Raw genomic sequence first — 72,089 nt, 5'->3', positions numbered from 1 at the left:
ACATGGTGTTTTCGACTTCTATCATAGCTAATTCTGCCTCATTTATTATTAGTGGTTCTCCCAGTGGTTATTGGCTTCCTGTTACAGAAGGTTGACTACTGTCAGGAGTGTCCTTATCTAGTTGGGCTTGGAGTTCTTCCTCGTGTTGCTGTTCATTGTGCAACATTTTCTTGTACTGTGTGAAGTTTACATCAGTTATAGTGCTTTCATTTGCTTTGAAAGCATCCTCATATGAGTCATAGTTATCTAGTAATTGTTCTTCTTTTCTCCATGGTTTGAAGAGTTGTAGCAGGGACATGTAATATACTTCTTTATGTTGAGGAGTCTTTAATGACAATTCGATATGATAATTACATTTGGTCTAGTGAGTTTAACTAAGCTGCCTTCACAGTTTGTCACTCTATATTTACCTTTTTTTTCATCAGGTTTCATATTATTTTTGTATGTGTAGTTTTGGGCTATGTGGTATAGACACATGTTTTCCAAAGTATTACTTCTGTTTGGGTAGTATGTGTCCAATAAATTGTTTTTTAAAATGTCTTGGCTGTTGGGATCATGTTTGGCTATTGTTTCTATATCTTCATATGATTTTAGAACTCTTTTTCTAGATTTAGCTGGACCAAGACTTAGCCATACTATATTTTCAGATTTACCATACAATGCAGTACCAGTTAAACGATCAGCTGCTTCATATGATCCACATTCTCTATGGGTGAGCATTTTTATGCCCAAGCTGTATAATTTCTGAGATACTGTTTTATCTGATGACAGGTCATTCCAGAGGTCTTGGAGCTCTGTCTTTTCTGCTTTAGTTAAGTATGCTGTGACATATTGTGCAACTGCAGTAGAATTGTCTGCAATGTACTGCACATCTATGTTTGCATTCCATAAGTGGGCAATGATTGCATTATAATCATAGATATATTTTTCTTCTTCTTTTCTTTTTATGTAATATGTATTTTTAGGTGTCTTACCTTTAAGACTATGTCTAACTTAAGACATGAGGTTGTTCACTTGACCTGTATTTGTAACTGGTCTAGGGAAACCAAATTGGCATTTTGTGTAGTATTTCCCTTTGTTTTTGTATTTGCGAGGCAATATTTTCCACATTTGTGTCTTCGAAATTGTAAAATGTGTGCATGAAGATCACTATTTGTGGCTTCTGATGGAATTTCACAAGTGACATATTTTCCAATAAACTGTAAAACAGTGGCATCACTGTCTTGACCAAATTTAGGAGCATCTTTAATCCATAAAAGCACGTGGATATGTGGTGCTCCTCTGGTTTGGTATTCTTTTCTCCAAAAGAAGTGTTGCACTTCTCTAAGGGGAGGAACAGTTTTATTACAAATAAAATGTAGCATAGCAATGAAGCGATGGTGAAAATATCTTGAAACATTAACAGGATTCAAAGAACAAAGTTCTCCAGGTGTTAGTATATCTATGTTTGTTTTGTTTTTATTTGATATGCGTAGGAAATAATGTAAATCTTCCCATGCATATTCTGCACAACTTAATGTAACAAACCAAGTGGGTGGGTCAAGGTTTCTGATCATACAACATACATCTCCATGACGTCGAAACCAGTACTCTTCAGTACCACGCATATTTTCTAATAGATTTGTAATATTTGATTGTAAAACCTCATCCTTTTGTTGCACTTTTTCTAATAATTGTGTAGCTGTCATATTTTGAAAGTGTGATCCTGATTTTAATATGTGTGCAACTCCGTAACATAAAGTTGCTAGTTCACTTTCAAAGAGTAGGTGGAATATGTATTCCACATTTTGTCTAAATCTGGGATCTTCAGAATACATCCGTAATGAGCAGTATTCTGAAGCTGATATTTGAATAGGTCTATCATCATACCTTCCTCCTTTGCCAGTAGGAAAGAGTAGAGGAAAAGCACGTGCTTCTTTACTTTTTTCCCATATGCTGATTGGCGATCCTTTTGTTTGACGCATTTGGTAAGTTTCCAGTACATCTTCTACGGTGTCATTACAGTGCAAAGGATGAATTGTATAATGGTCTAAAGTATTTGATATTGTAGCAGGATCTAGTAGCTCAAATTGACCAGTTTCTTGTGTTTCTTGAATTATTTCAGTTGTATCTTTCAAGTTTTCTTCAATATTAATGTCTTTGTAATATTCATTATTCTCTTTAAGATATTGGAAGGCTTGTCTAACTTTATATAAATCTACCAGCTGTTGCCATATTTTTTTGTCTTTTGTAGGTACTCCATTTACTAGGATAATTAAAGATTGCTGCATTGGACGTTGCACTCCTAGAGTATGCACATTTTCTTTTAGATCTAATGGTAAATAAACTACTTTTCCACGAATGCCTTTTACCAATTCAGAGGGAGGTAATTTTGCTGTTTTTGGTTAAAGGCATATTATTGTTTGAAATGGGTGTACTGTTTGAATTATGATGCTCTCATATAAATTAAGTTGTTGTAGAGGTTTTGGAACTGGGTATAATTCCAAATTATTTGCAATAGCACGTGAAGGAGTTTGGTTGTTGTCAAGTTTTGTAGTGCAATAACTGCAAAGTATTAAGGGCTAAGTTATTTCATATTTGTTTTCTGCTACAAGGTAGAGAGCTAATTCAAACCATTTAGAATCTTCATTGTCTTCTATTTTGTATGATAGGTCTACAGTTTTTGTGTTACTTTTATAAAAAGTTCTACGGCAAAATACACATACATGGTTTGGTACTTCAGCTGATGTACTTTTAAATTTTAGTATTTCTTTTTTGTATATGATTAGCAAAAGGTTGCCATATGTAGAATTGTTGCTTAATGTTGGTATGCTCTGTACAAAAATATATATATATATATATATATGTTAAATGTATACAAAATAATAATAATAATAATTAAATGGTTTATATTATAAAGTGTTTACCATTAGTTTCACTATCTTGTGACATTTCTTCATGTGGGAAATGTTCCTCTAGCCATTCCAGAGTACTAGACATTTCTGTTAGAGAAAAAAAAAAGATAATATATTTTTTTATCTAATACAGAAAGTTTATAAATATATGAATAAAATTAAGTACACTTACTATTTCAGGTAAGATATGTCCTATGTACTCAGTGGGTCTGCTCTTGTTCTCAGTTCTGTTGTGTTTGTGAGGTAATTATGTTGGAAGCCAATTTATTTTCTTGTGGTATATTCCATTTTAGAACATAGTGCATTTAAATGAATGGTTAGTGTGTTGGATATATGGGTTACATTTCTTATGTATTAGTACATATAATGTGTTTGTGTGCTTCTTTTTGAATTTGTTAAATGTTCCTATGTTATGATATAACAATCAAACATACCCCCCCCAGAGTTTTTAGGTAGTGGTATTGTTCTTCGAACATGTCCGCGAAAATTGAATGAGTTTGCGGACATCAAGTGCAGTAGAAGGGATTCAGTCAGTTCCATATGATATGTATATAAAGTCAAAGTCATTATTGTTAAGTTGCACTACTAAAAACCTATGAAATTCAGTGAAAAAACTTTGTTAAAGGGACGTTATGGTTAAGTTGCGCTACTAAAAACCTATGAAATTCAGTGAAAAAACGTTGTTAAAGGGACGTTATGGTTAAGTTGCGCTACTAAAAACCTATGAAATTCAGTGAAAAAACTTTGTTAAAGGTACGTTATGGTTCCAAGTAAAACCGAAAAACCCTTGAAATTCGCCAGTTATGGTAAGCTAAGCAACCATAACTCGCGCCACCACCGTGCACTGCTAAGACTAACACCCAGGACATCAAAGATAACATCACAAATGTCATTGATGACATCAGTAGTAAAGTCATGTCACATGGGAATCACTAGCATATATAGGCAATAATACCAAGGCCCAAACTTACAAAATAAAGCCTGCAAATGTGCAATCAACCTCATGAGGTAAGTGAACAAGTCATGTGTTCCCATCACTCAAGTAAAATTACAATAAAAACAGGCCAGCCGAGTTTAGATGTAAAAATAGATCAAAGATAGGGCTGGACCAACAATGTTAAAAATGTCAGCATAGCAGTGCAAAAAGGCAAGGTATTATGTGCAAAAAGCAAGAGTAGCAGCTAAACCATGGAATGTCTGTTGTACAGTGCAAAAAAGCATAGCGAACAGCAAGACAACAATGTGTCTAGCCAACTTCAAAATTGAAGATATCTTAAAGTGCAAATGCATCAACATGGTTGACTGTGCATAATGCAAGAAATAGCAGCTATTCTGTCAAAGTGCAAGTGCATAAACAGTAATAACAGACCATGATGTAAAAAGCACGCAAATCCAAAAGCTATATAAATAGCATGACAAATTAAGGCCAAAAGGTAAATAATACTGAGGAGAGAAAAGAAAAACATAGATATGTAAAAAGACTGCATGTGAACCACCAAGATAAACTAAACATGGTTAATAAAGCACTCCCGCTATAATGCAAAATAATCAGCTAAAACAGGCAGGTAAAGAAAAGTGAAAATTGTACAAAATGTGAAAAAGGTTAATAAATCAATACCTGCATGAGACCAACAAAAGTGAAACAGGAAATATAAAGTTAAGGAAGAATCCTACTGGGAAAGCAAGAAACCCCCAGCAAAGGAAAATAAAGCAAAATAGCAGGAGAGACAATAAAGTAACTGAGGCAAATAATTAAGTACCCAAAAAAGTATGAAGCTCCTCGTTTACATTGTGACTCCTGGGATATTTAGTGTCAAGATCTAAAATAAATCTGGTTTCGAGTTGTCTCAGCTTCAAAATACGATCACCACCCCTTGGATGAGGGGGTACATGTGCCACAGCAAAAAACGTTAACATTTTCACATCATTGTTATGTTCAGATTTAAAATGTTTAGCCATGGGGTATGTCGGATCAGAATTCTTAATGGCTCTCAAATGTTGGAGAATTCTGAGTTTCAATTTGCATGTAGTACTGCCAACATACCAACGCAGACAGGGGCAAGAGAGTACATAAACAACAAAAGTGGTATCACAATTGATGGAATGACGTATCATTTGCTGTGTTTGGGTAATAGGATGCACAACGGATTTCTTAGCAATAGCATATGCACAAGCTTTACACTTCATGCATTTGGTAAATCCCGTGTATGAAGCTGGAAGCCAGGTATTAGAACACTGAATTTTGCCCCAGGGAGGTAAAAAGCGGGACACAAGTTTGTCCCTTAAAGAAGGTACACGTTTATACGTCAAGGTAGGTCGGTCGCCCAAGATGGGCTTCAAGTCATTATCCAGAGTAAGAACATGCCAATGCTTTTCCACAATTTTTCGAATATCATTGGAAGCAGTATCAAATGTAATGATGAGTCTAGGATCATTATTCGTAGCAGTTTTAGGACTGGTATCGTACAATAATGTATCCCTGGACATTCCACTGGCTCGAAGATATGCCATTTCAATCGTTCTTTTTTGATAGCCTTATTTCAGAAAATCCATAGATGTCTGTGCACAGTGATAATCAAAGCAGGCACTATTGGAACAATTACGGCGATAACAAATAAATTCGCCATAAGGAATGGATTTTTTGCAAGGTGTAGGATGACAACTGTTGGCATGGAGTGGTAGACCAGTATTAGTTGGTTTCCTATGTAATGCTGTGCTGATGCCTGAATCATCCATCATTGCTGTCACATCCAAGTAGACAATCTTTGAGAGACTATGGCATTCAGTAAAACTTAGATTGACCTGATTATTGTTAATGCTTTTAACAAATGACAGCCAGCCACTTTCGGTACCCTTCCAAATGATAAACACGCATCTATATACCGCCACCAAGAAATAATCTGTGTCGGAAAGCAGGATAGTAATAAGTCAGACAGGAAAGCAGCCTCCCACCACCCCATTGTGAGATTAACATAGGATGGTGCAAAAGTACTGCCCATCGCAGTCCCGCTTACTTGCCGATAGAAGCATCCTTCAAAAAGAAAAATATTATTTGGTAGACAGATCGAAAGCATGTCCAAAATCATAGAACTGCATCCAAGGTAGTTTAAAGAGCGGGTGTCAAGAAATATTTGCATGCAGAAATACCAATAGTGTGGCTAATGGATGTATACAAAGAGACTACATCTAAAGTGGCCAAAAGCAAACCCTCCTCCCAAGGTGTATTAGTAACGTGTTGTAAAAAGTCCTTAGTATCCCTCAGGTAGGAAGGCAACACTGTGACAAATTGAAGCAGTGTTTCATCAATAAATTGGGCTAGATGTTCCAATAATGAGCCACATAGAGTGACAATAAGCCTGCCTGGGGGATTAATAAGGCATTTATGCGTTTTGGGGAGGAAGTAAATGGTAGGTATAGTATCACATGTTGGAGTAAGAAATTTAACCAAATCATCCTCCAATAAATCTTCATTCATCCACCTTGTACATAGAGCAATCAGATCTATCCTGATTTCTTCAGAAGGATCCTGCAACAATTTGGTATAGCATTGGTGGTCATGTAATTGTCGATTGGCCTCTATGACATATTTTGTTCTGTCCTGGATGACAACATTGGAGCCTTTATCGGCTGGTTTGATGACAATATTAGATAACAGCTGAAGTTCATTCATAGCTTGACGTTGGGCAATTGTAAGATTCTGTTTGACAGTGCCAACCTTTTGACGAAGTTTTCTAAGGTCATCAATGCATAGATCATGGAAAGCCTCGATACAACCTCTGTCTGGAAATTGAGGGTTGAATCTAGATTTACTTTTAAGCTTAGTCAGTATATCCCAATTGGGATTGATGTCAAAGTCAGAAAAGTTAATGTTCATGGGATCATATTTGTCATCATCGACGCATGCCAGATCCATGAGTGAAGGGATGTCCGGAATTAAGAGATCGGTGCCGCCAGTACGTGATGTAGGGCGCAGTGTTGGCAAAGAATTTTTTAAGCTTACTTTTACGCATAAACTTGTCAAAGTCTATGCGTACTTGGGTGTAATCATAATTCACAGTGGGACAGAAATTAAGACCCAACGTTAATAGCGAAGTCTGGGATTTGGTAAGGACGTGGGACGACAAGTTGATAATTTGGTGAATCCTCATATTGTCTATTGTTGGTTTTTGGCCCCAGAGCGCGTTGATCTGCCCTGTTGCAGTACCTTCCCACGTCGGCCTCGGCGGATTACTTTTTTGCCTGTGATTTCTGTCCTCTTCCTCGTCCTTTTGGCTTCCCATGACCTCTACCTCTTTTTTGATTTTTCCCATCCTGACATAAAAGTCGCATTTCATCTAAAAAATTCATTTTAGGAATGGGCTTGTCAGTCTCAGATGCAGAGATATCTGACTCAGAAGTGGCCGCGGCTAAATCACCAGACTGAACAGACATTGACTGTATAGCATTCGTTTTGCTAAGAGAGTCGAAGCATTTAGCAAAAGTGAAAACACGACCCATCTCATAGTCTGTTTTATCCCAGAGAAATTTTCTGTGTTTACGCTGTTTGATCTCATCTTCATAAGAAATTAAAGCTTCATCAATTTTTATGCGTAAAGATTTGCCTTCCTCTGTTGTGGGGTCTTTAGTAAGATCAGACTCTACTTTACCCAATTCTTTGAGTGCTTGTTCGCGATCCGATTTGGCATATTTTACTAGAATTGTCAAAAATTTGCCAGAACAATCCTTACTGGCTTCCCCCCATTCCTTGAGCATTAGTGGATTTTGGTCCTCAAAAGACAGAGTAATCATGATACGTAAACCTTGTGGTATTCTCTCAATGTCTAAATAATTTTGAAGGGAATGCTCCTCCCACCATTTAGATATTTCCCTTCTTCGAAGTCTCTCATATTCCCTCAGTAAGGACACTTCCTTGCTAACATTACTGCTAGCCTTTTTATTAGCCTCAACAGTGGGCAATGTAACAATAGATTCCTGTTGTTCACAAAATAAATCCTTGGCTTGAAGTAGCCGTGCTGCTACATAGGCATCCTGCGTGCTTGTCATGCTATGGCTGAAATATTGTAGATTTTATAGAAAAGTCCGAAAGAACCAAGATTGCGGAGTACCGTCTTCTAATTGTAAGAGCGGTGACCAAAAAGACCTGAAAGCTGGTGCGGGCTGGGATCCAGAACGCAATAAGTACTTGTGTGGCAGATGGGAAGTTAGAACAGACTGAAAACACACTCTTACCTTGCAACGGTCTCTCGTGCGTCCTCCGGCACACGTGAAATCGCCGGCCGGCAAGGTGGTTTCAGTTGTTGTCTTCCCGTGCGTGCACTTGATCCGAGTCCTATCGGCAGTGTAGTCTGCCACCAGCAGCAGCAATCCTCTTCAGCAGGCGAAGCTTCAAAGTAGGACGCGCACAACGTGACGGTCCCGGTGCTGGTTCAAACACGGAACGCTCCGTGTTAGACAAGATTTCAAAAGAAGGAGGAAAAGGCGAACCGCACTCCCACAGGCACATAAACTAGTGCCAAGTTCAAATATGGTCGGACAAAACACACCGGACACAGTAGAAAAATTACTGATGTCTTTAATGTTTTACAAAATTTTAAAAAATGCATCGTGCAGAAACAAAATGCACAACACATGAGCAGCACATAGAAACAAAACAACAGCAGGACGCCTACGTATAGCAGCCTGCAAACAACGCGTTTCGCGCTATACTGAGCGCTTGATCACGTGAGGGGGAGTGGGTTTGGCAAAAGTAAATACACTTCAGAAATGCAGTCCCTTAACTATGTCAATGGCAACAACTGTTAAGACAACATGAGGAAACAAAGGCGGCCATATTGGAAGGTAGTAAAAATACAGGCAAAGTCAGAGAAATTAACGCACAGTGCATTAACAAATTATCTGCAAGTTATCTGCAAGTTGAAAGTGGCCCTGACCACGATGTGAGACACTGTATGGAACGTAATAGTCCCAATATAAAGTCAAAACCTCATAAAAATTAAGATATTGATATGAGGGACATGATAAATATAAATGCACAGTGCATTATATTACAGTGTAATAGCCACACTCTGAATACCAACATACCCGCATTAAAATTAGAATTGCATGAATAATAAAACGGCCAGATCTGTCAAATAGCATTCAAGTGAACATATGCGTCCTAAGTGACCCATTGACACCCTGTTGAGGGAAAATGATTAACATCAGTTGTAAAGTCATGTCACATGGGAATCACTAGCATATATAGGCAATAATACCAAGGCCCAAACATACAAAATAAAGCCTGCAAATGTGCAATCAACCTCATGAGGTAAGTGAACAAGTTATGTGTTCCCATCACTCAAGTAAAATTACAATAAAAACAGGCCAGCCGAGTTTAGATGTAAAAATAGATCAAAGATAGGGCTGGACCAACAATGTTAAAAATGTCAGCATGGCAGTGCAAAAAGGCATGGTATTATGTGCAAAAAGCAAGAGTAGCAGCTAAACCATGGAATGTCTGTTGTACAGTGCAAAAAAGCATAGCGAACAGCAAGACAACAATGTGTCTAGCCAACTTCAAAATTGAAGATATCTTAAAGTGTAAATGCATCAACATGGTTGACTGAGCAAAATGCAAGAAATAGCAGCTATTCCGTCAAAGTGCAAGTGCATAAGCAGTAATAACAGACCATGATGTAAAAAGCACGCAAAGCCAAAAGCTATATAAGCAGCATGACAAATTAAGGCCAAAAGGTAAATAATACTGAGGAGAGAAAAGAAAAACATAGATATGTAAAAAGACTGCATGTGAACCACCAAGATAGTCTAAACATGGTTAATAAAGCACTCCCCCCTATAATGCAAAATAATCAGCTAAAACAGGCAGGTAAAGACAAGTGAAAATTGTACAAAATGTGAAAAAGGTTAATAAATCAATACCTGCATGAGACCAACAAAAGTGAAACAGGAAATATAAAGTTAAGGCAGAATCCTACTGGGAAAGCAAGCAAACAAATATATATATAGCAAAATATTCTCTAATGTGTTTCTATGCAGTGCTCAAATGGAATGCTTGCAGTGTCAAATTCAGAACATAAGTTCTATTGTGCCTTGAAATCTAAAAAGCTACTAGTGCAACAGAACAGATTGGTTGTTAAACCAGAGGATATCCTTGCCCCACATAACCTCAGAACACTAACCCATTTTCTATTATCGATACATTCCCATTTACAATATCCTCATATCACTCTCTCTCTTCATTATGCTCTCCTTATTAAAACCTGCCAACTTTAAATTACTTCAAGTAGAATGTCCACTCTGATCGTCCCCACCAAATTACCTCCACTGTCAAAACAACCCTATTACCCATATATTTCATAAAAAGCCTTAATAGGAATAACCAATCCAATGAATCCTGTCTCTGGGTCAGTATTTAAAATAATATAATTTGCTCCCCTAACATTGTCAGTCAAAAATCAGTCTGCCTGCTACATACAAGGTTGTGGTTTCATCCTGGTATAGATAAGAGTTACATATTCTCTGCTTTTCCTTATCCACCAATCTACATGCATCATATGCACCCATATATATATAAAACACAGCCACAGTAGTAACCACCACATCATATTATAGCAATGCATACACCCATAGTATAGGTTAGCATGTTAGATGGTTTTGGGTTGGGTGTACAGTTTTGGATGCATGGCTGAAGGCCATGCACCCAGAAACGACCTTATCAGCAGTGCAGTTATAAGGCAATGTCTATGTCCAGCCCAAAAGCACTGCAGCATATTAGAAAGGCATGTTAGTGGCTGTGTTGTTATGGTGCAGTTGCTGTTTCCATAGGAAGAACACTTTTTGACAGCCTTATACCTGTGGTACCCTTGGACGGTTCGTTACCAAAGTTTGCAAAAAAAAATCTAACACTCTGAAGTTGGTGATGTTTGGGGTAGGGGGCCGAAAGTTATAAGGGGCAGGGGTTCTCAAAATATCTCTTTTCCCCTTCGATTGAATCAGGGAAAAAGTTTGTGCCCGCAAACATGTGGCTCTTTCCCTGATTGGTTGTAGAACAGCATGAAATATGTTAGCTTTCTCGTGTGGCTCCCCTATCTTTTATTCATGTTTTACTGTACGCGCATATCATCAGAAACTCACCCAAAAGAAGACAGCATTGGACTTGTCACACTCATGTAATAGTATTTCAGAAGGTGACCTTTGAGGGGGGCAGAATGGGATGTGCAAGTACAAACTGAAAAAGTGGACTTTTCTTGTCACCAAAGTGATACGTTTAAATGGAGGTTTCTGCTCACTGTACCACGATTAATTACGGCATGTGAGTTACAATGTTTTTTAAATTAAATTGCGGTCAGACTGGCGTCGTAAGTTTACAAAACTAAGGACACCATCTGCAGTGTTTGCTGGAAACAGCGCTTCTGGAGGTGCATGGTAGTAGCAGTTCTCATAATTGGATTGCAATATGTTGCTTCAAAGAAAGAATGTATTTGGTTTCTCAGTGAAGGCCACATGAGTTGCTTTTTCGGTTGACCACTCAATACGCCCGCGCATTCGAGTTAATGTATAAAGGGCAATTGTTTTTTACCTTGACCGAAAGAGAAAGTTAGTAGCAATTCACGGAATGAAAGGGTCGAAAAAAATAGCAATTGATAAGGTTATGTTTTAAGAAGTTTGCAAGGGACTTGCAATATCAGTATACGAAGATTCTTCAATGCAAATACATTGGCGTGTGACTTGCACAAACAGAATGGAGGCAGTAAATATTATGTAAGTTTATTTTTTCCCACTCTACAGCCACCCGCGCTTTATTGTACCATTACCGCACATCTAATTGTGCTAATATAATTGATGTATTATCTTTATGCACTGTTACATTTTCCTGTAACGTTGCAGAGTGACCAGGTTGTACGTTTGTAGCTTATGAGTGCACTCATCCTTTTTTAGCATTAATATTTGAAACGGTAACTTTGTCCTCATAGCTTTGGGTGTAACTTTGCAAGTTTTTTTGGTATTCTTTGAAATGAGGAGACGTAATGTTTTTTTTAATTGTCCTTTATAATTAATTTCATAAACGATTTATCCTCTTCCTGTGTAGTTGGTATTTTTTTACTCTTACGGCTAGGGTGGCCAACTGTCCAGGATTTTGGGGGATTGTCCCGCTATTAGGTGCTCCATCCTGCGGTTTGCAGAGTGGCTGTGCAGGATGCAGGTTGTCACGAGTTGCATCGGAAGAACCTGCCTCCAGCACAGCCACTCTGCAAACTGAAGGGGTCATGTTTTGTCCGCCGACTTTGTAGCCCTGGTTCCTTTTGAGCCTACAGTTCGAACTGTAACACTCTGACACCTGGCTTCATTGAAATGCTAATGCTTTGTTCCTGGGGTCGTGTGGGCATGTTTGCAGTTAAAAAATGTGACCATCCCCTCCCATGGACAAAACATTTGCATTTCAATTAAGCCAGGAATTAAGAGCCATTGAAAAAAAAAATGTATAAAGGGGCAGGCCAAGTGAATGACGTGACGTCATGACCGCCTTGTGGGCAAGTGTCCCGTGACAGACGATCAAAGAGTTGGCGACCCTACTTACGGCGCATGCAAAATGTCGCAATTTGTAACCTGCTACTATAGGTTCTCATGGAAATTAGTAACATGTCATGTTTGAACACGTACATTTGTGTTGTACTTTGCACATTTTCTGTGTCTTATTTGAAATTTTTGGTAGAGGTTGGCTATTGACACGTACTTTCTGTAACCTTTCCCGCCTAGGTATATCATGCCATACTGTATCTGCCATGGTTTTCAAATGACGAATGAGGGCTTCTTCGGATGGCAAATGCAACTGCTGGTGAGCGGTTGCCTGTCCATAATAATTATGTGGAATGAGACTGTAAGCCCGATTCGTCCGCACGCTGAACTCGCTATTTGGAGCAACGTCACTTCATTTATGGTGCTGTAGGCTCCAGTTCATGACGACTTCTGGGAAATAACTGTGGAAACAAAGCGACTGATTCAACGAAGAGTTGAAAAACTTAATATGGCAAAAAAACAACGTGCTCCTCTTCTTCACCATTTCCTATGCCGCCCTTACAAGCATTGTTATGATCGTATAGAAAATGGGCTTACTCCGATGGACTCTGCCAGTTTGTTGTTAAATAAACCTACTTTGCAAACTCTATAATGTTCATGTTTTCTTTTACCTTCCACTGTATTATTTCCAAATGTAAGTTATTAGGTTGTACATTGCTGTATGCTTTGTACAAGTGTTGCGTCACGTCACGTACTTGTGATTTGAGCAGCCTACTAGGTAAAGGGAAGAGGGTGTATGTATGCAATAACCGCCTTTCCTTTCTATGGCGGCCATCTTCAAAGAGGAATTTGTTTTGTAATCCAAACTGCCAAAGCCGCCCCGTATTACAACAAGTAAGCATACTTTTCAGTAGCACACGTTGCTGCTTTCCTAATTTAGACTATTACTGGCAAAGATTATTTAGCCTATGTACTTTACTGAGAAATATGCAGTACTTGGAGTGTATGCCAATTATTTTTTTTTCCTTACACAGTGAAAGGCTGTTATTAATGCATTATTTCCTTTGTTTACGGGTGCCTTTCTTTTTTGGCACGGCAGGCAATAAAGCAATTTGCGAACGGCAATGAGCAAAAAGGCAACAACCGGTAATATCGGTCAGTAGATGTACGCCGACAGATTTTATCCGTTTGTTATGTGCAAGGTAGCACCACTGTTTCTTATGCTTTCACATTACACCACTGCTGCTGTTTCTTAGTAACTTTTGAAAGTTAAGTTTCTGACTGTCAGTAAATAAACCCACCTGGCCTAGATATGGCAGTGAACCAAAACAAAGGGGCTACACATGTGATGTCATCAGTGATGTCATCAATGAAATTTGTGATGCCATCTTTCATGTCCTGGGTGCTAGTGTTAGCAGTGCACAGTGGTGCGGGCAATTATGGTTGCTTAGCCTACCATAACTGTCAAATTTCAGGGTTTTTTCGATTTTACCTTGAACCATAATGTCACATTTATAAAGTTTTTTTAATGAATTTCACAGGTTTTTAGTAGTGCAACTTAGCCATAATGTCCCTCTAACAAAGTTTTGTTTTTGAATATATATATATATATAAATACATCATCTATGCTCTCACTCACTCCTTTAAATTCTGGTCCAAATCTCATACCCTACTTATCTGCTTCTCCCTGCTTTCACTGTATGTGCCCCCAATCACTAATGGGCGACAGGAGGGTCTACAGTCCTAGATGCAGCCTGAACTGAGTTCAATCCTGCAAAATATGGGACTGAGGAGTGCACTCTTATACATGGGTGTTGATAGGTCTTTAAAAGGTCAGGGGCTAAGCTAATGACAGGACTGGTGGGATTTGGGGCTAGCTATAGCCTTTTGGTTGTAGTCCCTGAGCTCCTATCCGGGGCTACAACCAAAAGACCTGGGGCTACAGCCCCCTCAGCCCACCCCTAGCTATGCCTCTGCTCTTATACATAGAAACATCCTGACATTCCATTTTCTTCTTTAACAAGTGGTTGCCCTGATGAATTGTTGAAAACGAAATCAAGAACATTCAATATATGCTGATGTTGAAATGTATGTAATTCATTATCATTATCCCAATATAAATGTGCAACCTTGTGTGTTAAAGTGCCTTAAATTGCACCGCTAAAAGGGATTAATTCTTCATTACTTAGCTTACTCCATAGCCCACTTCTTGTCTGCTCTCCAAATCACATCTCATAAGCACTTAACACTAATTTCCAGCCATCGAATACACCACCTTTTCCAAACATTCCCTTCTATGCACCTCTGTCATTTTTCTAGTTACCTTGCAATCCCTGCCAGCGAACCATGCCTCCTTTACCTTGCACTTTACAATCTCTGGTTCCCATTTGTTTTCCCTCCTGCATCAAATACCTGTGTTGCCATCATTTGTCTTGTAATCAAAGTTGACATCCACAAACAACTCTTATCTTCAAATACTCAAATGCATATGTGTTTTGCTTCTCTCATACCCCTTCCGCTCAAAAATATTGCTCCTTTGGGGGTTAACCCCACATAACACACTTCAGTTACCGACCAAAAAGCTCAATACATTGTTCCTTTGCTTGCTTAATTTTACCTAAAGTCGTCCCAAAACATAGGCTGAAAGATCAACGCATGCATTGTCACTCGTTGAGCTAGATAGAGTCAGCTTTGTCTGCCTGAGCTTCCACCTCCCTCATTGTCCGTGGCTTCACACTGCTTGCTGATAGAGATATGACTTCCTTCAATACCTTTATAAAACTCTTTGTTCTACGTGGGAGGTTTTTGCCTTTCCGCAAGCACCACACTCCATTGAGACTTGAGACACATAAAAAATATACACAGATATGAGACGAACAGCCACGGCACGAACGAGAAAGAGAGAATAGAAAAAAGGTCAAAAGGACACACACATGATTACTGTATTTCACAGCACACACTGCCCGACACAAACACAATTTATGTATTTCCCAGCACACAGTGCATATTCAAATGCACTCAAAACACAAACATCACTGTTCAAATGCACTCAAAACACACACACACCACAAGCCACATTCACTTTGCCGCTGCCCTACGCCAATCCATCTTTCTTTCACATGCTTCTTAAACCCTCCCAAAAGTGCCACACTCTTCATTTTGCAAAGTTTCAAGACCTCAATATGTTTTCCATGTTTCTTCTGCCACCACCCAGTGCTTCACTATGGGTCACAATGCATTTCTCAATTGCCATAAATGTTGAACCAATTCTCTCAAAATCACAACAAGCCTCTCCGTCCCACCAGCATCAACAAGAGCGCGTTCCGTGCACCGCCCTCTCTGTGTTTTCTGCCCTCAAAGGCCATTGTACAAGTCAATTCAAGCCACAGTTCACTGACATAGAATCCAATACCTTCTAAGCACTTTAAGTCCTATTCATCAACCGGCAACCTGATTTATGGACCGCCACACTCAGAATGAGGCCCATTGTCTTGTACAATCACAGGCAGTTTGGCTGTCTTGTCATCAATCTGGATGGTGACTAAGGCTACAGGAGCAGGTTTGGGAGACCCACCAGCTAACCATGTGGTTCTCAGTGGAAAAACTACATATTCCTCTGGCCTGAGCAAGGTCCTGTACACCACTTTCATGCTGGCCCCAGTGTCTATTAAACTAGTGGAAGGCTGGCCATTAATGAGAACACTTCTCAAAAATATCTGAGTATTAATTGGGATAGTAGCCAGTACTTCTAAACACTGATCCCAGGCATCAAGGGAAACTAAGGCAATCTCTGAGGGAGCACCAAAGGCGATTCCTGGAGAGGAGGTGAGGACAGTGGCCCCCACCTAAGGGATAGGGTAAGGGTAGGTAAGGCTGACAGTCTGGACCCAAAGTGCCATACCTTTACACTTGGGGTCACCCTTCTTGGGATCCCTGGCGCCACATCACCAGCAAGCGCCTGGTGTGTTCATATGGGCAGCACTCACCCCGTCAACCCTCAGACACACTATCTTTTCGTATGTTCACTGATACTTTTAAGGTACTTGGTAGGTGTCTTGCCAAACTTGGCAATCAAAGCAACTTGTATATACTCATGCTGGCCTCTTTCGCTCACATCCAGCATCAGAATGCAGTCTTAACCAGCCTGAGGTAGTCCACTTAATAAAGACATAGGCCAATCTCTGTGGTCGACAACATGAATATCACAAGCCATTTCAAATGCCTCTATCCATTGGATCATATCAGAAGCCCCCACATGCATACCAACCAAATCTTTGATAAACTTGGTAGCAGGAGACCTGATACACTCAACTGGTCTGGCTGATGTTTCCACCTTAGCTTTCTCCAGATGTTTTCTTTGACATTCAGTGTCTCTATTTTTGAGTTCAAGGTCTCTGTCTTTGAGTTCAAGATCCGTTTCTTTGAGAATAACCTGCTGTGCCAACTCCTCTGTCTTTACCTCTGCTTCAGTATCTAACTTGTTGTATTCAGCGGCTAATTCCATCCTCAATAACTCAAGTTCCAGGGAGTTCCCTTGAGAAACAATGCTGGGTTTTGAAATTGAATTGGCAGGAGAGGTGGCAATCCCAGCATCAGATTCAGTGATTCCGCCAAGGATAGGGTCCCCATTGGAATTCCCTGCCACCCTTTGTCAAGAGCATCACAATCAGTCTCATAATCGAAAAGGGTAGCTATAAATGATGCGCTAGACTAATCCTCAAAGTCTATTCCTCTCAAGTCACAAGCACTCTGTAGAGCTTCTAAGCGCATCCTAGTCAATTTCCCATGTGTAACAGGTTCCATTGTTTGTAGTTATGTTTTTCTAGTATATATATATCACTAAACAAAAGTGTAGATATTTCGTAGTAGCACTGCTAACAGTGAAGCCTGTAGGGGGCGTTATCTGCATTTTTGCCTTCCATACAGTTGGAGTAGATGTATAGAGCACCTGGAACTTTGTCGTGAACATCCATATATGACACAGCTGGGACTATGGAATCGTGGCTAAGGACAAAAACTAATAATTTGTGTTAGATATAGAGACATATTGCTGAGAGGGTTGGGCAGGCTGTTATGGGATTGAGGTGAATAACACTGCTAACAAAGGTTCTTGAAAATCCCGGTGACTGGGTTACTGTGAAAAGATGGGTTGAGGTGCAGGAAAGAAATACATATTTCAAAACCTACATTTAAGTGTTATTAAATAGTTCAGCACTGTGGCAGCCAGCCAGATAATGTGTCAGCTTTAGTCTAATATGGGGTTTTCTATGGTCGGGGTGCTGTGGACGGTGATTGTAATGGTTTTGATTGCTTCCACCATGCTCAGAAGCAAGAGTCTGGTAGCTGTTTGCTAACAGTCCATCATGGGGGTTGGCATATGTGTTGGCAGTTTTCAGAGGTTCTTGGGTTCTTGTTAATTTTGGAGAAGAGTGAGCCCCTCTTACTGGGCAAGCAGAGGTCAGCGTAGCAAAGAATGGGAGCACTGTGTACCCATGTACAAAGCTCCAGTGCAGGTCCTACGTGAGTGTAGTGGATGCCATCATACATGCCTGATTGAGGTTTGAGAGATCATGGGTTCGTAGTTTAAAATAGTATGCTGCAATGTGAGTGGTCTGTATCCCCCTATGAAAAGAGTTCACGCGGTTGCAGTGGGTCTTGTGTCTGCAACCATTGACTGTCCAGGTGTTTTTGACTGCAAATAGCATCAGCCCCAACCAACATGTTCAATGGTGCAAGATCGTGGGGAGTTGTAGTTTAAAACATGTGGACAGCCACAGGTTGCAGTAACCTGAAGTAGGGGGACTTATTTCAGGATTGTGAATTCAATTCATTTTGCATTCCCCATCGTGCAGATATATCCCACAATGAGAACTGCAAAACATATTAATTTCCTGTCTGTCACCTACCATCTTCAATGTCCCTCACCCAGCTTCTCTGAGGGACACACCCAGAAAGCCAGTCTGCTGCTTTGCAATCCACCCACCCCCCAATGAGCATGACCTGGTGGTCAGCCATGTAACCAACAACACTTCCCATTTCCCTCCATGTCCTCCCATGCCCTCCACTTCACAATCCCCTCACCATGTGATAGGCAGAATCATATGCAGTACCCTTTGGGAACACTACACACAATTAAGACTACAAGTGTCAGTACAATTTCACCTTTGGTACAAGCCTGTACTACACAGTAATGTGGTAGCAGTGGCTGAGCAGCCAGACTTATCTCAAGAGTAAAGTGAGCAGTAGAACAAGTTACACAAAGGACCAACAAATACAGTGATTCAAACAAACACTTACTCAAGGTTTCTTGGTAATAGAATATACATTTATTTACACAGTCATTTGGAAACATTACACTAGCAAGAGCAGCTCAATATCATATACTAATATACTACGAATCCACAGCCAATAAGTTACTGAACAAGTTCTGCTCCCCTGAAGTGGGAGGATAATGGCACTTCAGTTACTTTAAAAAGGGGTAAAAAGACAAGGTTATAAGAAATTCAGCACAAATACATAGGCAGGGCAAAGGGTTTCAGTTAACTGCAACCAGCAATTCAGTTCATAGGCCTGGGCCAAAGTCAATGGTTCAGAGTCTTTGTATAGGAAAGAACAGTTCTGGTAGTAAGCGGTTAAGTCTTTGCCACGGATCTTAGAAGAATTTGGTCAGAAGAAAAGTTGGATGTTGGTTTAGGGAAGGACAAGCCTTCAAAGTCGGGAGAGTTTCACAAACTTTCACCATGGCCGAAAAGATTTCCAGATAGCATTTGCACAGTACCTTTAAAGTGAAGAAGAGCTGTAGCTGAGGCAGTTGTTCCAGGCAGTTCGAGCAAATCTCGCTGTTCCTGTGCTTCATTCGTGGGGACAAGAGGGAGGATGTCAGGAGGTCCGTGCACTGCCCAGGGGAGACACCTCAAGCTTGGCAAAACATCGATTTAAGGTGTGAGTGCCTTAAAGACCACAAGCTGGTATCCTACCCACTGGCTATCCGGTTTTCCACAGCACTCTGCAGAAATTTCGACCAGGAGGGTACGGTGTCCAGACGGCTTGCGAGTTGGTTGTTCCGACCAAACTCAAGGGAAGAAGTTAACCTTGAAGGGCTTCTCTGTCGATGGAGTTTCAGGCAATTCGGACCTGCAGCAGGGCTTCACCGGTCATCCAAGAGTTGCAGCAGTCGACTTCCTTGAGCTCATCTTAGGTTCTTTCATTCCAGTGGTCAACCCTGCTTTCCAAGTCCCAGAGACCTGCTTTTAAACAGTTTTCCCCCATTCTTTCCAGCCTGGCTGTCACTCACAATGCAGGGTGGCTATCATTGCTGGGTAGCCAGCCGGCCAATCACGCCAGAGTGCATTCAGGTCTCCTAGGAGACCAAGCACAGGAAGTTTCAGGCACCTCCCTCACATCATGTCCACCCCAGACACTCAGGCACCAGAGGAGGGCTTCATCACTGAAGCCCGCCAAAGGCCTACAAACAAAGGGACCAAACCTGGTTTGGCACGCAGAGTTAAACACAAGAAGGACCTTTCCAAAAAGAAATGGTGAAAAAAGTTGACCGTAGTCTGTTTTTACAGATAGGTCTTGGGCGCCATATTGAAAAACATGGCTGACCTGATTTTTAGCTACTGTAATTCGCGGTCGGGAAAAATCCTGGTAGTTTGATCTAAACCACTGCCACCAGCCATTTCAAGTGGGAAAGGGTAACATTTGACTGTTAAATGAGTGTTTTGACTCAGGGGATGCTAGGCAACCCCTCCAGCACTCTATAGGAAGATAGTGTGAGCTGGATCTGTAAATTCAAAGAGACTAGTAAAGTCAATTTAACTTTACAGGCTCTGTGAGACAGTAGTCAGTCCCAGAGAAGGTATTTAAACCTTGGGAAGTCTGAAAGACATCTCTCTGCCACCGCACTGAAGGTGCTGTGTGACACACAGAAAAAGATGATGCCTATGGAGTTGTTTTAAAACTCCAAAACCAAAGAACACACAAGTAAAACACACATCAAAATGCATGGAACAGTAGGAAAAAGGCTCACACTCTTCCCAGGTAGAAAAGTCAAATCCTAGAAATCCAGCAAGGTTGCTGGGGGTCTCATAGGGTAAAGGAAATTAGCACATTCTTGAGAATTCTCCCTAGCACCCTGCCTGACCCATCCTTTCCCAAGTATTGTGCAGAGGACTTTCACACTGGACTGTATTACATGTGAAACGTACTCTGCTCAAGGAGTGCCCCCCACCTCAGAAGAGTGACACATGCTCCCTCTGCTCCTCCTCTAAATTGAACCTAAAGACACCTCGCTTTACCCTCAAATTAGCAGGGGGCACCAGCTTTAGTGTCACTACTCCCACAATGTGGAGCTTCCTCCCAGATCACATCCAGAATGAGTCTTCTTTCATTGTCTTTATAAAACTGCTAAAAACATGGCTACTTAACAAATATGTATAGCTTGTTGTACTCTGTTCATGACCAGTTTCTGTCTGTAACCACTTATGTTGTACAAACAGTGTGATACCTATGGGTCTGGGCACTACATCGAATGAAATAAATAAACATGGACACTGTGCTGAAGACAGTGTAGGAGGCTTTATATAGTGCATACATTGGTCTTGACAAAGGCGAGACATATCTTGTAACATCACTGAAACCGGTCGAAACCGGTCAACCACATTGGATGGGATAGCAAATAGTCTGAAATGCTACCTGAAAGTCTGCATTTGTTTCAGACCTTAATACCTTTTAACATAATTATTAGGGTTTGTATTTGCCAGAGGATACAATAGTGTGAGACTAATAAAGATTACTACTTCATCGTTGGTTCTGGTTTTTAAAGCAATGGTTTTTGTGTTTTTTAATATTTGTTTCTCATACATTTGTTAAAGATCCCTTTTTTTCTTGCTTCTGTTCATGAATACAATTTTAGCTCTGGAACCATATATTCTGTGGTTCAGCACACCTTTAACAATAAGGTTTCTAATAAGTCAGTGCTGTTTTTCTCAGCATAGTAGCACCCATTGAGCTTTACTTCCTTTTTCTATCCACTTTTAGATAGGTGGTGTACCACCACACACTAAGGTGAGGGGTACCCCTTGAGGGACAGTAAGTTTGAGTTTCTCTGTCTCTGAGTAGGGATATAAGAGGAATGTTATACATTTTAATATATAACTATTTTTGAGTGTTTCCTGCTCATTTCACTCAATACAATAGACACAGTGTGATGCCCATGTACCTGTCATATTTTATTGTGGCGACATTGCATTGTTATTTTACATACTGTCCAGATTTATCCTAGTTGGTAATACTAACATCAAATTATTTCTTCATTGTTACAAGAATCAATCACAACAATTACCTCCCATAGTTACACCATGGCATCTGTGTTTGTGTGCGGCACGCAGACGTGACTTAATTTCAGAATAGTTAGTATAAGATCTGCTTTGAGATACACATAGCATATTTCTTTTCAAATACTTGCAGGGTACTGGAATTCCAGGCATTGAATTTCCATTGTGTACTATAATGTCACATATGCTATGTGTTAAGGTATTTGTAAAGTGGTACATCTGCCATTTACAGGGCATCTTGACACAGATTTCTCAAAGTCGCTGGGTATACATGACTGAATTCATTCATGCAATAATTCATTAATTGTGTTATTTGTTGTAGCGCCTTTCACCATAATTATGGTCGCAACACGCTTTTGGTTGAAAGCCCTCAGAGGGAACGGAGTCCAACAATTTGGGAGAGTTTGGGAGGTGCTGTTATGAGTGTGTGAATTTCAGCCATTACAATTATGCGGGGGCGTCCAAGAACCTCATAATCATCCATGTCTAAATCGAGTGTGTACAGGCGCAACAAAGGAATACTGAGGGCTAATCGGACGATTAAGTTTAAGGAGATAGAGAGTTATGTGGAAAGCTACAGTTCAAATTGTTGTCATTTAAAGTAGTTCATTCTTTTTTTCCAATAATTTTTTATTGACATTTTCAAACTTACAACTTCAACAATAGGTTTATCCCCCCTTTTCCCATACCCAGCCTTCCCCCTCCCCTCTCATTCAGAGCAGCGTTTGGAAGTCTTTCATATTGAGCGAGGTCTAGATTGTCGACTTGTTGTCACCGCCAATTTGTTTGGTGAGACCGATGTTCACTTGTTTGTAGATCCTCGTCTTCAGTATTTTGAATTATTCCTAGGAGGCTCATGGCTCTGGGGCACCATGCCCGGCATGCACCGTCCTTGCGATATCTCAGAAAGGTTCCCATTCTGTATTGAATTTAGAGTGGTCCCCTTGAAGCAAATATGTTAGCCATTCCATGGCGAGAAAGGACCATAGTTTAGTAATCCATTCATGATCTGGTGGGATTTGCATGGATTTCCAATGGCGCGCTATGACCAGTGCCGCCGCCATCATCATGATGATGTAGAGTTTCCGATTTGCTTTTGTCCAGAATTCCCCCAGGGCCCCGTTTAAGCCTATCATGGCTAAACCCCTGTTCCCTCTACAGTTAATTCCCACCACCTGCTCAATTGCTTTGTGGCCGGTTTCCCAATAATGATTCTACTTGGGGCAGTCCCACCATATATGACTCCAAGTGCCTATGTTTCTGCACTTCCTCCAGCATTGCTGTGTCACCTTCAGGTATATTTGGTGAGGTTTGACTGGGGTTAAGTGCCACTGCACCATTGCCTCATCCAGATCTCTCTAATTTGGAGCAATCTGGTCAATTTTGGAATTTGCCCCCATAGGTTTGCCCATTCCGTTGTGTCTATTGTGGATCCTATTGCCGCTTCCCATTTCCCCATGTATGGTCTGTTCGGGGGAACCGCCCCTTCTTTGACTAGCTTATAGATGTTCGCTACCACTTTCTTCTCTCCTGCGTTGATGTTTAGGTATTTCTAAAACAGCATTTGTTCGCGGGACCCTGCATGCTTCATGTCTGGGTGTGCCAGCCAGTGTCTCAATTGGGCGTATGTGAATCTCTGATTTTCCCCATTACCAAAGTCTGCTTTGCATTCTTCAAATGTTTTGATCTGGTTCCCGGTGAATATGTCCCTGACCCTGTGGCAGCCAGCCTGTTGCCATGTGTGAGACGCATGCGTGTTGTGGCCAGGGGAGAATTGTGGGTTACCAAAGAGTGGTGTATAAGGCAAGGGAAAGGAGGTAATGTGAGCTCTATTCACTGCAGTGTCCCACGATTTGCCCACTGTTCCCACAATTAGGCTAGCATACATTTGTGGTGGCCTGTCCGGCCTTGGTTTCCACAGGATTTCCTCCAGTGGGGCTCCCGCGACCACCCTGTCCATGGGCCTCCATATTTTCCTCTATCATTTGTTTGCCAGTCTCTAATGACCCTTGTTTGGGCAGCAATGTAGTATGCCCTGAATTCTGGTGCCAACAAACCCCCCAGTGCTACAGGACTTCTCATTACTTTTGCTGCCACACTTGGTGGTTTATTGTTCCAAAGGAATGTATCCGTTGCTTTGTGAAGGTTTTTAAAGAAGCGTGATGGTATGTGGGTCGGGAGAGATGTGAAGTGGTAGAGGGTTTGCAGTAACACTACCATTTTCATTACGTTGTTACGGCCCAGCCAGGATATGCCCTGCGGTCCCCAGTCTATCAGCTTTGTTTTGAGTTTCTCTCGGAGGGGGGGAGGGGTAGTTGGCTTGGTATAGGCCGCTCACTGATTTGGTGAGCTTCACCCCTAGGTAAGTTATATGGTTGTCCACCCATTTATATTGGAATGATCTCTAGAGTATTTGTTCTTGTTGGGCATCGAGAGTAAGGTTATGTATTTCTGACTTAATTATATATTCTTTCAGTCCTGCTACAGAAAAAAACCAAAGTGATCCAGCTCCCTTTGAACCGCTCCCTGGGATGTGTCTGGTTGGGTCAGTGTAAGAATCAAATCGTCCGTGAAGGCAGCGATTTTGTGTGTGGCCCCTCCAAAAGGTATTCCCGCTATCCCTTATGGCAGCAAGAAGGGGTTCCAGGTGCAGGGCATACAGGATGGTGGACAGCGGGCAGCCCTGCTTTGTGCCCCGTTCAACTTCGACTGGGTCGGAGATGTGCCCATTTATTTTGAGCCGGAGGAGGGGATGCTGATATTTCGCTCTGACTCTCCCTAAAAAGCATGGCCCGAAGCCCATCTTAGCCATGGTTGCAAAGAGGAATCCCCACTCAACCCGATCGAAGGCTTTCTCGGCATCAATGGCTAGGAGAAGAGCAGGGATTCCTCTTTTCTATTAGGTGGGCAATTATTCTTATATTGTCTCCTGTCTGTCTTCCCTTAACAAAGCCTGACTGTTTTGCATGGAAGAGTCTGGGGAGAATGTTCTCGAGTCTGGTGGCTATTAATAATGCGATGGGGCGATATGACCTGCACTCGGCCGGGTCTTTACCTTGCTTTGGGATTAGTATCACCTTGGCCTCTTCCATTGATTTCGGTAGTTTGTTAGACTGCCTTATATGATTGAACCGGTTTGCAAGGTGTGTTATTCGTGTCTCCTTGTGAGTTTTATAAAACTCTGCTACACAACCCTTGGGGCCCGGGGATTTATTGATTGGTAGCAAGTTTATGGTGGCCCTGACCTCATCCCTAATGATTTCCCCTTCCAGCGTGTCCCTCGCTACAACCGTTAAGAGCTGTAGATCTATTCCCCTCAGATACGCTTCCTGGCTTTCTACGGATGGGCCTTCTGAGCTATACAAAGTGGTGTAGAATTTCACAAATTCCCTTTCTAGATGCTCGATTTTAGTGCTACTCCAGCCCCCTTGTTGGTTGATTTTCAAGATTGTTCTAACCCCCTCCTCATTCCTCAGCATTTTAGCTAGTAGGCGGTCTGCTTAGTTAGCTTTGAGCGTAGAACCTCTGTTTAAGGTGCAGAAGGTTATGCTGTGCCGCCCTGGTTTGTATGGTGTCTAATTGTCCCTGTATTCTCTATTCATAGCAGGGATTGTCCCTGTGTCACCCTGTATTCTCTATTCGCAGCAGGGGTCTGTTTCTGACCCATTTTAGTCATTATTTCATTTAGTTTTGCATCAAGCCGGGCTTCCTCAAGCCTCAATTCCCTTGTGCGTCTTGCTTTTATGGCTATGATCCTGCCTCTTATTGTCGCTTTGAGTGCGTCCCACCAGGTTTGACAGGTAGTGTCCCTGATTTTATTGGTTTCGGCAAAGCTTTCGATTTCTTCTGCCACCTCTTGTACTAACATTGTGTCTTTGAAAAGCTGGGCCGGGCATCTCCACTTCCAAAAGCCATGAGGTCCCCTGTTCCTTTTCAGTATTAGGGTCATTGGTGTATGGTCGGAAATGGTGATTGGAGCCAGAGTTAATTCGGAGACTTTGCCCAACAGTGAACGGGAAAGCCATACATAGTCGATCCTAGAGTACGACCTTTGGGCGTGGGAGTAAAGGTGTATCCTTCCCTATCACCCTGCGTTAGCCTCCATGTGTCGACTAGGGTTAGCTCTTGTATCTTCCGTTGAAGGTACCCGGAGGGTAGCACCGGCAGCCCCTGGGTCTTTGTGGATCTATCTTTAGTTGGTTCCCAGGCCAAGTTGAAGTCCCCCGTCAAAATGATAGGAGATCTGGCATACTTTCCTAGGCGAATGAGAGCCTTGTGTATGTATATGTCTTGGCCTGTGTTTGGAGCATATAGAGTCGTGGCCGTGTAGGCCTCCCCTCTTCCTTTTAGTGTGAGTGCCAGGTATCTGCCTTGATTATCCTTCTCCATTCCCTTAACTGTTAAGCCGAGCCTGTCTTTCTATGCTATAAGGACTCCCCCTTTTTTACAGGCTTGTGTGTTCTGAAATATTCTCTTATTCTCCCAGACTTTAATCCTGAGTCTGTATATGGGTCTCTTGGATCATAATTATGTGTGGGTCTTCTATTCTCAGGTATATCTCTGTATTTTTCCTCTTGAGTGGGGAATTAAGGCTGTTATGTTTATCTATAGTACCCTTAATTGATCTGGTCTAGACATTTTCGGCCTCTTGAGGTATTATCATCTGGCCTGGTGATCCTGGGTCTTCTGGGGTCATTCACCCTATTCCCCCCAATTTCTTAGTGGGCCAGCCTCCCCCGCTGGGTGCATCCTTCCATTGGTGCTGCTCTCCCCCCCGGCAGCCCCTCCGCCCTTCCCTTTGCTGGGTGGTTTCAACGGACGCTCAGCTCCCCCCACATTGTGGTTACGAGAGCTAGACCCTAACACATGCCCAGCATGTCCCCATACGGGATTTCCGATTCCCATTCCAACACGCTGTTCCCTCCCCTCCCTCCCGCACATGTGTACTCACATCCATTCGTTGTGGCTCTAGCACATAATTAATCTCATTGTATGCCCTCACCAGGGATGTCAGAGTCCCACGCCTTCAGGTTTGGATCATTTGTTCTGTTCCTCTGTTTGCCCCGGTTTGAGGGGGACTGCCCTGGGAGGCAGGCTTCCGCAGAGGGGTTGTCGTCCCCCTTTTTTGTTTCTTCTGGGCTCTTTCGTCGTCCACTCCCAGGTTCTCCAGGAGCTAGTTTTACTGGGTGGCGAGGGACGAAGAGCTTGAATTTCATCTTCAAGCCCCAGTATTGCTGCGCCTTGCTTGCATGTTGTTACTTTATGCGGTTTCCCCTGCCAGTTGAAACTCAGCGCAAATGGGTGTTGCCACCTGTAATGCACTTGTTGTACCCACAGGTGTGTCATTTCCGGGGTCATGCACCATCTTCTGTTTAGTGTGGTCTGAGATAGGTCCTGGTATAGGTGAAGTTCTGTGCCGTTGTAAGTAATTTGGTTTGACTTCTTGGCCTTTTCCAGAATTTGTTCTTTCAGGGTGTAGCTGTGGAATGTGACCAGGACATCGCTTGGTCTTGCCCCTGGTTCCTGCCATTTCGGGCCCACCCTATGAATTCTATCAAAGTGGATATCCGCACTCTGTTCTGCGTCCAACAGGTCACCGAAGATGGATCTCATGACTTGGGTCAGCTCTGGGTCTTGGATGGTCTCTAGTAGGCATTTGTGCCGTATGTTGGATCGCCTGGACCTGTTTTCCAGATCATCGGCCCTTAGGCCGATGTTGTGAGGGCTACCGCCAGGGTTTCCAACAAGGTATCTGAATTACGTGCTTCCTCTGTCAATTCCTGGATGGCCCTCTCGTTGGTGCCCTCTCTTTCCTTGATCGTGTTGATGTCCCTTCTGATTTCTTGAATTCCTTTAACCAGGTCTTCTCTTAAAGTGTCCATTTGTTTTTGTCCTGCACTGGTAATGTTCTCTACTATTTCTCCTAGCAGGCCTTTGATGGAGGAGTGAGTCACCAGTCTCTCCTGGTCATCCTGTCTGTTTCCTTTGCCAGCGTCTGCCCCCAGCCGGTGGTGTTTTGGACTCCAAATGTGTCCATATCTCTGGCCCAAATCTGCACAAGGGTCCGTTCTTGGGTCTGCTTCGGCATTTCAGGGGGCATTCGAGTGTCCTTGTTTCTGTTCCTGGACATCTCGGAGGGTGGTCGCTACGCAGGGCGTCCCCTAGGGGCTGATCTGCCTGTTTCTGATGTGTTCCCAGGTCGGGTTGCCCTGCAGGCAGTGGTGCCTAAAGGAGCCCATGTTCCCTATGTTCTCGCCTGCAACCTGCGTGGGGCCTCCGGATTGCTTGTGCCTGTGCCCCTTCTGCTGTCCCCAAAGAGGCCGGACACTGTTTAGGTCTGAGTTCGGGCCACTCATCGGGGTTCCTGGGTTTCTCCTCGAGTGCCATGGTCAGGCTAGTGGAAGGCTGGCGAGTAAGTGAGGAGGTCCCCCTTTCTTCTGTGTCGTAGGTGGGGTCCCCCTTGGTTGTCTCCCATAGTGGGTGGAGCAGTGCACCTGATCTCTGGTGGTGGTGTGGTGTTTCCTGCTGGATGTGGGGCCCCCCAGGCGCGCTGGAGGGAGAATGGTCTTGGGTAGTTTAACCAAGGAGTGGGTGATATTGTCTGCTGGAGTGACCCCAGTGGTGAGCCGCTCCCGGTCCTCATCCTAGGCTCTGAGGGTTTGGGGGGTGGAGGTAGATCAGTGCGGGGCCACAGATCCCTCCGCACAGCTAACCGGCTAGACCCCCACGGGGGAGGGGTTGAGGGTCCCGACTGATTTGAGTCAGAGCGGCTTCACCTGCCAAGGTGGGGTCGGTTCTCCCCAATGTCTTCCTGTGTCCCCTCTCTGCACTTACTTGTTATGCCGGGAGCCATTGGGTGAGTTCTTCCGTGTCTTGGCTGGGGGAGCCAGCGTCTGCTTGGTGGTGCCGCCAGAGGGGTGCCCTGCACAGGGTTGGTTGTGGTGCAGATCTGTATTTCTGATAGTCTCCTAGAGGGGTCTTTCCCTCTTCCTTGCTGCATGCTTTCCCACCCTGCCATCTTCCCACCATCTCCCCTCCAGTCCCCCATGGCTTCACTCCAGCCCCCCTAAACCACTCACCTTATTCTTTTGGTGGTGGCAGAACCACCACCACAGCTCCAGCCTCCAGGGCAGCCATGGAAGAGGGGCTCTACATGGAGCCTATGTTCCAGCTTCCCGGTGGCCATCTTAGGTAAGCATCCTGCTCAACCGTCTCTGTGGTAACCTGGGTATCACTGATCAGGCTCTGGCCTGGCTGACCTCTTTCCTCTCTGATCGACCCTCCCAGACATTCCTATCATCTATCTTCCTCTCCACCTGTGGGGTTGCCCAGGGGTCTAACCTCTCACCCTGGCTCTTCAACCAATACCTGGCAACTCTCACTCACTGCATTGCGATTTTCTGCTCAAATTTCCAGTTCTATGCTGATGACACAACTCATTTTCTGGCTGCCCTCGGCCACCTCATCTCCCTCTCTCATCTCTGACTGCCTAACTGCTATTCAAGATTGGTGTGCCGCCAATGATCTTTGTTTGAATGCCAACAAAACAGAAATCCTCCTCATCGGCACACCATCTCCATCCTTTTCCCTCACTCTCTGGCCGGCCTCCTACCACTACCTGTGAGGCTAAGAACCTTGGGGTCATCTTTGACTCCACACTTTCCTTCTCCGCCCATATCTCTGAGGTCTCTAAAAAGTCAAACTTCCTACTGCACCTCCTCAGACATACTCTGCGTTTCCTCTCCTTACCTCAGAAGCTCAATGTCTCCCAAGCTCTGGTTCTCTCTAGGTTGGACTATTGTAACAGCTTCTTTCTAAATCTACCTGCCTCTACTCTCCGCCCTCCGCCAACTTATCCAGAACAGGACTGCGAGACTTGTCCTTGGCCTCAAGCACTGGGATCGTATCTCTCCAGCTCTGAAATCTCTCCATTGGCTCACAGTGGATGCAAGGATTAAATTCAAAACCCTCAGCATTGTCCACAAAGCTTTCTGGGGCCTGGGTCCAAAATACCTTCAGCAATCCCTCTGCAAATACCTCCTCTCTCAAGCTCTTCGCTCCTCTAACTCTAACTCCCTCCGGGTCAATCCTTTTTCAAAGAAACAAGCTGGAGGGAGATCTCCATCTTCGGCTGGGGCCTCCCTCGGGAGCAGCCTCCCTGCCACTATAAAACTTGAGGAGAACCATCTCCGGTTCCGGAAGCACCTCAAGACCTTCCTCTTTGCTTCTGCCTTTGCTCTCCTTCTCCCCTGCTTATCTGATCTCACTTGGCACTGTGCACCTGGCCACCCTCTGTCCCCTGGGCCCAGGTACCTGCTCACCCTGCCACCTTCCTGCACTGCCTCCTGGCCACCCCTTGCACTGGGGACTTTATCTGCACCCATACAGCCGCCCCCCATTTTTCTTCTTTTTTCACACTTATCAGACTTACCCAGTCTGCTTCCTTAAACACAGCACTTGTCACTTGCTGGCTGCACTACCACTGTTTATTGCCTCCATTTTCTATTTATTTGTATTTATTATTATTTATCTGTGCTCCTCTGCACTTTTTCTCTTTCCCTTTCCCATGCACTTGCGCGTTCTCAATGTCACTGGGCCTAGTAACATCGTTTTTTTGTTGTGCTGTGTTCTCCCCTGTTCCCCTCCCTTGCCCAGTCGCACTCTGAACCACTTGTGTATGAGCGCGAAACAAATAAAATATAATATAATTTTGTCTAAATGAACAGGATGCCGGGAACCTGTCCTGTTCATTCATACAAAATACATTGCTATCATCACTCTGGGTTTCTGGATTGGGTACCTGGGGTGCTAATAGCAATAACACCCGATCCTACGGCCTGGATCAGGTGGTAACAGCACTAGGGCCCATCGTTAAGGCTTCACTCTAGCCTGTAACTTGGGCACTGGGCCATTACTACCCGATCCAGCCTGTGGGTGAGCACATTTAAGGAGCTACATATGTTATGTGTTATGGTATTTATAACGTTGTACACCTGGCACTCTTGACACAGATATCTGAAATGTGCTGGGTACACATGATTGAATTCCTTAGTGGAAGCTCTCAACTAGTTGTAGTTTTCCCCAGGAGGTAGATGCCATAGAGGGCTATGTTCTTCCTCTAATTAGCTCACTTCTTTACGTGCCTCTCTTCTATGTGTCTTGGTGAAATTCATTGGAAGAACTAATTCTCAGTGGTCAAACAGGGTAGTAGTGTGTTGCCAGTTATTGGAGGAAGGTCATGACTTTTCCAGAATGAGACACACACTTAACACATAGGATTTTTAAATCTACCCTCTGTTTTGACAATTAAGCATTCAGGGTGGACCTAATATAACCAGGCTTCTTAATTTTATGCACAATCTAGCAGCTCCTCTGCAGACATGTGGTCCCCTATGGAGGAGAATCCAAGTCATGGACTTTCTAGCCTTGCCCAGTATCGTTCTGTATTTTTGGTTTGCCTCCCTGCGTTTTCCCTGGCTGCTCCTACATTTATTTTTTATTTTATTTTTTACATTTGTAAAGCGCACAAGCAGCCCTGGGACATCGTGGTGCTGTTTCATGCACAAACCTGATTTAGTTACAATAACAGAAATGAAAGTGAAGTGGGGGACTTCAGACAGATGGTTTGAGGTCACAGTGAACCATAACAAACAGTGAAGGTTCGTGGTTACATTGAACCTTTACAAAAGTGACATAGGGGGAGTGCAGCAAAGCACAGGGAAGGACAGAAATACAAGAGGAGTGACAAAGACACTAGCTGAGTGTTGAGAATGTGAGGTTATAGAATGACAGGGGGACAACGGGACTAGTTGAAGAGGCTGGTTTTCAGTGCTTTCCGGAATGCCATGTTGTGAGAGGTCTGATTCCTGAGGGTGATCGGGAGAGAATTCCAGTGTTTGGGTGCTAGCTGTTGGTGGTGGCGTGTGACCCCCTGACCCCCCGCACGCATACACACACGCATACACATGCGATCGCACAGAGACACGGGACGCATGTTGCTGGTATGGGGTCCCGCGGCAACTGGCGACCGGGACCTCCTTTATTGAATAGGCGTGAGCCGGACCGAGGCTTGTGCATGCTCACACCAGTTGCGTACTACGCAGCATCCCTCCTTTTTCCCAAACAATGAACAGGTATAAACAGTAACCATAACAAAACAGAACCTGAGTGCACAGGCACAGTTCTCGACCTCCTAAGAGACCGGGTCCATAATGAAGTCTTGGAATCTCGACGGGTGTTGGTGCCCCTCCCGGCTCGGCTACCTTCTGCCCACCTCTCATGGTAGTCTCGGTGGCCCCGGGACCTCTGGAGGGCCTAAGTCTGCCGGCGGTGCCACCGGACGGGGTCCTGGGGTGGATGCTTCTTATGGCGCCCTTGGTGGTGTTTCCGGCGGGCAGGCCTCGATCCTTTTGAAGTAGGATATATTTCTCCTGATCGTTCCCCTCTCGTTGGCTGCCGTGACCATGGACCCCTTGACATGGGCCACTCCTAGTGGCTGGGCCTCATACGTGAGAGATAGCTTCCCATCTGGACGCCTGTTTCGGACCAGTACAGTGTCCGTTACTTCAATAGTCTTTTCCTGAAGGTTCCGGTATACACTTTCCTGCTCGTTCTTGACCTTGGCCGGCGCGATCCCGGTGGACTGATGGGGGGTTGTCCGATACTCACAAAGGAATTCAAAGAGGTTCTGACGCAGTACCCCTCCTCCATCCAACGAGATTCTGAAGAACTTGTTGAGTGTTCGCATGAAGCGCTCAGCCTCTCTGTTCTCTCTAGGCCAGAGTGGGGTGACCCTCTGGTGTCTGATGCCCCTCTCCTCTAAGTACCTAGCGAACTGCTGCCCGTGGAATGGCGGGTCATTGTCAGAGCATAGCTCTGTGGGGAACCCCTGGGTGGCAAACATCTTCTCCAGTGCCCAGATGGTGTGGTCACTGGCCGTAGACTCTAGCAGCTCCACCTCTAGGTACCATGACCATTGGTCCAAAAACACCAGAAAGTACATGCCTCGACCCGTGGAGCCAAAGTCGGCATGCACAGTGCCCCACGGTTGCTCACTCCTCGCCATGGCTCTGATTGGTGGTCCTCTCTCTGCTGGACTGGCGGCCTGGCAAGGAATGCATGTGCGCACAAACTTGTCCACCCTTTGCTGCAGGTCAGGGAACCAAACCTTCAGTCTTAGGTGCGCCTTAGTCTTGGTGGCTCCTTGATGTCCCTTGTGTGCCAGGTGTAGCACCTTGGTCACCAAGGTTCACAGGATGACAATTTGACGGCCTCATAACAGAAGGTTGTCCTCTGTTACCGAGAGCTCGTTGTTCACCTTCCACAGTGCTTGGAGGTCCTTTTGAGCTCCGGCCTCCCGTCTGGCATTATTGATGAGCACTTCCCTCCACTCCCCGCTGTCCATTGCATCCCTGATCACCAGAAAAATTGAATTTTCTTTTGAAGGGTGGAGTTCCAGCTGGTGATACCCAGATCTTAGATCGAGCTTGGAAAAAACTTTCGCCCCCTGATTCTCACCCACTATATCTTCCACGGTGGGCGTGAGGTGACGTTCCCTCGTTCCCTCTTTATGGTGGCATTCGGCAGTCTCATGTCCACACAGATTCGGACAGCCCCTGGTTGCTTGGGCTTTGGTGCCACCACTATGGGGGAGACCCACGGTGTTGGACCCTCCACCCTCTCGATGATGTCCAGGTCAATGAGCGATTGGAGTTCCTTTTCCACCTGCGCCCTCAGATGGAATGGAATTCTTCAGTGCTTGACGGCCGTCGGCCTCACGGACCCATCAATGTGGAGCCTAAAGGGTCACCTTTCAACTTGCTCATGCCCTGAAAGATGCTTTCGAACCGATGCAGCAGGCGATCAATGCCTGTGTAGTACACCGCCAGGGTGAAATGTACAATGTCTAAGGCAGTGCAGCTCAGCAGGGAATGCGGGCGAACGAGTCACAAAAAACATGGCCTTGATCTTGTTCAGCCCGTGTGACACTGGGGCCATGAAGACTCCCTGAATTGGCAGGGGCGTGTCCCCCCTAAAGGAGTATATCTGAGCCTTGGACTCTTCCAACTTGGAAGGACCTGGGAGAGCCTCATAGTGTTCAGCTGCTAGGACGCAGACCGACGCTCCCATGTGGATCAAGACAGGGGTGGGCACATCGCCAATGCTCACTGTGCATGTCGGTTGACTGCTCTGCTTCGCTGCTGTGGCAATGCTTCAGTTGAAGAAGACCTCCTCTTCATCTTCCTCTTCCTTGGCAATGTCTATATCCTGCACAACCTGCTCAATCATCGACACACTCCTAAAACGCCTGGGGATACTGCTGCTTGACCTTGCCGACCCCATAGATGCAGCCACTGGGGTTGTGGCCCTGCACACCCTCGCGTAGTGTCCTGGTGTGCTACAACTTCCGCAGACCCTTGTCTTTGCAGGGCATTCCCCAGCATGTGGCAGGTCGTACCCACAGTACGGATAGGACTGCGGGCTTCCGGGCATTGAGGGACTGTCCCCTCTTTTGGGACCCCAGCGCATCCTCCCTTGGGCTGAGCGCCCAATGGCGAAGGCATCCTTGCTCTTCCCTGGATGCATTGCCGCGTCCATCTCTGTGTCTCTAGACTACGCCAGTTTATATACACGCCCAGTGTCCAGGATTTGCGCAAGCGTCAGGCCTGGCTCCCCAAGCACCTGCCTCTGCAATTTCCCAGAGCTGCACCCCAACTGGTTCTGCACCATCTCCTCCTCATTCATCCACCTCCAGGTGCTTGCGTGTTGCCTCAGCCTTGCACAGAACTGGTCCAAGGACTCCTCCCCTTGTTGCTTTTCCGCACACATCACAAATCTATCGAAGTCGACATTTGCCATAGGGAGGAGGTGGTCCTGGAGAGCCTGTTTCACCACATCGTAGGAGACCACCTGAAGGTTTAGCGAGTCAAAAATCCTGTGGACCTCCGTGCCAGCTGAGTACACCATCATGGCCACCTTTGCATCATCATCAGTCTCACCCGAGGCCCTAAAAAACATTTCCAGTTTCTTCACCCATAGTAGCCACTTCGGCCCCAGTTTGGCCGGTGGGCCTGAAGTGTTGAATTCAAGCATTGGTGCCAAGGTGCTATGCAGCCTGCATAGGACTGGTATGGGGGCCCCATCCTCTCCATCTTCCTCACCCATGGCGGTGACTGGGGTGAGGGTGTGACAGCAGGGTCAGCCCAGAAGTGTTACCCACTAATCTTCTCTCGCATGGGAGAAATGTCCAGAATCCGGCGGTACAGGTTGATGATGGGGGGCCTGCAGCTGCAGTAGGTGGTGCCTTCAGCACACTCAGTGTGCCATCAGTCTTTCCGAAGTCAATAACCAGGGCCCTTTGTCCTTAAAGGGCCATGGAGTGTCCAGAAGTTAATTTGAGGTCTGGATCACAGCTGGCGCACGAGCACCTGTGTGGGCTGCAACCGCCATGATCCGCATGCTCCAAAGATGGCCGCCGGTCAACTGCGTAGGTCCGTAACCGCGTGGGGAGACAAACACTTTCTCCGACTTCAAAAGCTGCCAGAGCAATGTCGCGTTCCCCTTTGCCATGGTACCTCGTCACCAGTGTTGGAGGTGGCATGTGACACCCAGGCACCCCCGCACGCATACACACACGCATACACATGCGATCGCACAGAGACACGGGACGCGTGTTGCTGGTACATGGTCCCGGAGGCAACTGGCGACGGGGACCTCCTTTATTGAATACGCGCAAGCGCAAACAGAACGAGGCTCGCGCATGCTCACACCAGTTGCGTACTACGCAACACTAGTTAGGGGAAACTACCGCCTCCTGCTTTGGCCCTTTTGATGGTGGGGATAATCAGCTGGTTTGTGTAATTGGTTATTTTAGGTGGACTTATTTATGACAATTTTTTTCTGAAAGGTATTAGGGGGCTGTGAGACTGAAGCACTTATTTGTTATCGATAACGTATTCAATGTGATGCACTCTTTTACGGGAAGCCAACGGGCTTTGCGCCTGGCCTGGGAGATATGCTATCTTTTGGGAATGTTTAATGCAGCCTAAGCGCAGTATTTTGAATAACTTTGAGACGGTGCAAGTAAGTGTCAGCAAAGTGTACGTTGCAATAATTGAGTTTCACCCCAATAGTGGCTCTTGCTATTGAGAGGCAGCTTTGTTTAGAAAGGTATGGCTTTACTGATTTAATGAGTTTAATAGTGAATGCCGCCAAGGAGGCAATGCCACTGACCTGGCAAGTCATAGAGAGTGTGGAGTCAAGGTAGACCCCCAAGGTTTTAACTGATGGTGAGACCTCAATTATGGTGTTGTCAACCATGAAGGTGCTGTATTGTTTATCCAATTTACTGCTAATTTCTTTGGGGCCAACAATGAGGATTTCTGTTTTGTCCCCATTGAGTCCCTTTCACATGCCCTGTTGTATCGGATGGAAGATTTGGCATCCAATGAAGAATAAAGGACCCTTGATGTGCTTTTCATAGGGGTGTGCCGCCATGTGACGCAAAGAAGATGTAGTGGCTCTGAGAGTAAGCAAAAAAAAATAGTTAATGTCATGTCTTGTGTTTAGCCAAAATGTACTGGTTTACTGGGTGAATGAGTGCCATTGAAGTGTGAATGATGACCTGTAACTCGTAAGATACTTGAGGAGTGGAAACATGTGGGAGAGCTACGTTAGCACTTCATCCATGCACTTGGGTTGATTTCAGACGTGTGAAAGTGTGGTATTAGCAGGGCCTATATTTTGTTGGCTACCATTTGTAGGATATTGTTTAGTGTGTAGACATATAGTCAGATGTATGCATTGAGTACCGGGAATGTGTTACAATGTGAGGGTGCGTCATATTTAAGTCACCTCTGATGCCTGTGTGTTGAGTGGGAAGGTTCGAAAGTGTGTGTCTTGTGGAGAGTGTTAATGTTGAGTATGAAAAAAGTCCCTGACCTCTGTTTTTGGGCTGTTCATAATGCTTTATGGTTCAGATTGTAAGGCAGTGAACTTGGTTTGGCTGCAGTGATCTGTAACCAATATATTGATGAATAGTCTTTGGAAAGTGGAAGTTGTTTTGGGCGTCTTTGTCATGAATGTATGGTGTGTACAAAATTGCCTGAATGTGCCTGGAGAACTGCATTTAGGGTAGAGTTACTACTATATTTGCATAATTTCGTTTCCAGATCAGGACCATGGTCAATAGCAAGTAAACTAAATAGTCTGAAGCTCTTTTGTACTTGTGAATAATGGTGTGTTTCTTATAATTAGGCTTTGTATCCATGCACAATCTATCAAGATAACTTTTCCATAAAGGAAGATAACTACTGTATAGGTGATCTTTAGTTGTCTGTCTGCAGGGATGGTTTATGTCAGAGTGTTCTTTGTTTTCTTACATGACTTTGGTGGCCAAGTGTCATGATTGTGTTGTACCTAGTGTCGCAGTTGCTTGTTGTATTCGGGGGCGAATTAGGGGTGGCCAAGGAGATTGTTTGGTGCCATTTAGTACACTTTCCCAGTATGTTTATTCAATAGTTATGTTTCCTACAAAAATGCCCATCCTGAGCTTCCTAAATGTTGCCATATGCAGCCCTCAAAAGGTGCACCCAATAGATGGAGTTAAATAGGCATTGTCAGAACTCCCAAAATACTGTTTGTCCTCACCTGCAAATATCAAGAGTTGATTAGCTTTTTATTTGCCACAGAATTCCACTATTGGGGATCCTGTCCCTGTTAAAAGTTCATATTCACCGATTAGTGTTTTAAATAGAATTCCCAACTACCATACGTGATGCACACAATTCCCTACTTGCTCCCAGCACTGCAACTAATGTCATTGAATCTGCCCAAACATATATCTGTATCTTATGGATAATCCAGTATATACCAATGGATCATTTCTGATACTGTTTAGGGCTCCTCCAATGTGAAATGGAATGAATTATGTATGTACGATTCTTGCACATTACTGAAAGTAGCAAGGGTCAATCTTCCCCCACATACAGAAATGCTCTGCTGGCTTTCTTTTGAGACAGCTAAGAGTATCCACCTTGTGATGTCTCTCACACAACTTCTCTCGCCTGCATTGATACAAAGGTTTATTATCTGGTAAGGGCATAGAAGGCCAGGCATTGTTTATGTTTTATTAATAACACAATTGTCCAGGTAATCCATCGCAGATAGTGTGGTCTGCTAAAAAGACCCCCTTTTAGAAATGTCCATGTCAAATGCTCGTGAACACATGCACCCCTGCTGCATCTGTCTACTGCAGACAGAGGTTGAATTTAAAGCTGCACCTCTGTTCCAACACCATAATCTTTGTGACAATGATCAATCTGGTGACTGTGTCGTTGTTAACAATAAGCCATACCTTGGCTTTGGTATGGAGACTGATAGTACACACAATTATGAAAGACATATCAGATTGGTATTATACACTTGTCAACTCTGTGAGCTCAGACCAGCTAAGGAAAGGATTTCTGGATTTGTAGCCTCCCCAAGCAAGAGAATAGGCAGGAAAGCTGTCTCTTTGTTTCTTTGGGAGTTTGTGTAAAACCTCTCATCAGCCCAGGAAACTTTGGGCAGGTGAACACCTGGGAATCATAGTTCAAATAGGCACCCCCATATCAAAAAGGTCAGCATTACACAAGGTTGTTGCACACCAAAGGGCCGTTTAAGCTTCAGGCTAGGGAAGGGATTTCAGTGCAATTCTGTTTCCTTCCCGTCTATTCCACTTCCTGCAGAGCAAGGCACTTGGTGTACGATGCAAGAAAACACAATTCACTTACAAACTTCACATGAATTGGATCCTCTAAGCAGGCTTGATTTTATCCTTTATAAAGAAGGGGTATCCCGTTCCTCCTCTGATTCATTTTGGACAAGAATGACTGAAACATTTGTTTGGGCCCTAGTGTAAAGAGCAAAAGGCCTACTCTTGTCCCTGAGCCCCTGGATTGGGATTCAACGCACCAGAGGAACCAAAGCAGGTGAATTCCTGAATTCTGACACTTTGAACTATCTTCGCGCCAGAGTCGATCGCATTCGAATGCCTTTGAACAATCCAGGACCCGCATTGCTGTCTTTGGCACTCGCTTTGAACCTAGAACCATTATGTTGCTGCAAAGAACCAGTTTGCCACTGCATTGCAACAGAATAGCTCATCACCTGTCTGGCTCAAACAAGAAGCTCACCACTGTGGGTGCTTTAGAACCACTGAGTCTCGAAAACAGTGTCAAACCATCAGTCTCTTTGCATTAACCCCAACTCAACTGTTGAACCTGTTGGGATGCACTTACAGCATCCCAGCCAGGCAAAAAAGGTTCAGCCTGACAAAAACCTACTAACATGTACCACAGTGTGAGCAGGGTGAGTTTGATGTGGCAGACGGTGCACGTATCATTTGTGGTCAGTTTGGCACATTTTCGATACTCACATATAGAAACACAGAAGGAGCATCACATGTATCAATGTTGCGGTTGCAGAGGTTATAGATAGGACAGTGTTATAGGCCATGCATTTAGTAGTGGTATATTGAGTTATGATGTTTAGTGAGGTGCGAGGAAAGGGCTGACTTAGGCTGAAGATGGAGTCAGACAGGTATTGTTGTAGGAGCAAGGTCAGCATACTGACATGGCAGGAGTGATGCCATATTTGATTTCCAGGACTACTACACCATGAACAGAATAGAACATAGGCCCTAATGTGGAGCTGTGGCTCTGTTTACCTCAGTCCCAAGATGTATCCCCTTTTCATCCACCATGAAAGAAGCGGAGGTCAGAGACAATCATGGTGCACAGATAAACGCTACTTGTTTCCAGCTGCAAGACCTGAATCTGGTGGGAATGGAATGTTAGCTGAAGGGAGGGCAAGCAGGAATGAATCCTTTAAAGGACAAATTCATGAGAATAGGATATGAGGTTTCATGATGCCAACCAGTTACGCAGGGATTTAAAGCACTACTGCCCTCATCCAATGAGCAGTCATCCCACATGAATTACACATAGATGCACAACCAAAGCAAAAATTCCCTGAAATTCAAACTCAAGACTGGTGCCCTGGTCACCTAATTATTGGGCACCTGAGGTTTGAAGAAGATAAGGGGGAGAGCTGTGCCTCAAACGTTCTGTGATTTTGGCTAGTGTTCCGTGATTTTGGATAGGAGGAGCAGAGGTGATGCCAATACATTTAGTACAAGGTCAGGGGTGCAGCTCGTGTGGGCTGTGGCATCTGGTATAATGAGAAGGGCCCTTGGCTCATCAAATCAGAGTTGGCCTCGCCAGTTGACTTTAAACGTGACTGGATTAGCGAGGTGCACATCACGTGACAGTCACAATTTATTAGTGTGTCAATATATTTTAGTAGCCAATCCTGTACCTGAATTTAGTAGTTTTTTAGTAGTATTGGGACACGTGAACAGGGAATGGGTCGAGATAAGGTGTGGCCAATCAGTCCTTGGAATAAAGGGGAATATTAGCATGTTCTAGAGGTGGTAGACAATGAATGTGGTGGGATTTTTTAATATATAACCTGTAACTTCTTAAGGTGACCTCTGCGTCAGTTTTGTTCTAAGGAACCACCTGAGATCCTTTTGCATGTAATACAACAGGGTTTCCCTTGCAAAATGGTGCAGTGATCTTTTTGGCCTCTTGGACTATTTTCAACACATGGGTTTTGGGTTTCTACACTCTTTACAAACTGACCCTGATGGCTTTGGTACGCAGTGTTGGTGCTATCATGACGTCTCCTGTGGGTGATGAGTGGGGGAGTCAGAGGAGGCAGTTGCTGCCCCCCACTAAATGATGTGAGTCCCAGGGAATTGCAGCGATGAGACCCTGGCTCACCCCACTTTACCTCGGTCGTTTGTCAGAGGCCTGTATGGAGGCAGTTTGTGGTGCTGTCTTTTTAAGAGAGCTTAGGGAAGAAATGATAACTATGTGAAACACAACCAGATATTTGGTTGCTTAACCCCAGCTTGAACATGGTTCCATGATAATAACACCTCCATATGTGTGTGGCAGAGTAGGAAGCACCTCCTATACAGTCCTGCATACAAGGCAATCATCAGAAAAGCCCAATAGTTATGAAGAGAAAGGAGTCTAGTAACACAGAAAGAAGGAAGAGAGAAAATTATCTAAATTATTTAGAAAATTTAGAGTTAGGGAGGCGCAATTGTAACTAGTTTTTCTTTAAAACTTTATATTTTCATGCCTTTTTTTTTTGCTCTGTAATTTTTCGTACTATTGAGAATTTTTGTCTGAAAGGATTTTTTGTGAGAAAGGAAAAGGATATTGCCTAGAATCATGATTTTATTCCAGTGAAGCTTGTGTTCAGTGTTTACCAATTAAGAAGATATGCTTGTTATAAAAGCAAAAACAAAACAAAAAAACCCATACAAAAAAAACCACAAAATAAACCGTGAAAGCCTATAAAAAGAAGCTCTATGAGGAAAGGGAGGTTCCCAGAATTGGGATTAGACATTTATATAAGGGTCAGGGACTTGCAGAAATGTTTGGCTATTTGGATAAATCGGACTTGCTGTGCAGGAAGCTGGATGAAGGACATCAGAGACTGGAAGATGAATCTGGAGAGGTGACTAGGAAACTGGAGGAGGGGATGAGAGAGGAGGAGGTGAAGGTGAGAAGGGGAAAGGAAGGTCAAGAAAGGAGGAGGAACTGAAGGAAGTGGAGGAGCATCGGGTGTGTTAGGGGAGCTTTACAAAAGTCTACTTGAGGTAAGACTTTATAAAACTATCCCTTGGCATACTGCTCCCCAACTCTTAGTATATGGCTGTACTAGCCAAACGATCTTGGTAGAATGGCAGAGCAGCCAGTCTTATTATAGGAGAAAGATATGAGCTGTAGGTAAGTACACTAAACCCAGTAAATTCAATAGTCCAAAGAAACTCTTACACAGTAAATGATATATTAGAAATATACATTTATTCTTATATGCACAAAGGCGGTAGATAAATACTTATTTCACTAACCAGCACACATAGGAATTCTTAATAATATTTTTCGGAGTAATTACTTAAATAGTAGTTGCTCGCGGTTACAATTGTTACAGAGTTTGACACTAATGACAGTTCTACCATTCCATCGCATTATCGCACTCGCATTGCTTTACAGATAAATACTAAAACCAGGCCAGATAAAGTCTTTTTGAAGGAAAACAATTGGTTATACACACAGTAGCAAATCTTAATGTTCTAAAGACACATTTCGGAGCTTCTAACGCTTTTAAAGTCCAATCCCTAACTATACGAATAGTCAGTGTAGGAGTGGAGGCAAAGTCTTATAAAGTAGCAGAATAAGCAAAGTTCCTCAGGATACATACAGCCACTAGGAAATTATGCTCAGTAATATAACACAATTTAGGGTTACCCTGCGAAGGACTCCTTAAAGGACACAAGCTGACAAGCCTGGACCCGAGGTATAGGTGGACACCCAAATAGATATTTACACACTCCAGTCACACTGGAGCGACTCTTTGGCACAAGGTAAGTTTCGTCCTTTAGCCCCACAGTACCTTAGGTTGGACAAAGTGAATTCAGCGGGATTCTCTCCTGTGCAGCAGCCACAGACCCCGTCTCTGGATTCCTGAGTCTGGTGAGGAGAGGACGGACTATGAAGAGTATGTCACAAAAGCAGTCATGAGCGGACCCTCAGCAAGGATGTCGTCGGTCTTCTGTTCCAGTTTGCGGTATTGGCGCCTTTTTATCAGCTCCAAACAAAGGACGGTCATGGCCCAATCGATCGTCTTCAATTCTGAAGTCCTGCACTCCAGTGAGGTGACTTAGACGAGTGGGATCATGCCTCTGTAGGTCCAACTGCAGCTCACCAAAGTCCTGGGAAGATGTCCTTGTCCTTGCTAAATGTTACAATGCAAATGGGTCAGGGGTCTCCTGGCATTCAGGGTCTGCAGCTCTGGAAAGGCACAGCACCTAGGCAGATGGCTCAATTTGAAGTCCGTCTTGAGACTAGCTGGTCCCACCAGCCAAAGGGAAGGGGTTATCCTCTTCGGATCTCCTCTTTCAATTAAAACACATGATCAGGACAGCAGTGACTACTAAACGGGTCCTGGAAGGGTCTGCAGATGTCTCTGGTCATCTTCAGATTCAGTTCTTCTGTTCCAGTGGTCGACAGGAACCTCACCTTCAATTTAGTTTCCCCACTCACTACTCTGCAATCTCTCTCAGTATTTTAAAGAAAGGGGCTGGTGGCTGTCCAATCAGGACAGCCAGCCCCCCAGTAGGAACTTGTTCCATTAATGCACTCTGACAGAAAAAGGGCAGGGGAGTGGCAAACTCCTCCCCCACTTCATGCCTTTACAGACACACTGGAGTCTACACAGGGACACCCAAGGGTTCCAGCCAAAGACAAAACACACATTCAGACCTCCCCCATCTACGAGAAGGGCAAAGAAGAACTATCATGATAGACATTGCCAAAAAGAAAGAACGCATCCGCTGCCACCAGCCATAACCACAGAGTTGTCTATTTGACTACAAGGTCACAGGAGCAGAGAGAAGATGGATACTAGCTATCCCCTTAGCACTCCACATAAGGTGGTGTGTGCCAATCTCTCATAGTATAATGTTTTAGGAAGGACACAAAGTATCCCTCTATCCTGGAGAACTGTAGTTCTCATGGTTAGTGAAAGAATGTCAAAGGAGGACCCAGGGGATCCCCAGCAACACTGCACATAGGGTGCTGTTTGCTGCAAAAGTGAAACACAGATGCATTAAAAGAGATATAGAGGAAAGCAGACTCCATTGAAAAGGTAAAACACAGAGAACAGAGTTCCAAAAATCAGATCCCATAACAATGAATGAGGGTAAAAAGTCTCCCTTCATTCAGGATAGAAAGAAAGGGTCCAGAAGTCCAGGACAAAGTGCTGGGGGTCTCACTAGTAGATAGGATGAAGCATACTAATGATAAATCTCCTTAACATTTGTCCCCCCACCCCCAGACTGAGGGACAGGAGGATATAATCCCCTCATTTTCCAGGACTTTGCAGCTGATTTATTCTTGCAGCTCTTTTCTCGCGACCACAGACAGGAGTCTGTTTTGGCTGCTGCTTGTTGACACTTGGAGGAGGAACCTATGACTGCCTAGGCAGAGGGGAGGAGGAGTGAGCTGAGTGTTCTCTGTTCGGTGGCAAGGTGCAAGTGCAAAGAAGACCCACGCATTTGCCCCGCTACCAGCTATGGACAAAAAGCAGGGGGAAAGGAACTGTGCGACATCCCTGGGGAGAGAGTCTCCAGCTTGTGCAGCTTTCATCTCCCGCTAAAAGGTGCTGCAGCTGACACAGACAGTGTCAGTAACAATGTCTTGCTGGATGCAGAGGACGATCATACCAACTCTTTCTCTCCTTCTCCTCCTTCACCTCCGACCTCCACCACACTCTCTCTTCCTGCTTCATGGCCATAAAAAATTGGATGTCATCCGGCATTCTTTCCCTCAATTCTGACAAGACTGGAGTGCTTTTCTTCCCTCCTAACACTCTCTCACCTTCCCCTCCTCCTTTCATCCACTTCCACCCTTCCAATCTCCCCATCTCGACCCATGCCCGCAACCTTGGCCTCCATATTGACTCCTCTCTCTCCTTCTCCACCCACATCTCTCTAACCTCTCGTGCCTGTCGGCACCACCTCTTCAGCATCCACAAGATCCGCCCCTCCCTCACCTTTCACGCTTCTAAACTCCTAATTTCCTCCCTTATTTTCTCCCGTCTCTTTTACTGCTCCTCTCTTCTCTTTGGCCTCCCTATCTCTCACCCGACTCCCCTAAACTCCATCTACCGCTCCTCTATCTGTACTCTGTCTTCTCGGCCCTCAAGACTCTATTTCTACCTCACTCTCTCAACTTGGCTGGCTCCCATTCCTCTCACAATTGAAATTTCAATTCCTCTGCCTTGTCTACAAATCTCTCCATGACCTCGCCCCCCCTATCTTTCCTCCTTCCTCTCATTCTACTCTCCCTCCCGCTCTCTCCACTCAGCTGACCTATACCTTCTCACTGTGCCCCCAGGCCTTTGTGCCTCCTCACGCTTCCGCTCCTTCCAACTCTTGGCCCTCCTTCACTGGAACTCCCTACCTCTCCCTATCAGTTCCACCCCCACCTACCCATCTTTCGCTCCTCCCTGAAAGACCTTATTCTCCACACCCCCCCTCACTCTCCTTCCCTACCTCTCCCCCAAGCCCCTGCCCTCTCCCCTTACCCTCCCGCTTTCCCCCTCCTCCCGATGACCTCATATTGGATGCTGTAACCACCTATGGGCTTTAAGATCACCTGGAAACTCCCCACTTACCCCTACCCCCGCTCCTTTTGAGTAAATTATTCTATATACTTTACCACTAGTTTGTTTCATGTTTGTAAATATGCTTCTTTCTTTATGTACTGTTGTTATTCTGTAAAGCGCTTAGGAGTAAAGTGCTATATAAAATCAATAAACATAAACATACGACTGGCCAGGAAGAGGCGAACAATGGTAGGATGACACTACCCTTTCAATCCCATCTACCCCCACCCTCGATCTCTCGCACAATGCAGAGTCAGCGGGGTTGTTGTGGGAGCAGAGGATTTGGAAATTAGCAAACTGCCAACTTCTCTGCCCTTAGAGGCAATATCACAGCAGACAACGGAGCAGTTTATAATAGCGAGGGACCGCAGACTGCAACAAGGTCCACTAGTGCTTCCCCCCACCCACGCTTCTCTCCAGCATGAAATAAGAAGTTCCACGACTACTGGGAGGGCCCATCCGGCTGTCCCCCCGGGAGGAGCAATATAGACCTTAGAAAATGACCTCTCAGATGGAAACTCCATCCTACCCATGGGCAAAGCCAATTTCTTATTAAATCAGGCCACAAAATCTCCCACACAGACCTTACCTTCCCTCTCGCTGATGGAGTGTGCTACAGTCCCCATCCCCGACTTACACGCATAATAGGTTATGGTATGTCAGCCCATGGGCCAAGCCTCATTTGTTCAGTCACCCAACACAACACAGATTCAACATGTGAATTCTTCTTTGTTGGTCCGATCTCAGTCACCAAATGCCTTATCTCGTTTAAAATGGAAATGGAGGGACCCCTAGACAGCAAAAAAACAACTCACAGTCAATAGCATTGTTAAATCAGTGGGGCCTAAACCGAAAATCATCAATTAAAGGAATATTTCAACTCTGTGTACAAAATCACTGAGGGTGTCGACAGGGTCATCTTCGGTACCTGTGGTCCCCGATCTGACTGAGGCTGAACTGTTAGAAAGTTTGGGTGAAGCACCTATCTGCTGCCAACCAGTGTCACCAGCCTATCAATTACAGGAGAAACTGGCACTGTCTCAAGGCTGGTCTGAAGGGGGAAATAACCTTCGAACCCCACCCTTGAAATGGGCCAGATTTCTGCCGTCCTTTGGTCGATCCCCTTCAGATTGACAAGTTCGGTCATTGGACCAACTATTTGAAAGAAACTCATCTCCTTCTACTGCTAGACCTTGTTAGCTCAATCTACCCTGACCCTATTATCTACACAGGAATTCTCCGGGTTAGGGTCACCAACGGCCCTAACCGGAAATACCTCAGATAGAATAATCTCTTTAGAAGAACTGACGTCAGAGTCACTGGTAGTCAGGGGCTTAACCCTTCAAGTCCCCCCACCAGGAGAAGCTCCTTCAGCTACTGTGCCTGAGGATCTCCAAGAAACAGTGCATATCAAGGAGAACACCTCTCAGATCTCCATCATAAACTCACTGGAGCTTGATTTTACTCCAAAGTCATCATTACCTAACAACGCCCCAATGGACAATGCTAAGCCTCAGGGCTCAAGAAGACTATCTCATGGTGCCTCTGGTCAATCGAAATATCTTAAGTAGGGTCGGTTTGCATAGATGTCAGTGGTTACTATTGCAACAGCCCCTTTTATGAAATTGTATGAAGCTAGACATGAGACCCTGGCTGATCTGGCCATGCTTCACACTAAGCTGATTTTCTTGGAGGGCTTTATAAGAGACAAAGAAGAGCTCCGTACCGAGGGGGTCTTCGTAGGCAAAGTAGTAGATCAGTGTTCCACTCTACGCATCGAGGAGCAATTATCAGAAACTCCACCTGTCATCTTAACCCCATGAGAAAACCCTTAGACCTTGTGGGATCTGGCCCCACAACCCTACTCGATGGCCCACTGGGGTATACGGAGCCTGGCGAAGGGGCCAGAACAATGGCTATCTGTCCCTCTGCAGATGCTATTCCATCCACGAACCCACAGATAGCAACAGGGCTTTCCTCAAGAGAGGAACCTCAGGGGCCCATGCAACATGCTAGGCAAAAGACCACACAGGTTAAAGCGAGGTACTCTATTTCGAGTGAGCCCTCACCCTTCTATACTCTCTCTGAACAAAGTGAAAGATTGCATTTAAAACTTAACAGAACTTCAGGCAACACCAAAGACCGCCTAACTCAAAAGTCAGAAGGAAGACCTAAAGTAACCTATGCTGAAAAGTCCCTCTATTCCCGTCATATTCCGTCATAAAACAAGCAACGGGACAATCCTCAACGGCTTTCGACAGCTCAAGATTGGGCAAAAAAAGACAGAAAAATCTAATTTCAAAGCCAGCCAATTCAAAGCTCATTTCTCCGCTAAGAGCACATATGGAGACTTAAAATCCAGAAAATACCAGTCAAGCTGTTGATCAGGCCTCTATGAGTAAGAAACGCCATTACAAATGTCTGAGACTGGAGAGAGTTGCGGGGGAAGACAATGACTTCCTTCTAAATCACAAGATGGTCGTTGGTCTTTGCAACTTGATCCCGAAATTAAAGCATCTTTCCACTGAGGATTTAGCAAGAATTGAATTTAGACGAGAGCACAGAGCCAACATCATTCACTTGCCTTTGAACTCCTCGTCAACTAAAAAGCTTCTGTTAAGCACATGCCATGAACTCCTAATGCTGGGATTTGACATCTCAGAACTTTCTGAAAGACCCCCGCCTAAGGGATCCACTAGGAAAATAGTAGTGAACAAGTATGGATCACTAAAATCAGATCATGCTGGCCCTCTTGAAACTCTGGAACTGAGCACCAACGATTATCTTGACGATACACCTGGGGGACTCTTGTGCTTCCAAGACGAATCCTAATGGCCCAAGAACTGAGACAAAGCTGTCAGATGTGTCTCACACAAAGCTAATCCTGACGATAAGCAAGAAGACTTCCAACCATCAATTGAGAACATCAAATGATAAGCAGGTGTTCAGTGAAGTGCCCTCCATAGAGGATCCTTGGGCCTGGCTCCCGCAAGCCTTGGCTTCAAAGAAAAGGAACTAGCTAAGCTTGGAATAAACCAGGATCAGGAATCAGCACACGCTAATTTCCTGGAATACCAGAGGGTCTTCCCATCGATCTCAAATGGATAATATCCCTTGTCGAATTTCGGCATTGTGTGCTTACAGGAGACATGGCTGTCAAGAGAGCCTTCCCTGGATGGGTTTACAGTTCTGATCAATCCTGCAATTAGCGAACTGCTCAGAAGACCGAAGGCAGGCCTCTTAACTCTTATCAATGTAAAGGCTGGCTTAGAGATTATTAAATCCTTAAACCTGTCACTTTGCATCCAGCTCACAACGCTTATAAAAGCGATCTCATTTGTGACCAACGGGATAAATACCATCAATTATTTATCAATAATCAATATATATTGGAACGATGCGGACGTTAACCCTGTGGGTATGTTGGACAAGATCACTGAAGCCATTGATTTGGCCTTTACCTATGATTAGCCATCCATCATTATGTGTGAAGAGTTCAACATGACATCCTATGTTGACACTGTAAGCTCTACAGTAAAAACATCTCTTTTGATCCCAAATAGGAAAACAAACCTCTGAATTTTTTGTGAAAAACAGGGATCTGCATATGTCCAATGGCCATTTTGAATTGGACAATGTTTGTTATCCAACATGGAAAAAGGGCAATCAGAAATCCATTCTTGACTATATCCTCCTCTCAAGAGAAAAGGGAAAAGCCATTTGTGCAATAAGACTTCTAAGGACCAGTGACCAGGCAGATCAAACTGAGGCAATTACACTGAGATACAGACCATGGTGCAAATCACACAAAGCACTACCCTGGCAAAATTACCCAGAAAGCATCAGGATAACCTTAAAGGATAAATCATCAGCATGGATTTGGTCTCTTTTGAAATCTCCTTGCGTTACACACGACATCTGCAAGCCACCGGAGTGCTAGAAAGTGCCTGGGTAAATGACTACTCTAAGCTCTTCGAAGATCCAACAAACGCAGGGCTAAGAGAGCAACCATCTTGAGTGGTCTGATCCCTACCGTACAAAGACAGCGATAAGATCAAAAGATTAGAGCAAAAGGGCCATATGGGATTTCAAATAAAATATTGAAAGAGCATCCCGAACTATGGGCCAGGATAATGGACATAATCTTTAAAAGAACTGCTGAGGAATAAGCAGATACCAAATTCCTGGAAAAAGGGCAATAATATTGCAATCTTTAAAAATGGAGGGAGGACCGACACGGCTAACTACAGGCCATCGCCCTCCTAGATGCCATGCGGAAGGTATATGCATCAATACTGTTGAAACGACTGACCAAATGGCTGGAGCAGTCCGGCCTACAAGATCCCTTTCAAGCAGGTTTCAGTAAAGGTCTTGGAACAGGCCCTACTCCCTTTATCATAGCAAAGCTCAAAGCCAAAGTGCTGAATTCCAACACGAAATTACAACTGGCATTCATGGATTTTACTAAAGCATTTGATAGCATCAGCATAGATGATGTCTGGGCGAAATTAGCAGCGAAAATCTGCCCGGAAGATCTATTGGAGCAAAATCAAGGGCCTCCACACTGCAACCTCTGTTAGAATTCGGATTTCAAAATCTGGCAAACTGAGAACAGAAATAAAAAACATTCAGAGGAGTCAAGCAGAGCTGTGCCCTAGCCCCAGCACTATTTAATATCTTTATTGCAGGTCTGGATATACATATGGCTAAGATCCGTCGCTTTCCGCCAAAGCTGGCCAACGCGCTAATCAACCACATGCTCTACGTGGATAATCTAGTCCTTCTGTACCGAAATAGGCTTGCAGTATCAGCTAACGGGCCTTTATAACTATGCAGTGGTTAACAACTTAAAGAGAAACATAGCAAAGACAAAAATTATAACTCTCAAAAAAGGACAGTCAGGATGAAAACACACATCAGAGATGTGAGTAGAGAATGAGAGGGTAGAGTCAAAGATGACCCCAAGGTTTTTAGCCTCACTAGAAGGAGCAGGTAGAGGGCCCACGATAGGCAGCCAGAGTGAGAGCAGGAAGGTTGGAGCAGGAGTCCCGATGAGGAGGATCTCAGTCTTATTGGAATTAAGGCAGAGATTGTTGGTGGCACACCATTTGTGGATTGCAGACAGACAGTCAGGTATGAGAGAAGGAGCAGTAGAGGCTGAGAGGAGCCTGAAGCAGAGCTGGGTGTCATCGTCATAACACTGAAAGTTAGAGCAAAAGGTGGCGCTGTGGTGTACTAGAGGTGCCAGGTAGTCATTATATAGCCACCGAAAGAGGTTAGACCGCTCGGGAACACGACAAGTAGAGAGAGATAGAGATAGAAGAGAGCAATGACCCAAGTTGGACCTGGAGGGTCAATCAATGAGAAAGGAGTTAAACCATGCAAGGGCCTGACCAGAGATACCCAGGTTGTCTCTGATACGATTAAGCGTGGTTGATCATGTTGAAAGCAGAGAACAGATCAAGTAGAATGAGGACATAAGAAATGTTAGAGTCAATATTGTAGAGGAAGTCTTCACGGGTGTTCAGAAGAGCAGTTTCCATGCTTCCGGCTGCTCTGAAGCCAGACTGGTGGTCATGGAGGCAACCAACAAAATCAGTGTGTAGATTAAGCTGGGAGATGGCCAGTTTTTCCAGAGGTTTGCCCAGGAAAGAAGTGATGGAGATCAGGTGATAGTTTTCCAGAGAGGAAGGACCGGCAGAAGGCTTCATAAGAAGGGTGTGCACAAGGCAGTGCTTAAGGAGGGAAGGGAAGGTTCCAGTGGCAAAAGAGTGATTGCAGAAATCGGCCAAGGCTGGAGCAAGGGTGTTGATGTGGTCCTTAATCGTTCTGGAGCAGCAGGAGAGCACCTGCTTTGATAAGACTTTCATAGATCTGACTTGCTAGAAACATTGTTGGGAGTGAACAGGGAAAGGAGGCGAAAGGAAGAGAAGCAGCCGTAAAGGGGCCGGAATGGTAGAGGGGGAGGAAGAGGAGATAGAGTTAGAGAGAATGGATATGATGTACCAAGCTTAAGTGGTGAAATGAGGTGCAAGGCCATGCACATGGCTTGGGAAGGAACAGGAGATGCAGAGACTGCAGCAGGATTTCCCAGCTCCTTGCAGATTTTCAAAAGTTCATCTGAATTTTTAGAGGTTTGTGGAGACACATGCTTAGATGTAGACACTCTTCTTAGAGAGGACAGAGAGTATGTATTGCCTTTGGATCAGGAGGCAGGACAGTTTGTCAGAGGATGTGCTTGATGCCCTCCACTTCCTCGCTGCCATCCTACATTTGTGCTTAAGGGTGACAAGGTCAGAATCATACCAAGAGTTGCACTTGAATGCAGCCTTCAAACATCCTCATGACAAGGGCAAGGACATCAAGAGTGTTAGACATAGAGAGATGACGTTTGGAAAGGGCTGTGTCAGAATGTGAGTCAGCCAAAGGTGTAGGAGGAGGAGAGAAAGTAGTGGTGAAAGCTTCCACTGACACACACTTCCTGGGCCGGATGACCGAGAAGGTGGGTGGCAGTGCTGGGGATGGCATAGCCTGAGGGGCAGAGAGCGACGGGTGAGAGGAGAGAAGAAAGCGGTCAGTCCAAGAGAGAGGAGTAGTTAGGGGGTTGGAGGGGGATGTCTGAGGAGATTAGAACATTCAGGGTGTGCCCTACAGAGTGAGTAAGGCCAGAGGGTAGAATAGAGAGAGAGAGAATCACAAAGGTCGTGAAAGAGCCCCAAAGAGGTGCTAGTAGCATCCAAGGGGATGTTAAGGTCTCTGAGGAGGAGAAGTCTAGAGGTAGAGGCAAGGAGGGGGGAGGATGAGAAGTCAGCCCGCTCAGAGAAGAAGAGGGCGACCTTGCCAGATGCCCTGCAGATGGTGGTCACAGTGAGAGAGAGATGAAGGAACAGCAGGAATCCACACACTTCTGGGAGTCTCCCATCCCCTGCACCCCCAATATGTGTTGTATATACAAAGATTCAATTATTCATGTATCCAATGTTACCACAATTTTCACACTAGAAATTTTTCATATTTTTTTTTTATATACACATGAAATCAATTGCTTTACTTCAAAATATAGACTCCTTACAATTTGATCATGTGACGATTTTCTGAATTAATGTCCAGATTGAGTTTGTAACATAAACTAATTCATGTGACTTTCCAAATAAAAAACTTCACATTTTTGAAATCATTGGTAGACAATTTTAACATCAAGGATTTTTAGCAATCACACTGTCTATCTAATTTTACAATTTTACTTCAGGAGTTGTCTACCCATTTCTCTGATATCTGCAAAGGATAATCAATAATCAAACTTTAGTAATACTCAAATTTACAATTTCGTGATAGTCTGTCATGATTCCATGTTTCATAATCGCCTGTGTGTATCTCAACCACGTGTCAATTCCAAAATGTTCTATAAGTTGGTATATGATTCTTCCTAAAAAGATCCAGAATAGATATTGCAATACCACCTACCCCTTTAATGAGGTAATAGATATCATTCTGAAGGTTTAAAATCATCTTTAGCATTTAGTTCTAATATGGCAAAAATATTCTATTACCTGAGCAGTCTCTTGTAGAACTCTTCACGTCCCAACCAAATTGAGTAGTTTGTCGAGCCAACTCCTTCAATTATATCTGGCCCCATACTGGGGCACCCTCACTAGTAGATCAGCGCCGGCAGGCATAAGTATTCAATTGTCAGATAATGCAGTTCCCCTTCTGTCTGTACTTTTTGTCACTTTCAGTTGTGGTGACACGATTTTGAATATAACTGATCTTACCCTAGTGTTGTATGTGTGGTAAGACTCCAAACTGCAAACTAGTTCCACAAGATGCTCTTGGTGGGTGTCTTTACAATGGTTGATTCCTGTGGGTTTTACAAAAAAGTATATCGGATTCTGGATAATGCCTACATCTTGAAAATATGTTGTTCACATGCCTTTTGGAACTAGGATGTTAAGACATTCTATTCCTCAATATAGTTTGTTTCTTACCTGCCTAGTCCTAGTGCATGTTTTGTCCTGTATTTCCAAGCTGTGAAAATGCAGCAAAAAAAATGGCTGTTATTTGTTTACAAAAGTCATCAAGCGATTGTGTGATGACGTCATTTTGTAGTTCTTTATGAGGACTATATTATGGGCATTGTAATCTTTCTGTTGTATAGTCTAAATGATCAAACAATATTGTAAAATTGACTTGAAACTGTTAGTAATCGCTTACCTTGCTTCCCTGTAGTCAAGCTCAATTCTTAGGACTACATATGCGCGAGACCCGTTTGAATTGATGATGTGACCATAATTGTTCATGCCTGTGATATATGTCATTTATGCTAGTGCAATGACATTGTCTATGTTTACAAGATATCTAGATTTACATCCAGAAATAACAAGAAGGGTTCTCGGAAGAATCCCATGGTCACATCTAAACGGATGCCCACAAGATGTGTCCTGGTTCATCCTTCTCTCCATTTCATCTCATATTAGTCTAATGTCGACATCTAAATGACATCTAAACGGATGCTCACAAGATGCGTCCTGGTTCATCCTTCTCTCCGTTTCATCTCATATTAGTCTAATGTCGAAATCTAAACGGATGCTCACAAGATGTGTCCTGGTTCATCCTTCTCTCCGTTTCATCTCATATTAGTCTAATGTCGACATCTAAACGGATGTCACAAGATGTGTCCTGGTTCATCCTTCTCTCCATTTCATCTCATATTAGTCTAATGTCGACATCTAAACGGATGCTCACAAGATGTGTCCTGGTTCATCCTTCTCTCTGTTTCATCTCATATTAGTCTAATGTCGAAATCTAAACGGATGCTCACAAGATGTGTCCTGGTTCATCCTTCTCTCCGTTTCATCTCATTTTAGTCTAATGTCGAGATCTAAACGGATGTCACAAGATGTGTCCTGGTTCATCCTTCTCTCCGTTTCATCTCATATTAGTCTAATGTCGACATCTAAACGGATGTCACAAGATGTGTCCTGGTTCATCCTTCTCTCCGTTTCATCTCATATTAGTCTAATGTCGACATCTAAACGGATGCTCACAAGATGTATCCTGGTTCATCCTAATCTCATGTCCCTCTCATATGGTTCCCAACCTTTAAGTTAATTACACAAGGTCCACTGTCACTACTTCCTCATTAAGTATAAATAGGAATGACCTCCTTGCTGTATTATTCCTTATGATCTTGTTAATAGTAACTAGATGTGTTTACACGTTTTTTTTTTATAGTCTTTCATGGTGTAATCTAAAATGTAACAACATGTTGAGGCATTTTGGTGTTCATGGAATACAGATCATGCTCACACTCTAAAGAACAAATAGTATTGCCATCAGTGTTCTTCTAATTTGATTAGTACAGTTGTAAATTCATCAACATATGCATATTTCAATTCACAGAAAAGCCCCCAGGTTGTACTCCTCATTCATTCCGTTTGGTGTCAAACTGTTCAATTTATCGACCCAAAAGATCTCCCTTTGGTCTATATGTTTGGAAGGGTTTCCTCCCCTTTGGGATTTTTTGACCACTTCAAAAATCACTACTTTTAGTTCGGCCACATTGTGTTTGTTTTCAGCAAAGTGTCAGGCTACTGGTGACCTCACGTTGGTGGTTCTGATGTTGCTCTTTTGTTCTTTCCAGCGCTCTTTCACTTTCCTGCTTGTCTGGCCTAAATAAAGATCCCACATGGGCAACTTAATCCATAGATTACTGATTTAGAATCACATGTGGCATATTCATTAAGCTTAACATTGTTTGTATGATTCACATATCCACCTTTCATAATGTTGTTGCAATTGCAGCAATTGGATCAGGCAAATGTGCCTGACTTATTTTTACCGAGTGTTTGTTGTTTGTCCCTGAGGGGTCTTTCTGCTTTAACTAGCTGGTCTTTAAAATTCCATCCCCTCTTATAAGCAATAATGGTGGTTTGGTAAACAGCCTATTCAATTGCAGGTCCAGTTTGATAATTCGCCAATTCTTTTTGATAAGCCTAAGGTCCAAAAACAAGCAGAAAAGTTAGTTGTCAAGATCTCTACGAAAGATCTTTCTAAAGACCAACTAGATACACTCAATTTGGGATTATCTTTCATACCAACAAAGAACTCTAATTTACTTGAAGAAAAAGTTAATCTTTATATATTGGCACGGAAGATGAGACTCAAAGTCACAGAATAAACAGATGGTGGTGAAAAGGGGCCCTAGAAGGGAAGAAGAGAAATGCCAGCAATGCAGCACATAGACAATACAGTAGTAACCCAACAAAGCAAAACACTAGTAGTCCAAGGAAACCTGGAAGTAAGAGGAATGCACGCAATACAAAAGGAGACAATACAGTAGTGAAATTCAAAACAGTGGAAAGAAACAATACAGTGGACACAAGCCGTAGGGCATGGGATGGGATGCACAGGCAGGGAACTACGCACTGGATGCGGCTTGGGGGAGCCTAGAGAGGAAGGAGATGAGGGATAGGGTATGGGTAACGTGGGGAGCAACGCTGAGGATGCGCTAGGCGAGGGGATCAGGGATAGTAGCGTGCAAGCAGTGCTGGGACAAGTTTCATGGGGGCAACGCAGAGAGTTAATGCATGGGGAGCAATGAAGAGAGGGACGCACTAGGCCAGGGGATCGGTGATAATTGTGTTGGAGCTGTTCTGGGGGGGATGCGCAGGCCAGGGGAGCAGGGACAGTTTATCTGGGGCCACAGACGCGCGTGTACAGGGGGACTGGGCCTAGGTTGCAAGGTAATGAATGTGGCATGCAAGGCAGGGGGAGCGGGCCCTAGATTGCGAGGGGAGCATGCACGGGAAGGGGAGAAGGGCAGAACGTATGAATGGAAGAAGAGTGGAACAATGCGAGGGGGGAACAATGCATGTTCAAGAGGGTGAATGGGACAGACACGCATGGTCAGGGGTTGTAGCAACGTTACTATCCCTCCTCGCAACAACTTACCTTGCGGCTGTAGATGGAGGGTGAAGTCGACTGCACTCACAATATGCGCTCCAGCCCCATCGCCACCCAACATATGCATTGCTCAACACTGCGGCCTTGTTCTGCAAGGAATTTGCCAATGAGGGTCAGATCCTCGGTTTTTAAAGGCCCGGAGACATGGACGTAGTGTTCCATGCTACGTATTGTTGGACAGCGTCTCCTGAGCACCTGCACTGCTCAACACAGCGGCCTTGTCCTGCGAGAGCATTATATATGCCTCCTCTTTCATCTCTTTGTGACGGCGTGCAACACCCTCTGCAGGACAGCCTCACAGCAGGCAGCTCTCCTGGGCCCTGGCATCACACTCTTCTGTAAAGTTGGTACAGTAACCTGTGCCTCAGCCTACCTACCACTATTACCCAGGCTCTGCCCAACTCAGCGGTACTTAATGTATACTGTTCCTGATGTTTGAATAAACATTTGAAGTAATAAACTGTGGGCCATGACTTAATGACTTAATGCAGGACCCGACAAAAGAAAGATCATATCATCAATGTTGTTGGGGGGAAATGAAATTGTCATTGACTGGCTTAAAAACATTGAGGTTTTTCCATGCACGTGCCTTCTCAATACGCCCACGAGCCGGATAGGTTTGATGACCAACTGTACAACTAAGTGATTGAACATGGTCGACACGTGTGTGCTGTGGCCAGGACATACAGGCTAATGAATGACAAGGCGACACCTAATAGCGAATACCACTCACAACTTCATCATATAACAAGGTATTATATTCTAACAGTACTTCGAATATTGGAAGCCCTACCTCACAATAGACTGTGTGTGTTCCTGAAAAGATAGTATCGCTATTACTGCAGAAACCCTCCATGCTCTGCTGGAAGATTAAGTGCACACTGTTTAAAGGCAAAGCAGGCTGCGGAAGACTGCTGCGCTCTGAAGAAACATTGTGCATCCTGCTCGGAAAATGTTTGTACCATTGAGAGGCTATTATCTGTTTCAGAAATGTGTGCTCAACAAAAAATGTTCTGCTGAAATGCTCTTTGTTCTGTGCAACGGTGGCACTTTGCTGAAATATGTTGTTCACTGTTGAAAGGCTGTGAGAGCTGCTGAATAAGTGTTAACCCGTAAATATGGCCACAGCCAGATGATTAAAAGACCTGCTCCCTATGGTAAGCATTGTAATGTAATGTGGCATTTGTACAGCGCCTTGTCCTATGGTATAGACTCAAAGCGCTCTAGTGGTGAGATAAACTTCACCCGAAGGAGATTCTCTGAAACCGCAGGTGACTGAGTCGCTTGTAGATTGTGGCCAGATCGATGCTTTGCGAGGTGCCCATTTCACCCAGGAGGTTGAATCTAGGGGATGCAGGCTATGATTATTTATAGGGACTAGTGCTGTCTGTTTATCGTCAGTTGTCAGTAAGCTTTTCCTGTCGGCGCCTAGAGGTCTTTCTTAGCAGGTTATAGTATGCAGTACAATTTAGAGTGAAGTGTCAAGTGCTGGTTTTGCTTGTTACACATCTTAGCATCATGTTTCTTTTTTTGTTGGGCTTTTTCTTTATTAGATATAAAATGCACCCATGCGCCTCCGTAGAGGCTTCTTGGCGCTAGACCGACGTTTACTGCATGTGCGATATAAGACAAGGACAGACAAATAGGCATGACAATGAAAGAGATCCGGTGCAGCAGGGACAGGGGTAAAACAATGGAGATTCAGTGCGAGTGGCAGTCCATGAAGTCTGTCAAAATGCACTGTGGCAGTTCTCCAGGACGCATGAGCTCTCCGCCTTTGCAAAGTTTTCTGAAAATGAATCGAAAGTGGGTCTTGCCTTGCAACTGTTATTTATCTAGTTATCATTAGCACCAGTTCGTTTTCCTTACTTGTTTTTTTTTAAATGTATTTTGGAAATGGATTTTCCTGAGATGAAAGTTATGTTTCCGACGTTGAATTAGAGTTTCTGGTTGAGGAGGTGAACGGCCATAAACCAGCACTGATTGCAGCTTAAGGTAGAGTTTCTTTGATCTCCCTTTCACACTTTTGGATGATCTCCTGGAATGGGATCCCAGATACCTACCTATGCAGGCTCTCCCTATCCATGCATGTGTTCTGCGAGGTCTGGGAGGAGATGTACCATTCGCTGGAGCGGCAATCTCTGACACGTCACTACTATTCAGTCACGGAGTCATGCAAGCCCACGTGGATTGTTTTCCTTAGTTCTGAGCTGCCGATACAGACCCAGGGTGGATGTCTCTACAAAGGAATAATGAGTTCCAGAGCCCCAGGAGGTGTCTTCACCTTCTCTGGAGTGTTAAGCTCTACTAATTAAAGTTGGAGCTCTTTGTATCCTGCGTGCTCATTTGATTTCATGCCCCTTGCTTTAGGCTCCAGGCACTGACCCGGGCTGTCTTTTCCTATACATTAACGAGTTATAGAATCCCTATTAGCAATCATAACCTTCTCTGGAGTGGTAGAATCTAATGCGCACAAAATCTAGACCTTCATTAGGCCCCAGATACTCTTGGGGATGCTGAGTCTTTCTTAGTCACCAGACATCCACTCAGTGGATCCAGACAGCTACTCAATTTGTCTGTCCTATCCAGTAACAGGTTCTGTGAGCCCAACTTTGTCTGGATTAGCAAGCTGTACTGCATGCAAGTTAGAGTTCCAGGTGCAATACTGGCACACTTTGGTTTTTGTCCATGCCCTTTGGGCTCTAGGTGCTCACTCGAGGTGGCTGAACCTACCGAAGGACAGGTTCTAGGATTCCCGGGAGGCTTCCCAGAGTCCACTGAAGTGGCATGCTTCAATGTGAACATGTTAGATCTTTGGAAGTTTCTCAAGCTCATTTGAACAACGCTCAGCCAGGATTGTGAAATGAGTTTAAAGGCCCAGAAGATCCTTCCTTCTCTGGAATGGCAAGATGTAAGATGTTCGTGTTAAAGTCCCAGGAGACGCACACGTACACTTCAGTAGGTGCCCCTGAACTTGGGCACTAGAGACTGATCCAGGCAATGGCGTAACACAAAATGTGGGTGTCCCCCTGCAAGCCCTGCTGAGGGTCCCCCCCACTGCCTCGTGGCCCCCCACTGGGCATAGGCAGCATGGGGCTCAGAGGCATTGCTAGGGGGAGGGGTAAGGGGGTTATACCCCCTGGTCTTTTGGTGGTAGCCCCGGATAGAATCTCAGGAGCTACAACCAAAAGGCTAGCTAGCCCCCAGTCCCGACAGTGTCGACATCAGCATAGCACCAGGTCTTTTCCAGACCTAGCAACACCCCTGATGGGTCCCCCTGTGCTGTGGGGGTTTTGGGGGCCCCCATTAGCCAGTGGACCCAGGGTGGCTCACCCTATTCAGGAATGAGTTTTAAAGTAAAAGTACCACCTTCTCTAAAGAGGAAATCAACAATGTCCGAAGAGGAGCTGAGACATCGCCCAATTACACTTGGGTAGCTGCCTCTGTCATTGGGGTATAGACAACGACCCAGGTTGAAAAATAATACCATAGAGGCTATGTTATCCATTTGATTTTCCAAAAAGTCATCAGAGCACTAGATTAATATATCACAAAATGCTGTGGGTGAAAAGCTTCATCATTACCTCTGAGTTGGGGATCGGCATAATATCCACCAATTGTTACCTTATTTCTACCTTACTTAATTTCAAGAGAGCTGCTATCAATACATTATTAAATGCACCTATCAACTTGTTTTAGCAGATATAAAAATGTACCATCATGACGTCATTACAGTACAGTAAAAGGGTACAGTGAAGAATTATAAAACTGCCGTACAGAACCCTGCCAACAAAAATTAACCCAATATTTATTTGCAAGTAAATTCAGATTTGCCTGAAGATATGATTGTTCTGCTGCACAATAAATATCAGTGAAAGGGGCTCATTACAATGTTCGTGGTATCCCTCTGTTAATTCCGGTGGTATACTGAGAAACTGCCGCTACCGTCTGTGCCGCCTGATATTCTGGTATTAAAGGGACACTATGGGCAGCAGAGACAGCGGTAAGTTTTCATTCCATCGATTTCCAGAATGTCTGGTGCTGGTGATTCCGGCAATTTTTCCAGCATTTTTACCAGACTGCGGACCTCTTAATGAGGCTCCTGCACATATGAAAAAACTACCATGACGCAGCATTAAAAAAAATGGATTTATTCAATGGTATTCAGTCCTTTTGGCTGTTTAGTTTGCAGGCAGAGAATCATACCAGCCTCCAATCACACTGAACAGGTTTTGTGTTGCCATTTTTCACTTAATATTCAATTTAATTGGCCAGTCTGTCATACAGATTTTAGGTTGCCCTCATGTTTATCCATGACACCTAGTTCCACTAGATAGTTTTAGTTCAGTTTTTGATTGCTCTTACTTGATTGAGGATTCTATAATTCACCATCTACATGGTGCTTTCACTATACACCAGATCATGGTGACATTTTAAGGCATTCACCACAAAATCCGTGTTGCAGTTAATGCGATCATGGATTTGGTGTCACTATCATACCATTGCCACTTCAAAAGTTTTCAAGATGTTACTGTAAAAAGAGCAAACAGAATGAGATATATATTTAAAGCAACCTACTGGTTTAATCAACCATTAGGGAATAACTATTGTGGAGCATACACATGGACACAGGGTAGCTTCTACAATTATGTTTCTGCTTCTCCTATAGCAAAACAATTCATATTTCCCCCCACATGTTTTTAAGGGCTAGGTTTTAGGGTGAAATGTGTCTCTGGCCTGCCCCATTTGGTCCTTGTCCAGAACATCCAAACCAGTAGGCAACCTAGCCATTTGGTTGTAGTCGGATATTTCCATGCCTATTTAGATTGGCAAACTCACCAGCAGCTGTTTCTTTCCAGCTGAAAAGAGCTCTCTACTACTTTGCCTTTCCTGCAAAGGTGCAATTGATAAACCAGTTCCTGACTAGTCGTTTAGGCTGTTGTAATTCAGCCTATCTGGGCCTCCCGAATTTTTTTTAATGTAACTTCCATTCCTCCAGAATGCTGCAACCAGGATAATCTTTCATTTGAAAGGGTACAATCATATCTTTGAGAAATTGTATGATTTGCATCGGCTTCTGGTGATCAAGCACAATAAATTAAAGTCCTTTGTTTGGTTCTTAAGGTCTATCATCACAAAGGGCCCTGCTTCCTGTCCAGGTAATTGAGGCACTATGTTCCCGACAGTCATCTTATATCAGCCTCTGCTGTCACTCCCCAAATTTAGACTTCAGAAGTGGGGCGGGCGTACATCTTTTGTGCAGGCCACTAAGTTGTGGAATGCTTTGCTTCCAAATTATCATTTGTTGGGAGATCATTTGACCTTCAGGAAAACTTTGAAAACATTAGTTTTTCCCAGGTAAATATCCAGGTTGTTTGGTATCTGAGCTGTTCCTGTGTGTTCTTTAATATTCTGTGATTTCTTGCCCCGTTAGTGGCGAGATGTTGCTGCACGTTCTGAATCTAGTACATAGATACGTACGGTCTCCTCTAATAACCCATGATCCTTTTAGAGTTTTTTGCTATAAGTTGTAACCATACTTGGTTATTTGGGCTCTGATTGTCTATCCACATTTGGGATTAATAATGATTCTCTTTTGGCTATATTTACTTCTGCCTGGGCCTGATAAGCTGCTACTTTATTGTAAACTTTCATCTGGATCTTTTACACATTTTCACTACATGTTCAAGTATAATCTGAGTCTTGTGTGTAGTTCCATCGGCCCTAAGACCTTGTGCATATGAAATATTCTTCATGTTGCTGGGAGGTTGTCACACTAAGACCTACAGTATCATGTTATGGGTTGTGGGTTTCCAGTACATATACGTCTGGAATTCAATATTAATAACCTTCAAGTTATGATCCTCATTATGTACTGGAAATCATGTATGGAATATTTTTGTTATTAAGGTAGCAGTAAAGAGTAGGTTCATGGAATCTGCTATAGGAGTGTTTAAATCATATACCACAACCTTTCCAATTAAAAACAGCCCATTTATTAATCTTCAACATACTACTATTTATTTGGTCCAGATATGTTGCTCGTTCTTCTAGACTAATGTTCCCTCCCAGTATCGAATCAAAAGGTTTGCATACTTTGGGCCACACTTAAGCCCTGATTCACAGAGCGTTTTCCAATGGGGTTTTGCCATTATAAAACACTAACTAAAGAAGAGGGTTGTCCCAAAAAGTGGTACAGCTATGGCAGTGGTATATAATAGAATAAAACGAGAGATCCAAAAAGCTGTGTAAAGTAAATTCAAAACTGAATCCTGAATTTCAATTCTTACTCACATTTGGTATCAAAAGATGTCCTTCTTTGGTTACCCTGGGAATACAAAACTCAATCAAAAAGAAGTAATAGTAAATACAAAAAGACCAAAGCTTGTGTTTGAGGTGAATTCTGTATTACATTTAAGTCAAATGCCTTGAATATGTGAAAGAAACACACAGTCAGTAATAGTTTAACAAAGTGTATTCAAGAAGATACAAAAAAAATAGAAGTGCATAGGTATATAAACAGAAACAATAAATGATTGAATACAGAGAAATTAACAATCTTAAAAACAACAATAGAGATACAAAGTGATGAATAAATGCATTGCCACAATTAACAAATAATGAAAAAAAAACAATGAATGAAAAAACAAAAAGCAATCAGAATGCAAAATAATAAATAAATGCATTTCCACAATAGTATCAATTAACAGGTCTGCCTATGTAAAGTTTTGCATTAACTTATGTTTAGTGCGGTCTAAGATGCTGTCAGTTCATGGAACAGAAAGTCCCAACTAGCTTAGACCTGGTTACGTTTCGGCGGGCCACCTGTAGGCCATCAATATCAGAAACCACCTTCCTCGGGGCAAAATATAAAGTGATAGTCCCTATGGGGAAGCAGACAAGCAAAAAAAGGTTTGGCAAAAATGTAAGAAAGGAATGAAATGTCTATATATTTCTCAGTAGATTAATTTCAGTCACCAGGGTAATAGAACATATTATTTAGTGTAACAAAAAGAATACTAATTTAATTAGCCCAGAAAGAGCCTTACCCAACAATACTGTCGGGATTTCACGGACAAAATTGTTTGATAGACACCCACGTCATGACCAGTAAGCGCCCCGCAGCAAGTTGAAAGGTTAAGGACGGCATTCAGTTGTACCATCTAAGGGTAAACAAATTAATCCATTTCTAACTATTCACACATAGTCAGTTTTATGCATGTTGAGTGAAAAAGAGATTATAGTCGAACTCCTACCTGGTTGTCAAAACTGTAGTGCAACTATAGCGTGGTGCAATCCCGAATGAATGGATTTGACATTGAGCAACCGATGTGTGGGCAGTGGTCAATCTAGTGAAGTCCATAAATAAGAAATTAATTGTTGTAGCTGCAATATCTCAATAACTCAAAAGTTGTAGGTTAAAAAGAAAACGCAATGCCATAAACACCTCGGCTCATTTGCTTACTTGTCATGAATTAATCTTTTGGTAAATCGATTGGCTGGCTGGTCCCATATAGGTTTCCAACATATTGGCAAAATGGGGCAGGATTTTCAGTAGAGGCACTTGGCTCCTCCTCTACAAAACTCAGCAGAATGAAATTTCATGTACCCTCAATGCATGACTGACTCTTTTCCTGCCTTGTAGGCTTTTCAGAGGCCCATGTCTGATATGAATTCCCCAATATTGTAATATAATAAACCTCAATAAAAGACAACAGTGTGAGCTCTGATTGATTAAACGCAGACTCAGTGATGTCCGACATGTGACAGACTCTGCTGGTCTAAAATGCAATCTTACATCTTGCAATTGAAATTTACTAATTTGCTCAGCTTCAGAAAGAAGAAGTCTGAGTTCTTTTTACCCAGATTCAAACCTTAGACTTGCAGGTTACACAAGGATCTCTAAAGTAGGTGTGTTCATCTACACAGATAACTTACTACATAGTTTAATGACCTGTCCTACTCCGATAACATTCACAGGTGTAAAGGACTCCATTTCCACTTGCTCACCACCAAACCAGCTCCACCCTCCCCCTCCATTTTCCCTGGCATTTCCCTCCATCCCTGAAGTCTTTTATATCATTTTGTGTATGTTTTCTTTCCCTACGAATCAACCCAATCCTGCCTGCACTTCTCCGGAACTTCCCTGAAGGTGTATGGCTCTTAAAGGAGACTCGGGCTGAGAATATATCATCTGGAACCTGTAAGTCTACCCGGATATCTTTAGGAGATTTGCAGTAGCCAGCGGTTCACTTTTTGGAAAGTTCACCCAAACGTAATACACATCAGCACCCGTTAATACTCTTGTAACATTGTATGTCCTTGATCGTTTTATAAACAGCTATGATGAAAATTTAGCAAGAGATTAAGAGCAGCACCAGGTTATTCAGAACATAGTGTGATGTCATTTTGAAATAAACATGCGTGGCACTTAGAAGGCACTGCATGCCTTATTTAGGCCCAGGATGGCTGAATGATTCGATTGGGAAAACGGTGGCACATGTTGAAGACTATGAACATATGGGGTAAAAAAGGTAGCTACTGAAAATAAACAGTCACTGTAAAGATGAATACAGAAAGACCAGGTAGACATGTCTGGCCTGATTCACAGAAGCGTTTTATAATGGTGCGATCCCATTGAAAAACGCTCTGTGAATCAGGCCCTTTGTTTTTAAGTAAAGAACTGATATTTATTTTAAAACGCAATTTTTTCTGCTTACCTGTTTATGAATGTAATGTGTGCATGACATGAGTGAGTGATTTCATGGGACTTTCAGCGCCTGCATTCTGTGGGTTTGTCTGTTGGGGCAGTTATATCTGACCCTCGATGGGGATGGTAGGCTGTGTGTGCTTGTCTCTTCTACCTGCACTACTTCACCTGTGTGTCAATGAGGGCCATCTGAAACAAACCTCACCTGTAATCTCAAGACAACTCTGAGTCATGAATGCAGTGTCCTTGACTCGTAAAAACATTCTAGGAAAGAAGGGACTCGATAAGTATAAAAATATAAAATAAATCTCAACATTCTTCAGTTGCCCAAACTCACTAAAGAAGGGCCCTAGCTCTTGAGAATGACATTGAGGAACCAGAAATTAAACTCTCTAGGTGAGGGCTAAGATTTGTACTTAAATGCCTTATCTATGAAAGGTCTGTGTTGCCTGGTCCTCACTCACACGCGCATGAAGGCAGGGTAAAAAGGACCACTCACTCACTCTGGTAGGTAACAGTATTCATTAAGCTTAACACATGTACATATTCTCAGTTTCGTAATCAAAGCTTCATTGTAGGAATGGACTAGAGGATGCAAGCGTTACATTTTCATCCATACCACCTGTCTCAGTCCATGCCTAACTCTTTCCGATGCTCCTCGGGAGCTCACTCGTGGCACCGCCCACTCGTGTCATGTCACGTGGATGCATACTATGACCTGATCAGTCAGTACCACACATCCTGCCCTACAAACAAAAATCCCTTCGGCAAAGAAAGAGTTCAGTTCAAAGTCATTGTACTTTCCTCGAAATGCACTCCTTCATCAGGACAGCATCTTGCACATTCCTTTGCGACCTTTGCTTCTGCTCAGATCAATCTGACCCTCTGTTTGTCATCATTGGTGGGCATCCTTTCTCTTTACAGTAGTTCTGGAGACAAGGGCATGTCCTATGAGTCCATGTCTCTTGGGGATTGTCTCTCCAGGTGTTTATGAGTCGTTATCAGGGCAACTTCTCTCGAATTCACTGTAACCAGTCTGTCCGTTTTCTGCTTCCCCTTAATTCTCCATGGTATATGATCAATGGACTCAGACATAATTCTTCCTGATGTATGAAAGACACAGAGGAATAAGAACTGAGCAGGCCCAGTCACCTCTCATGAGATGAAACGAGATTACCCTATCATCATTTTAGAGGTAATTCTGTGTTCTATGATTGTCTCCAATATTGCGGACATGGGGTCTTTGTGGGCTGTGGGGGCCAGTTGCATAACGCCCTTTATAAATCTGCGTGCCCTCTTCACTTGCCCATTGGCTTGAGGCTATTAAAGGGTGGCTTTGTGTTGTGTATTAGGGGTCCTCTAGGTCTCGCAATAAATTAGTTACCAGTAGTAGTCCGAAAAGGAACATACACCAGTCAAGAAGTAACGTTGTTTATCACAGCTGGGCAAGAACAAATCAAACAGCACAGTGGAACAGAAATGGTTGGTGAGAGCTGACAAAGTGGCTCACACTGGACATCATTTTTACACCATTAATGCAAGTTGCATACAGTTAGAAACAGTTGTACTTCAGACTTCATGCCTTCACAGTTCTCACAAAGCTGACTGGTTGAAATACGTTATACCCCTATAGCTAGACATACGATAGTGCAACATGATTGGAGCAAACACACCTGGCCTTTCCTGGCTCACCCCGTCCCAGTGCGGTATCACATTGTCACAGCAACAAAGTTCACAAACAGTTGAGATGTCTTCTGAAAACTCTTTGTGCATGCCAGGTAGAACTTCAGAGCACGAACAACGTCCAGAGAGTGGAAGGCCCTTTCAGCCGGTGATGAAGGCTTCAGAAAAAACAGAGGTAACACCAAAGGTTTGTTGAGGTGGAATTCCGATGGAACTTTGGCATGAAGGAGGGGTGTGTCCGCAGCAACACCCTTGATTCATATTCATAGAAAGACAGATATGGCTGCTTGCAGAATAGGGCCTGGATCTCACCCACCCTCGTGGCAGAGTTGATGGCCACAAGAAAAGCCATTTTCCACGACAGTAACTTGAGAGCTGCCTGATGCATAGGCTCGAAGGGGGCTCCCATGAGCCTCGTCAGCACCACGTTGAGTTCCAATGCTGGTGCAGGGGCCTTCACCGGCGGGAAAGATCACAACAGTCCTTTGAGGAACTCCTTGACGAGACAGTGGGACCAAAGAGAAGATCATCCTGGAGACCTTGTGTAGCGGGAGATAGTCGCCAGATGCACCTTCATAGAGGCGTGCGCCAGCCCCGCCTTGGCCAAGGACAAAAAGAATGGAAAAATCTGCAGGGGCGTGACCCTCAGAGGTGTGATCTTCTGCGACTGACACCACATAGCAAATCGCTTCCACGTGTGATTGTAGCACTTAAGTCGATGATGGTCTGGTCTTGGCAAGGACCTCCTTGCAGTCCGCTGGCAACTCAAATCCCCTAATTTCTAGGGCTGCAGGAGCCAAGCCCTCAAGTTCAGTGATCCTTGGTCTTGATGCAGAATTGTGCCTCCTTCTCTAGTGAGCAGATCCGCGACCACTAGCAGTTTGACCAGAGGTGATGCTGACAGGCTGAGAAGGTCCGGGTAACAAATCTGCCTCAGCGATGCCGGAGCGATGAGTATTATCCTGCATCAGCACCGTTTGAGTTGATTGATGACTTGCAGCAGGACAGGCAATGGAGGGAACGTGTAAAGTAACAGGCCTTCCCACAGAAAGGAGAACACATCCCCCATGCTCCCAGGCTGGTGGAACCTGTTGGAACATTTCTGGCATTTGGAGTTCGCCGCTGTCGCAAACAGATCGAGCTGGGGCCTGCCCCACTTGATGGAGATGTGGTCCACCTGGTCCTGCCGAAGTTACCACTCGTGCCATGAGCACAGCTCCGTGCTGATGAAGTTGGTGATGGTGTTCTTGACTCCTGCCATGTGAAGGGGATGAGGAACATCTCTTGTTCGATGACCCAGTGCCACAAGGTCTGAGCCTCTTTGAAGTGCACTGGGGATCGAGTGCCCCCCTGCTTCCTGATGTAGAACATTGTGGTGGTGGTGTTCATGAAGATCTTCACCACCTTGCCCTTCAGAGACAGAATGATTGACTTGAGGGCCCAGAACACTAACCGTAGTGCCGGGATATTGATGTGAAGATTCTTCTCCTGTGGCAGCCACAGGCCTCTGGCATTCAGAAGTCAGGTGTGGGGTCCCCAACCCTCCAGGGAAGTGTCTGTGGTGACCATCTCCTAGTATGGGGGGTTTTGAAACCCTGTGCCCCGGGCAATGTTGGAGTGTACGCCCCACCACTTTATCGCCCCAACGTAACTCCTTGTTGAGAGGGATCTTGTCCACAAAGCTTCTGGACACTTGTATCCAACAAATATCCAGGAACTCCTGGAGAGGTTGCATCCGTAACCTGCAGAGCCGTATAAGGTAGATACAAGATGACATCATTCCGAGCTGCGACTTGATGGTTCGCACTGTGGCGGTCTTCAGTGACAACAGCCGTTGCCCTTTCCCCAGCATGGCCCCTTCCCTCTCATCTGAAGGCGACGCTAGGCTCCTAGGAACAGTGCGTTCTGCGATGTGTCAAGCAGTACTTATGATAATTGATGGAGAACCCCGGATCCGTCAGCAGCTGGATGGTTGTCTCTGTGTGTTCGATGGCTACCTCTTGTGAACTGGCCCAGATAAGCCAGTCATCAAAGTACAGGTACACATGTATCCCTCTTAGAAGTAGATGGGCAGCCACTGGTGCCAGGCACTTCCTGAGAACCCTAGGAGCCGATTTTAGGCCGAAAGTGAGGGCCTTGAACTGGTAGTGCCTTCTCTGTACCACAAAGCGTAGGAACCTTCGGTGGTTCCTGTGAATTGGGACGTGGAAATAGAAGTCCTCCAGGTCCAGCAATGTCAATTAGTCTCCTGATGGCCAAGCACGTGCTGCAATGTGACCGTCCTTAATTTTGAGAACTTGAGGTACTTGTTGGGACGCTGCAGTTCCAGAATGGGCCTCCAGCCACTGATCTTCTATCTGACTAAGACGTATCTGGAGTAGACTCTGGAGCCCCAAAGTCATCTTGGAACTAGCTCTATCGCCCCTTTTCTTAGTATGGCCCATACCTTTTGCAGGAGTTTAGGGATATGCTGCTCCTGGTAGGCCATCGGAGGGATCCGCAGACACTTGTTTTGAACCTCCAGGGTATGTCTGTGGCCGTGAGCGTCGGTGGGGATCGTATTTATTTATTTATTTATTACATTTATAGAGCGTGCTACAGCCCGCAGGCATCGAGGCGCTGAACAAGAAAATGTATGTGAGTGTATACATAGAGAACATGAGGTGGTTAGTTGCAGTTGTTTATCTTCTCCCACTCACTGACAAACTCCAGCAGCCGGCCTCCGACTGGGGTGCATGGGTGAGGGCCTGATGTCCTGGCTGGTTCAGTCCTGCTTTGGCACCTACATTCAGCCATGAGAGCGATGACAGCACTGACCACCTCCACCGAAGTCGTTGGAACAGCCTATGTAGGCCTCCTGCGTCATGGACCGGGAGGGCTGACGGTGCAATGAGGAGAAACCGTTCATCGATCTGCCTGAATTTCCTCCAGAGGTGCGAAAGGAAGAGCGGTGCTGTTTTAGAGTGCCCAGGGCTCTAGCCCTCTTTGTATCCATCTTGATGCCCTGCAAGGACTCATCGACGACCTTCCCAAAGAGGTTATCCCCATTGACTTGCATGCCCAGTCCACTGGTCTGGACCTTCAGGTGGAAATTAGTGGCCTTCAGCCAGCCTCGCTGATGGATGCAGACACAGTTCCCCATCTGCCGTAAACCGATATCGGTGATGTCCAGGGCCACTGTGATGGCATGGCCTGAAGCCACTTCACCTTCCTGGAGGAGTGCGATCGCCTTTACCCTCTTGTCGATGGGCAGGAACTCCAGAATCAGGCCCAGCATGTGCCACAGCTCCCTGTCGTACCTGGCCTGGATCGGCAATGCGTTGGCTGCTTTGACGGTCAACGCTGTGGAGTGAATGACCTTCCTCCCCATGGCGTCCAACTTCTTTCCATTGCTGTCCGGAGGGACTGAGGATGATGATGAGGGGTTAGACAACCTATCCCGCTTGCCGGGGGCCATGCAAGGATCCTTCAGGAGGGCTAGGACTTCCTCCATACATCGTCCAGGAGGGGTACTGCCATGATGGTCTTCCTCTTGGCCTCCCGCCTCTAATATTGGAAGCCCTCTTTCTTGGTCTCCTTGATTGTCAGCTGGAAAAGTTCAGAAGCTTTGGCGACCATGGCATGAAACGACCCCACCTCATACGGTGGGACACCCTCGGTTGCAGCGATCCACCAGCCATGACGATGTTGTCGTTGTCGCCTGTCGTTATTGTGTCGTCCCTGTGTCGGGGCCCATTGGGGGGAGGGCACAGGACATGGGTGTGGAGGTTGATGTGGGGGCATCGGATGGCGCTTCCTCTTTTTACCCAGAGGCTGATCCAGAACACCAGGGGCCGGGGCCTGGGCATCCTCTTCTGGATTTCTGACACCAATGTGTGTAGGGTCAAACGGATCTCCATGGATACATCTATCGGCTGAGCGGGCATGGTTGGAACACTAGGCCTTGTGCCATTGTCACTCCATCAGTGTCCTCCACATCCTCGTGGACCGTGTGCAGGTACTCCTGGTCCTCGCCGTCTGAGGACGAAATATCTATGTCTTGAGGTTTGGCCTGTGCATGGCCTGGGACTTCATCGCCCCCCCTTTCTGCAACCTGAAGTGTTGTAGCTGTGCTCAGCGACAGCATCCTCTTCTCTGGTGTGCCAGCAGACATTTCAACCACCCAGACTGAGGCCTCCCACCTCGGGGGTAGGGCCACCCTGGGCGCAGTTGGGGCTACCTTCACAGGGTCAGCTCCTTTGGCCTTCAACGATTGAACTGGTGGTGGCCGCTATCTCGAAGAGGATCTCTCCTGCACTACCTGGGCCTTTGTGGGAAAGTCAGCTGTCTTTTCCTCCACCTTAGGCTTCTCGGGCTTCTACCTTAGTTGAGCCTGGTTGGACGACTTCCTTATTCATTTATTTATTTATTTATTGTGTGTTTAGTACAAAACTGAACTTTTCACACATCAATCATCACTTAAAATCACAGAGAGTACGAGAGTACAAAAATGAGTTTATTATTTATTACAATTTCAAATCTTTGCATGATTAAAACTGTAAACTTCACACTTTAAAACATTAAAATCTTAACAAATCTTAAGACCTGTAGTCTAAATAGATCTTCTGGTAAACACAGTATACAAATATAAAAACACTAAAACAACAGCAAGTGTATATACTAATAACACTGAGCAGTAAATAACCCAATCTACCTGACTGCGGGGTAGAAAAGAGAGCTTTCATCCATTTAATATCTGCACAAAAACTAAGAGGAGAAAGAGAAAGGAAAGTAAGAACCCTTTCTCCTATACTAAAACAATTTTCAAAAATGTCAGTAATCTAATAGACAGGGAGATTTAATTTATCCATAAATCCTCCTCAAGTATGCATGGGCGCATTGGAGTGTTTTCTGCCCACGACAGATGCAGAGCTGGGCAAAATACGCACAAATGAGTTTCGGCATATAAAGCACAGTGCCTACAGAGCCTTTTCCCCTGAGGGACCTTTCTCCTTTTGCCCAAAGCATCCATAGTGGGGAACAGATTTAACTTTAACCTCAACTTTTCGATCCTAAATTCCCTAGGAGGATGCTTTCTCAGGTATGGGGCTGGAGGGTTATAATTCCTCAACAACCAAGTAAAATGATTGTTAAAACAATATTGCAACAGAACAGCCCTCAGATGAATCCACACATATCTAAACAGCTTTTGCCTCATTTACTTTGTTAGGCTTTGTTGACAATTTGTGCTGTGTGGAATCAATTTTAGAAAGAGTCTCCGTCCAGCATATGCCCCAATTCATTAATACATAACAAGTACCTGTAGCCCATAATTAATTCAGGTAGATAAAGAATGGGGCATTGGGTTGTGAGACTGTGCAAGCATACAACTGAAGCTTTCTCCAGTAAATCACAATCTGAATTGGCAATTGCCCCGACTAAAAGAGAATTTTAGCGATTGGGACTGAAGCCACTGGTGCAGCACACTTCTCCATAACTTAGCCTCTAACCTTGCCCAACAAACCCTGTCTTCCCTTGTTTGGGCACCATAAACCAACTTCGGGACAATTTTCTGTTTGAACAATTTCAAGACAGGTAAAAATGAGAACCTTCCAAACTTATAGTCAAATTGGATCAGCTGACAAATCGCTGTCAAAGATTTCAACTCTGACTCAGCTTCAAGGGCCTTTTTAATATTTCCATCATAAATACACAGGCCCA

The sequence above is a fragment of the Ambystoma mexicanum genome, chromosome 8 (assembly GCF_040938575.1).
Source record: "Ambystoma mexicanum isolate Mex_15411 chromosome 8, UKY_AmexF1_1, whole genome shotgun sequence".
NCBI lineage: Eukaryota > Metazoa > Chordata > Amphibia > Caudata > Ambystomatidae > Ambystoma > Ambystoma mexicanum.
Note: the sequence above shows the minus strand (reverse complement) of the source record.